The following is a 72,089-nucleotide window of genomic DNA, read 5'->3' as shown; positions in this document are numbered from 1 at the left end:
CCATCACTTATAGATTCCAATATAATTTTTCACCAGGATTTATTGAATAGAAACGGCGAGTATCTACAATATGACACATTAGTAAATAAATTTAACTTTACACCTAACAACACAGATTTTGTCCAATTCATAAAATTAATATCGAGTCTCCCAGAAGAACGGGATTCGGGTAGCGCAACAACGTCCCGATCGTATAGAACCCAAACATTAAAATTATTTATTCAGCAGTATAACTCCACCAAATCGGTTTACGAAAAAATACAAACAACAATCATCTTTCCTCCAAAAGCTCGTTTAAAATGGCACTGGACCTTAAATTGCGGCAGTGCACGTCTGCCATGGGAGAAAATTTACCGCAACCTCTACAATTCAACAATCGAAAACAAAGTAAGAAGCTTTCAGATAAAGTTTAACTTGGGCGCAATTGTTGCAAATGACTCCCTTTATTCGTTTGGTAAAACCGAATCTAACCAATGTACTTTTTGCAAAAAGGCCACGGAAACCCTGTACCACTTGTTTTATTTGTGTCCTGTTACGTGTCTATACTGGGAAAACGTGAGTGCTTGGTTAAGTACTAAACTACGAATATCGTGTGTTTTTTCCCGCGAGCAATTACTCTTTGGAGTGCACAAAAACGAACCGTGCAAAACATTTGTGAATTGTGTCCTTTTATGCGCGCGATATGTTATTTATCAATGTAAATTTGCCGACACTGTCCCGACTATGCTACGCTTGTTACTGTTGCTATCTACTGTGCGAACTTCCGAGCCATATTCGGCTTAAAAAGAGGAAGTATGACAAAACACAAAGGTAAATGGTCGTTAGCTGCTTGAGAGCTTCACTATTTTGATTTGTTTTTCTTGTTCGTTTTTTTCGCTATCTATTTTATTAATAAAAAAAAAAAAAAAAAATTGTTTTGCAGCTGAAAAAATGCGCGGCTGAAAATAAAATCGACTTGAACTTGCGCGGCTGAAAATCAACCACCAGGCTACCGAACGTTGTAAGTTGCGACATTATAATAAACTTACAGGTTTACAGCGTTCATAGAATACTTGAAGCACTGAGCAATTTTTGTTTGGTGTGCGGGCGCAGCATATTACTCGATATTCCCTAATTTGACGTCACTATGCACGCGACCGTTGTCCACTGATGCGTGACCAAAACGCAGAACTGTGCGTTTCTAGCGTTTCGCAGGGGATTCTATATGATCCATTATAATATATACGTCTTATAAACTAGCGTTAAAAAATGTTATGCAGTTTCAGTATGCGGCCCGCCAATTTTTTTGCGCTTGTTGTGGCCCTTGTACCATTTTAATTGTACAGGCCTGATTTAAAGTGACACATTTTCGGTCATACATGAGTGATGAGTAAATAAATGTGACGTCAGTTTTACAGGAGCCATACTAACGTTTCTATTATGTTAATATACTTCTCGTAAATAGTTAAGGTTGTTAAAGTCCATATTTATATTTTAGCAGTATTACTCATTTTTAGTTAATTTAGTTTCATACAGAAGTTTGCGCGGCTGAAGTTTTGCGCGTTTGCTCGATTCAGATTTGCGCGGCTGAACACATTTTCTATAAAATGCGCGGCTGTGACCGCGGCTGAAGGTGCTACTGAATTTATCCCCCGCGCAGGCCAAACTTTCCAACCTGGGTTGCGCTATCCAGGTTTCATAGAGATCAGTGAGCGCTACCCTGGTTTCATAGAAATCAGTGGTCAATACCACGTGATATAATCTCGAAACAGCCTGCTTGACGCGTTTTTTGTGATACATTTATAGTACTGCGTCGTGATTGGTTAAAATGTTTACGCCTTTGTGACTCAATTTAGCGCAACCGGAATGGAGAATGATGATGTAGTTTAATGTGGTTCTTAAGTTTTTTAAGTCGAACCAAGGTAGTCTGGTGATTTTGTCAAGGCACGGTGATGACCTCAAATGTTTTTGTTTGTTCTACAAAGCCAAAACTTGTTAATTTTAACGATTATCTCCAAAAGCGGCGTCGAAATAGCCTAAAAGCGAGAAAAAGTGGTAGTCACTGCTTGATTAGCGTGAAGCATTTAGAAAATCCGGCCATTTTCCATATGAGTTTATCTAATCAGACTATTAAATACAGCAGTAATGTACCGAGTCATAACGTGATTCCTGTACCAAAGATAAAAACTCAGACTGAGAATGGTAACTAAACTTGAGAATAGTAACTAAAGTTAAACCTGATTTTCACCACTTTAATTTAATATGATAAAGTACCATTTTTTTAAAACTAGGAATAGATGGATTTTTTATTCTGTATGGATTAATTTTTTTAAAACATGATATATATTGGTTATGGCAGGTAATTTGGCACTAGTCCAGAATCCTACCACATATATTTTAACAGGAGAGTTGTCAAAGTAGTAATTGCAAGGAAGGCATAAATAATTAAATATGTTAGAATAAATTTAATAATGTTACTTAACCCTGACAAACGCTAACTCTCACCCTAACCCAAATATTGTTAGCAATATAAACCCCCAGGCCAAAATGTTGTAAGATTTTAGAGCAGCGCTGGTAATTTAGTCCAGCAGTAAGCCTGTCAGTATTATATTGCACTTTTTTGCCAACTCTGTTCTAAAATCCTACCTCATTTATTGTAACAGTAACAAAACAAGTTGTCACAGTTAATTGCAAGAAAAGCATAAATATGTAAAAATAAATATAATAATAATACTTAACCAAAACGCTAACTGTCACCCTAACCCAAATATTGTTAGCAATATAACCCCCGGACGAAAATGAGGTAGGATTTATGACCAGCAACCTTTTTCCAAAGATCTCTGTGTGCAGTGCCAAAATTGTCCACAGTTGTACTATTAAGATTCTGTACACACTAAGGTTCCTCTCCGACAATGTTTGGACGGAAAATTCCCAGGATTTCGCACGAATTACCAATCTCGAATCCTGGGAAATTTCTTTTTTAATACCGGGTATTCGGCAACATAGCAAAACTTAAAAAAACTAAAAAAAAATTGTCGTTTTTAACTGATATAAAGAGAAAAATATTACCAACCCTGTTTAATTCGTTGCCTGAGTTGCTTTATTTGCGCTTACCAGCGGAACAACTTAATTAAATTTATTGTACCAAAAAATGTGCTTTTTTTAATTTTTTTTTCCGTTTCCCGGGAGTGAAAAAATCCGGAAAAAAGAGGAACCCTAGTACACACTAAAGGTTTAAAGTTTAGAAAGCATCAACATTTTTGTGTTAATTTATTAAATTCGGTGTGCACACAATTTTTTTTGTCACAGAATGGAGGTTGGGCCTCTAAGCTTTTTTAACCAGCATATGGTTAACATTTTAGGCATAATCAGGAAAGGTAAAATCAAATTAATTCTAAAATTTGTTAATTTTACCAGTATATTCCCCTGAATTGTTAACTCGCAAATGATTGACTTATAATTTATAATAATCGAAGATGAAAAATCCATCTATGCCTAACAGTATAGAACATTACCAAGATTTAGATTATGTCATGCTGGTCTTGTTGGTTGATTTAAAAAAAAATTGCTGTGCTTTTTTATTGTGTTTAGTATTTGTTTTTGCTAATGTACAAGCATCTGTGAACACAGTTCTAAACTTAAAAAAAATTATTATCTGGGGGAGATTTTAAATAGCTTAAAATTGTGTGACTGTAATAATGCTACTTGAAGACAGAGATTTGTTTTATATTTGTTCAGCAGCTTTGTTTGCACCTTACTGAAGTGATATTGTCTTATTGCTTTGTAGTTATTTATGTCAAAAATCTTAGGCTAGCAATATTTCCCCCCACCAAAATTAAATGGCAAGTGCTGAGTGACACCACTCATGGACTGGCAAGTGCTCAAAGAAAACAAGTGTTTTTTGTTGTTATTGTTATCAGACCTGATTTGGTTTGTCAATTTGCGACAAATATGCCATCATGCCAACAATTAATGATTGCAGAAATACAGAAGTAAACAAGCGTATTACATGTCTTAAAATGTCCTATGCATTTAATAGTCTGGTAAAAGGCGATTGTAGTTTTGTCAAGGGGAGTGCCGATTGGTAGACATTTGCTAGACTGGCAAGTCTAAAATTTAATTTAATTTTAACTCTGCATAGGTTTGATCTCAAAATTAGCAGTATTTGAACAGTTGTCCTGTGCTTTTAGAATTTTTACTGAAAAAATTAATTAATTAGGTATTGAAGGCAATATTACCTAACTAGATGTTTAGTGTGTGCAGATTAACCTATGTGTTAAAAGTGTTGTAGTAAAACAATTGTTATTGTTTTAACCATAGCATTAATATTGTTTAGTTTTTAGGATTATATAATCATAACTTCACAAAGTATTGATATAGTACTTTTTTGATTTTTTTGTTGTTAAGTTTGATTTTAGATATTTCTATAGTAAAAGCATTGGTTCAATTTTACAGCTTTAAAAACGTATAAATTTCCTTTGAAATGTCTTGAATGATTATTTATTTAACCCTATGCTAAGTTGTGTTTCTGTTTTTTTTTTTCACCATCCTTTTGTGTTATTTTTAGCTATCCAATGAACACTTTAAGCCACTAATATATATTCACTAGAAGAAATAACCCGCATTGGCTAGTTAAATAGAGTATTTTCCAGTTTAATTCTAACTGATAAAACATTTATTACACCCACAATTACGTACAAAGTTAATCTAAATTTTGTCTGGTTGAACAAAATGAAACAATCCATCATGTACATTATGTTGTAACATGTTAAACCGCGCCCGCCGCCCATGACTATGAAAGACAAATGTGGTAATCACCATTTAACCAAAAAGTGATGTTACGGATAGTGTAAGATATTTGTCAGAGGCATTGTGTGTCTGCAATCGGTTAACCTAATGCTTACCCACCAATCAGAGTAACATTTTGCAGTCTGTGTGAAAGCAGCATTACCGAAATGGCGTGTTTAATTACTTGACTTATCTGCGTGGCTCTAAAACAAATTCTTTATCTCTATAAATTCCAATTCATTTTTGCATTAGGTTAAAACAGTGTAAAAATTAAAAATTAACGTATAAAGCAGTTTGTTAGAAATCGGTCACTGAAGGTGCGAACGCTCTGTGACCATTTTATCTCAAATTCAAGTGCTACGCACATTGTATAAGCTTGCCGAAGCCACATGTTATAGAACAGGGGTGGCCAACCAATGAGATCAAGAGCCGCATTTGTTACTTGGTTAAACGCTAACAGCCACACCTTGCACACATGGATGAAATGAATTGCCAATCACTCCATTTCTTACTCACCCCACAATGCAATCGCGCGAAGCGCGAAAAATAGTGCCTTTATTGCGTTAAATAGATAAAATTTTAATTTAGGAGATGTGACGTATTGATTGAAAAAATATACATTTCTCAATATAATGTTGTATATCAATATTATTTGGGCATATTTTTTGCGTTTATCTTGTTTCAAAAGTGTTACTAAACATAAAATTGCAAAGGTCGGAGTCGAATCCCAGGGGTGAGCGTGGGGGGTGTCTAGGAGTCTTGACACCCCCTCCCCCCTTTGAAATGTCAGTAAACAATGATAGAAAAAAACTAAAACCGTGATTGCTGCGATCGGCAACATTGCACCTGGCATGGAAAACACGTCGGTGCTCATCACTAACACCGCCTAATCACAATTCGTTATCGTCGTTTCATTTAGCAATCGCTTGTCATCGACTCAAGTAGTTTTAAACAGGCCTAATGACGAAAATATTTTATTGTTGAAACCAACATTCTCAACAACATAGAAAACAGGCAATTCCATAGCGTTTCAAGCCCAATTAAAATCACTTGACAATCAGACATTTGAATAAGTCAACGAGGTGTTGCAAATTTTCTAACGTCAAATAGACGACTTAATCGCCGTTTTTAGCGTCTAGAAAACACGAAACGTAATTTTTTTCGGGCTCTGTTCTTTCTCGCTGGAGGTTGTTCGTACCATATCCCACACCCCTAGGTGATTTGGTTACTGATTGTGTGACACAATGGCGTATCCAGGGGGGCTGGGTTTTGTGACCCTACTTTTTTGTGAGTGATATTATCGTTTTTGCTTAATGCTCATTCAAAATTTCATAACTGTAACTTTCCAAAAAAGCCAACTCAAGCATGGAGCGTGGTCAAATTAGTGGGTTGGTCATAAAAATGCCTACTTTAGGACGTTTGGCTCTACAGAATCGTCTGAAGGTATCCAGTAGGGTGGTCAATTTATTTTTTTACCTTTCTGTTATTATACTTTTTCACTGGTTTGGGCTGAAAGGTTTCTCCAACACCTGTGTATATATAGGTATTATAAGCCAAGTTCTGTGCATCAAAAATCCTGCTATATCTTTGATGTTTGTATTGCAGGATTGATATAAAATTTGCATTTGCCAGTCAAATGTCTAACAATCAGCACTCGACTGGACAAACTTACGCTTGCCCAAAAATATAGGCACGTTGTCGGTGGATTTCTGTCGTAGTAATTGTTTTCGGTATTGATTAGAAATGCTTTTCTATTTTTGTGCATCCTAAATAGTTAAATTGGCTTGTCGCCCTAGATTGTTTACCGGACTGTTGAATCGGTAGGTTTTTAACCATGCATGATTCGCTTGTTAATTTGTTGTTGCAGTTGTGCAAGCATTGATTATCTTTCAAGATTTCTGCCACAATTTGTCAAATTTGGCATTTGAAAGTGAAGATTAACATATTGAATTTTGGGTTGAGCACATGCTGGTCAAGCTAGGTCTCAATTAGCACTGCCCCGAAAAATTTACTCTTGCTGACTGGCATGCGAGTGCGAAATCTAAACTCTGTATTCGAAGTAGTGTATTAAACTAATGTGTTCAATTAAACCACAATTTATATTTTTACTTCTATGGTAAAAATTTATTTTTGGTCATCTTCATAATAGCAGTGCATTTGGAAGAAAATTATATTGGATTTATAGTACATTCCATGGGATATTGCAACCATTTACCCTTAGCCAAAGTTGTACTATATTAAGGAATTTATTAAACGCTGGACATATTGTCTAATAGTTTGGGAATTTCTAATACTAGAAGTACAAAAGCCATTCAATAAAATTTGTGATGTTTTTAAGTATGCATTGTTAATTACTTGTAGAAAGAAGAAAAGCTGATTTGCTGCTTACTCCAACTCACCAAGAAATATCAACATCAAGTCATGAACATGTCACCAATAAAAGACTTAAGCCTAAAGCTAAAATTGTTTCATCGAAGAATGGCATTGACAGCAAGAAAACTAACCAACCCTGGTTAGTTCCTTTCCTAGTTAAAAAAACATTACTAGGCAAACATGATACTGACTGCGATAACTTTACGAATGTGAAGATTCAACCATCAAAAAATAAAAGAGTTCTTGTAAAACACAGGATTTCGGAGGTATGTTTTTTAATATTTTATTCAAGAAAATTTATGTCAACAACAACAACAACAAAAAAAAAGTACTTCTAATCATTTTTTGTTACACTTAGATTGAAAACCCTAAATTAGGAGAGTTTCACGAAGTTCCAAAATTGCAAGACTTGTTTGCTAAAAAACAAAACTCTACCTTTGTTAGAAGACCAAAAAGAAAATTCCGGGTTTTATCGAAAATTCAGTGCAGTTCTGATAAGACAGTAATAAGTCGTAAAAAAGATGTCAATTCAAGTCATAACAACAAACCAGCTGACAAAGATCAACAAACCAATGTTTTTGACTATGCATCATACCTCAGCAGCTGTTTACAGGCAGCATTTGACAGACAATCCAATTTAAACGTTCTTCGATCTGGCAAATCCTCATCGAAAAGAAAACAGCGAAATGAGTTTTTTGAAGATCCTGGAATTATTCCGCTTTTTTCTAAGAAACTTTTCCGTCCATGCAAAACTGGCTGTGGATTTTTGCGAGGCAATATGTCAACCAAAAGAAATACGAAAAATGAAGATATTTACAATGAACTTTTTAACATCACTCAGGAGCTAAAAGGTATAACTTCCTGTTTTGTACCACAATTTAATTGATTGCAAAATACATTTTTATAAATAGATAAGAAGGTATCTTTTTAATTAAAGTAAACAGAATTTATATGATATATATAATTGCATGATGCCTGCAGGATTACCTTTCAGATTAAAAAAAAATATAGTAACACCAAATAAACAATTAAATTTGTAAATTATAGCAAATATTTATTATATATTGTAAATCAAGAGCTCCGTTTCTTTTTGTAAGAATAATCATATGTAAATCTCATTTAAATGATTGTATGTATTACATTTTCGAATGCACAACTTCAAGCACATTTGACTCTTTTTAAGCCAATATACAACTGACCAGAAAAATGTTGTGCATGGCCATTCAACATGGCAGAATATAGTAGAACCAAACCATTCAACCCTATTGGTAGGTTTTGTTACAATCACCAAGTCAAAGTGTATTATAGTCACCTGGAGTAAAAAAAATGCTAAAGTTGGGGTAAAAAAAAATACCATCACACCTAAACAATTGTTTTTTATCAATTTGTTTTTCAGGTAAAAATTACATTCTTAGCCTAACCAATCAGCCATCATCATTTTTTTTCTTTGAGTAAAGTTAGGATGCTTTAAACAACAGTCATTAGATTCATATCTTAAAGTCCTGTAAACCAATTAGAAATATTTGTGTAATTCTTATTTCTTATCCAACCAAGTTTATGGCAATGACCTTTATTCTGTGTTTAATAATTAAATGTCAATCAAGCGTTATTGGGCCAGTGACTAACGTGTAATGCCAGGTGCGTAGTTCGCAATTTCCCTTAATGCGTTAAGTTGCAAAAGTAATATTACATTGTATAACGTGCTGGCCGTCAACAATAAGCGCTATAGGGTTACTTAAGGTCAACTTAAGGCCATAGGCAGGTCAAAATATGAAATATATAGCCCGAACATCAAAAAATTCCTACAAAAGGTTTTTCAACGGTTTTGGGTAGTATTTATGATCAACAATTTAACATATTAAAAATCTAGGACAGAGGTGGGCGAACTACGGCCCGCGACAATTTTATGTGCGTCCCACGAAAATCTGAAGCAATAATTAAAAAAAATAATAATAAATTGCCTAAATAGTTTAATTACATTTATTACAGCCCTGCCGGCTTCGCGGTCAAGTAAAACAATTTTCAATTTGTCGCCCGCAGTGTCGTAGCTGCCGTACGATACAGGCGCACCAGGCTTTAGATTGCTAAACAGCCTATTATGTCACAATGGAAATTTCTAAGTTTGGCCTGTCGCATTACAAGTGTTATCTTAGATTAACAGCTAGTGGCAGGGTTGCCAGAATGGCTTTTTTGATGCCAAATTATACAAATTTGGCTCTTTTTAAACATGGTTGGCGTCAGAAAATTCGGTTATCTTTTTGACTTTTTTCTGGCTTTTTTGCAAAAGCTTGCTAAAACTAGTCAAATGGCATAGGTCTATACGTTTTTCTTCTAAAAACATTCGTTTTAAGATCTGTATAGGCCATATCTTGCCTGATTTTTTAAATAGTAAAATCGCTTTTGTAGGTCTCCACTCCAGGCCGAAGTGTTTCTTAGTCCATGGGTCGTCACCCGTTGGATTTGGTTAGTTCGCGTTTAAATTTTTTCAGATTGGCATTGTTTCTAAACTTCTAAGCAAAATATTTTACACACTTGGAAAAATGAAAGCAATACCGTACAAATAAAATAGCTCGGCGCTGTTCTAGAATCCTACCACAGTTATTAAATCAACGCACAATATTTGGGTTAGTGTGCTGGTTAGCGTTCAGGTTTGAGTAGGTTTAGGCAATGTTTTTAAATTATTATATTTGGCCCACCCTCCCAAACACCAACCGACACCTTAACCTAAATATTGCGTGTTGCTAAATTGTTGCAACGCTGTGGTAGGATTCTAGACCAGCGCCAATAGCCCATACTTAAAATTTAAAATTTTTACGTAAAGCATTGATTGCTTAAACAGTTCAGTGAAGTGAATTAAAAAGCACCGCTTTATTACTTTTGTTAGGCATCTCAAAAAGGTTTAGAAACATGCGCTTTAGGGTGAGCTCATCAAACCAAGCATTTTTCACATGAAAGCTTGACGAAAATATTGCATTTTCAGCCAAAAGATCATAGGATAACTGAGCTTTTCAAAAGATAAAAATTTTCATTTTGGTTGGTATGTTATGAACATTTATGTTTGTCATGTTGCCATACCACACAAGTTTGAACCTTAAAGATTATTTATTTTCATACAAATCAACTTATAGTATTATTTAATAGCTTTTATGGGTTTTGAACTTATTTAATTAACGTTTGGCTTTTTCTGGCTTTTTTTCATTCACGGTTTGGCTTTTTTTCAAATTTTTTATCTGGCAACCCTGGCTAGTTGTTTAGCAAGTTGGTAATTTATGAGTGATGTTCTTAGTTTAAAACTGTTTTATGTGTGTGCTGTGTGGATTCGTTCACTATATGTGTGGTTAGGTAAAACTCACCCATAATAAGCTGCTCAAAACAAAATAAAAGCGAAAAGTTAAAGATAAATGTCGTGCATTCAACAAAGAGTGGACAGAATAGTATTTCTTTACAGATGTTGGTGGTAAAGCAATATGTTTGATTTGTCATAAAAGCTTGGCTGTATTTAAAGAGTACAATATGAAATGTTATTTTGAAACCAAGCATCCTAATTTTGTCACAATTTTTCAAATCATGAGTTGCAAAATAAAGCAAGTGAATAAAAAAATGTTTGAGACAACAGCAAATGATGTTTACCAAAAGTTCGTCTTTATAAAGGCACGTTTTTTATAAGCCAATAAAATTGCAAAACACATCAAGCTCTTTGCAGAAACGGAATTACTAAAGATTGTATGGTTAATGCTGTCAGGCTGAAGACATCTATGAATCGCTAGTAAATGGCGAGTCAGATTTTGATAGTGCTGTATCATCTGATGCTCTTGTCAGTTTTAGGGAGGCGTTGGGCAATAAGAAAACTGAGTTGCGTGGACGATCCAAGACCAGTCAACTGTGGTTGTGCTATTTATCCATGGTTCGGGTAGCGCGATCACTAATCGAAGCGGACAGGACAGGTAATTGGAAGATGCACCTTCGTGCAGTTTCTGACTGTCTACCAATGTTCGTGGCTGCAGGGCACTTCAATTACCTGAAGTCTGCTCACTATTACATCCAAGAAATGAACAAACTCCCAAACCAACACCCAGAGTTATCTTGAAGGTTTCAACAAGGGTACCATATTATTCGTCGCTAGAACCAGGTTTGGGCAGGTCTCAGCTCAGACCTAGTTATTGAACAGAGCCTGATGAGATCGCTAAAGACGTTGGGAGGTTTAACGCGTGGAACCGGCATGACAGAAGAACAACGATCCTTGTGGACAATTGCCGATCACGTCTGATTACAACTATACCATGCAGAAATTCAATACACTCTCCTACACAACAAGTGAACAACACGAGGAAGCAACGGAGGTTAGGGTTCAGAGAGACAGTTCTGATCTTGTAAAATTGAAGACATCACTGGCTGGTTATGTACCTTTTTCTCAGGATCAAACCCTGATGAGGAACATTGTGAATGGTGTTGTGGCCGAGGATGACGTTAATGTACATGAGTTTGAATCAGTCAGAAGGAGCATTATGAACAAAATGATTGGACAGTCTATTTTCTCAATATCTTTTAGGCGGAAGGATAAAGCAAAGACATTTGGAAACATCTCATCAGTAAAGGTGACAACTGAAAGAACGATTGACCCCGGTTTGCTTTTTCAATGTTTATTAGTTGTTTCACAACTAGGGGTCTTATCTCTCGTAGATATCTTAAAGTATGAACTGAGCCCGTTCCCTCCAGCACTTTTTGAAGCAAGGAAAGTACTCCGGAAGCCTGATAAGCCTCAACTTGCTAATGCTATCACAGACTATGCAATCAAGGCAGGTCGGGAAATTTGGGAATCCATAGAAGACACCCAAACAAAAACGCAACACTACATCATAGATGGAGGTTCACTACTACAGCGGCTACCATGGAAAAGGGGAGAAACCTACGGCGCCATTGCACAATCATATGCTGAATTCACGACTCGGCGTTATCAAAGGGCAACGGTTGTTTTTGACGGATACCTAGGAGGACCGACAATCAAGGACAACACACACCAAAGGCGTGAGAAGAATGTGCATGCAGTCATCAGCTTTACGAAAGAGACAATGTTTGATGGAAAGAAGGATGAGTTTCTCTCAAGGGGCATGAACAAACAGAAAATGATCGACCTGATCGGTGAAACACTTCGGGGTAAAGGCTGCGAAGTGATCAATGCCCCGGGGGATGCTGATGTTCTGATTGTGAAGGCTGCTGTTCTTAGTGCAGTGTCACACGCGACAACGTTGATTGGAGAAGACACAGATCTGTTGGTCCTTCTTCTTCATTATGCGCAACAGGCAAACAAAGATCTTTATTTCCGTTCTGACAAGGCAAATGACGAACTGAAAATGGTGTTGGGTGAAGAAATATGTTCCCAGTTACTTTTTCTACATGCCTACACTAGATGTGACACTACATCAAGGATCTTTGGTGTGGGTAAGAAATCTGTCTTTCACAAGCTGGTGAAGGGTGATGCTACTCTAAAAGATTGTGCCAATTACTTCTTTCTTCCAAAGCAGACAGCAGCCTCTATTGCAAACAAAGGTTATCAAAATCATAACAACTAACAATTACTTCTGATATTGTAACATTATACTGTTGTGGAGGCTAGGATTCACATAATTATATAGCTTGGTGTGAAGAAGCAAAAGTCAGCAAACCAACGGACACTTAGAATTTTAGATGCAGTAATGTGCAGTTTTACTACACAGCTTAAGGCCAATCTTCAGAGTTTGGCTGAAAACAAAGTTGGGAAGAAGCAGTTTGGTCAATGAATGGGTTGCCTTTTTAAATAAACATGTTTTTCATGTGTAAATAAACGTTTTTATTTTGTGTAAAAAAGCACTTTTAACAGAAGAAAGAATTAGACACAAAACTTTGGCACAGGAAAAAGTTATAAAATAAAAATTGGCATGCCAGCACGTTTGACTTGGACACCACTGATTTAGGGGGTAGGCCTCCCCTGGTTAAGAACCACTTTTTTTTCATGTATATTTTAAAGCAAACAAATTAGGAATAAAACTAATTTGGCACTTTTCTGTACATATCTCAGATAAAACTAATTTGGGCACTTATTTGTCTGTACGTAGATCGAATAAAACTAGTTTTGGCACTTTTTTGGTCGTACATATCTCCGATAAAACAAATTAGGGCACTTTTGTTTCATACGTATCTTGAATAAAACTAATTTTTTTGCTTAATGCTCAAAATTTTGCGCAAATGCGTGAAAAAAGCTAGCAGGGAACACTGGTTGTTGTGGCTTGGAAAGAGTATCTTTGGTTTTGAAATCTATTATTGGTATTTTGTGATTGTTCAAATAAATCTTAGTTGCTATCCTGAAAAATAAATAAGGCAAAACAGTATAAAAAGCACGATTGTCAGGTCATGTTTCAAATTTTTTATTAAAAGACCTTGATGCTCTCTGATTCGGTGTTACAAGGGGTCCAATTTACAGGTCTTTGGCTGGTAACACACAATAGGATCTACAAAGAAACCATATCTAAAACAGAATAATCTACATTCTACAATACCATAGGGGTATTCCATGTCAAATCATCAAGCCCTTGTAACCACCCATATCAGATTTTCATGATATTACTGTTGTGCAAAATATAGCCCCAAATTTGGTTTACCCCAAGTGACTATATATCAAGCAATGTGCATATCTTTTATATGTGCTTCATGCATCAAGGCTCTTCTGAATTTGTATTTTAAATCAGCTAGCCGCAACTTTTTTATGCTTTTTTAATGGCACACAAATCGCAAATTTTATAACAGTTTTTTGTTTTAAAGTATCACAGTATGACATATTGAGTGTATACGAGGCCCTACTTTGACCCGGCCTGGCACAACATTTTATGTTTCTTATGCAGCCCGCGGTAAAAATTAATTGCCCACCTGTGACCTATGTGATCGAAAATGTTAGAAATTAAGGTGATTGTTTTGTTTAAAAAGAATGATCATCCTTAAGTAACACTATTTTGATAGACTTTTCAAAGTGTTATAGTAGTATTTACATTAAAACATATTTCACTGAGATCCCACCATGACAAGAAATGACATGAAACACAAAACCTTTCTGGTAAAACATAGCAGTTCTGCGCTATTCCCCCCAGGTAAAGTATAGTAGCACCGCACCATAACCTCCTGGCAAAATATACAACAACCGCACACCCAGTCTATTTTTCCCTTTATTTATTTTTTATGCATGTGAAACTAATAGAAAAATGTTATATTTTAAGGAGATTTACAATCAACCAATACTAGATCAAATTGTCAAAGTGAGCATGCTGATGACTGTGACTCTGGCTACAGAAGTAAAGGTGACAGTAAAGATGAAGATGGTATCCAGCAAGCAAATCCGACAACTCCATTTGGTTGCTACTGTGTGAGATGTTCAGCAATGTACTATTCAACATGTGCTGGAGGTTACAACAATATTCACACCGTATGCCCATCAACTGAAAGCTTAGTCAATACCAACCCTGTCAGCAGCAAAATTTCCTTTTCTAATTGTTTCGATGAATTCTGGGATAAAGACAATTTGGTATCGCATCTTGACAATAATTGGCTCGATAATTTGTTGGATGATGTGAACACATCTTAAATACAGTTTGAGGATTTTATCGTTTTTTTTAATAAAATAAAATAAGGACCACAGATCCGCACTGATTTTCGTTCCTTGATGTTTAGTTAAGGTTTTAAGGATCTCTACATATTCGGTTCAATTCCGGTTCTACTTTTTTTAAACGCTCCTGGTTCGAATGAAACTAGCCCCAAACCGCTTCATAAAACTCCAGTTCGACTGCCTAAAAAAAATAAGTGCGTCGCGTTAGGTGACGGAATTCACATTTGCTAGGATTTCTTTGGTAAATATAATCTTGCATAATCAAATTTAAGCTATAAACAGGGTTTTACCATTCTAACCATTGTAAAATATACGTTTTGCTTTTTTTTTTATTGGCGATAAAGATTCACAAAGTAAGGCGAAAATACAAAAACACGTTGAACAGAATAATAAATAAAGAATGGCATCAAAAAAGTTCACGCCATTGCTTATGTGCTTATCCAAGATTTGGCTTCGTTTACATGCGACACAACTCTAAAATTTTAGTATACAATACATTATTTATAAGGTTCTTAAGGATCTGTAAAGTGTTTTGAATTTTGCACCTGTATATGTAAAAATCAGGTGTACAGCAACACAAGTGCGTATTCTGAACGCGATTCACTGACGACAAAAATAAGCTCAGTTGATGAAAACCGAACTGTCATGCGTAATCTTGCGCAATGCGACTAGGTTTCATCGTTCCAAAGCGAGTAAATATCGGACAACAATATGGACATATACTCCCATGGTCTCGGGCGACTTGTTACAAAACAACATTTACACCATTCTTCGATTTCAAGTCATAGAGTACTTGTTACAAAACAACATTTACACAATTGTTTGATTGCAAGCCGTAGAGTTATGCTAACCGTGGCAAGAAAGCTTCTGTGTTCCTCCGCAAAAAATGGATAATTTTTTTGGCCAGTATAAATACTAAAACTATTACTTACATTTACACTGATATTAACACTTACACCATAACCAAAAAGGTAAAAATGTTAACCTTCTGCCGATGCGCAGTTCAAACTCTAGCCCTACCTCCAAGTGGCGGCACCATCTCCCTTTGGGAGAATGGTTGTCAGTGGTGTGGGCTCGAACAATACTGACACTTCGGGCATTCCCGACCTACTTTTTGGTCAATGGGAAGAATGCGCCACTTACACTTTACATTTCTTTTACATTTTACTTTAATCATGTCAACCGTGTATATTTCAACATGGGAGACATGACCACCGTGCTATCTGAACTCCACTAAATCGAAACTAAAACTGTCGTAGCATTTCAAAGTGCATACTGTCAGGTCGCTTATAGATTTATTGTACATTCACATAATTCAGCATATTTCGCTTTCAATGAAATAGCTTACAGCGCAGTAAAAACACGTCTCGCAAGTAAGGCATGCATCTGTTGACTGTTTTGCAGTAGAAAGGATGCGACTAACATTGCAGTAAAAGCGAATGCGTTGAGGATTAAAACTGGCCAGTTGCAGGAAAAGGAAATATGGCAGAACGACTTTAGCAGGGTTTTAGCACACGCACAACGAACACAGTAAATAACAAATACAGACGCTGGGTCCTCTACAACCGCCATAGAATAAAATGCAGGAAATGAAGCAAACTTTGCGACCTTAGCGGCCGAATTTGTTCAAGACAGCAAGCCTTCTGATCGCCGAGTCAAGGTGACGACTCACAACTCCGTAACTTATGTTTCTGTTTCCGCTAGATGCGCATTATGTTCGGATGCTCATGACCTTAAAAATGCTCTGACTTGAAGAAAATAACCTACGTAGAGCGTCGTTGTCTTGTAAGAAACAAAGGCATGTGTTTTAGATGTCTCAAAGGTGGTCACGTGGCCAACGAGTGCAATGCTGAAGGCAGCTGTAGCGTAACGGACTGCTCAACAACACTTCACCACTCTCTTTTACACAACCTGAACTACCGTCTAAGAATTACTGCTAATTCTGATGAGAGAAAGGCGTGCGCCGAGATACATGAATATAGGGCGTAAGTGCCAAAAGTGCCTCTTATGTTCTCCTAAAAGTCGTTCCTGTTGTGCGATATTGTGACCCAGCAATCAATATCTACGCGTTTTTGGACCAATGATTCACATACGACGATTTGTGAACGTAAACTTGTGGACAAGCTTGGTGCATCCGGCGAGCCCAAACAGATCTTGCCGAATACCCTTATGACGCCACGTCAGCTAGACACAATTGCTATTTCTGTTTCGGTGGAACCTCTAAAGCAGTGTTTCTTAAACAGGTGAATGGTGAACCAAACAAAAAGGGTGAATAAGGGTGAACCTTCAGAAATGGATGATAGCTCAGCAGTAAATCGACTACTGAACTGTTGTTTTTTGGTGTTTTTTTGCCTATTGTAATAGTGAAGTTGCTTTGCACTGAGTGTAGAAGTACAAAAATTTGTTGACTGTGTTTTTTGTAGCTTTATATCTCTGGACTCGAAAAATTGTAGATTACAATGGTAAAGTTTAATTGAGTCTTAACAAAAATCTAAACAACCTAAGTCATATTGTGCTGTTATCTATAGACGAGATAGTTTTATCATATCATGAGACAAGGGTGAATGAAATCTGGATATAGATGCTAGGGGTGAACATAACTAAAAAAGTTTAAGAAGCAGTGCTCAAAGGGCGGAGAACCAATCAACTTCATGAGGTCGTCGTTGTTGATAAGATCCCGGTAACGCCGAACGCGGTTCCTACAGTACTTCGCAGACGTTAAAGGCATACTGTTCACTACGACATTTAAAACCCAGCATTCCCGGAGGAACGAACCTCCACCCTTCTAGTAGGAGCTAATGTTTCAGTAGCTCACAGAGTTCAGTCCATTCGTCCTGCCCGGATGCCGTGAAGACAACGCTCGGCTGGTCGTTATTCGGTAGCAACTTCCAGTCCACAGATTATTATAACTGCACCAACTATATTTCTGCTGTTGAAACCGCGAACGCTATGTTTCTAAGTGACGAGAGTTATCTGCTACCTACAGTGTTGTAATGACATAAGTCAATGATTTGACTTAAGTGCACTTAAGTCACTGTTTTCAAATGACTTGACTTGACTTAAGTCTTTTGGGCAAAAAAACTTGACTTGACTTAAGTCTTTTGGGCAAATGACTTGACTTGACTTAAGTCATTTGGACAAATCACTTGGGTTAAAATAAATTGTTTTAATTAAGCAATTAATTATAAAATTGCGTTATTTAGCCCAATCTTTGCACATAAAAGAATTTGCTTGTTACATTCTCCTTTTATGTTATTTGTGACTTGAGTTGCTCATAATAATCGGAGGAGTTTGCCGGTTTTCATAATTTAAAGTTTTATTTTTTTGACAAGCGCTGGACTTGAAGTTGACTTGCTCTAATTATGACTTGACTGGGACTTGACTTGGGCAACCGATGACTTGGACTGGGACTTGACTTGTTATTTATTGAAAAATACTTGACTTGTACTTAAGTTATTTTACGAATTACTTGACTGGGACTCAAGTCATTTCAAAATGACTTGTTTACAACACTGGCTACCTATACTGATGTGATTGTTGTGAATTCGAACTAACTGCAGGCTAGTTGTTTTTCTAGCCTGCCTTGCTTGCATCATAGATCGACAGATTCGGCGAGTCTGCGATGGCTTTTCTGTGTATTACTGATGCGGAGGTTGATAATCCTGGAACAGCAGACTGTAAAGACAGAAGAACGCATTGTTTTATGAACGATTCTGTGAAATTTGTCGACGGGCACTATCAGTTGCCACTACCCTGGCGGTATGATCACCAAATTATACCCGACAATCTGAAAATGGCGAATAAGCGACTGGCTGCCTCGAACGCGGTCTGACCAGAGATAAAGCAATGAGATCAAAATATGCTGAGTAGATGCAGGCTGCCATCGACAAGGGTTATGCTGAAGAGGTGCCAGAAGAAGAAGCGCCTGCAAAGGGTCGCGTTTGGTACATTCTTCTCCATGGCGTTCTGAATCTTAACAAGCCAGGAAAATTACGTGTCGTTTATGATTGCGCCGATCTAGTGTATAGCCAAGTCAGCGTGTTGCCCCGCTTTCGTAAGGAACCAAATGCCCTAGTGGCTTAATTATGTTGAAGTGATGTTTTACCAAGTTGGCGTTGCTTCGCCCGATCGCAACTGTTTACGTTTTTTATGGTGGCCCAAAGGGGATTTGTATCTTGGCTAACTCCCCACAGAAAGAAGGTACACCTCTTTGATGCAACTTATTCTCCCAGTTGTGCTGCGTTTTGTTTAAGGCAAGTTGCTAGTGACTTTGGTGGCGCTCAAACTGTAAAAATAAATTTCACGTGGATGATTGCTTTCCACCCGTTTTCTAAAGCCGGAATGTCTCTTGTGGCAAGATTGCAGTCCTTGCTAGCTAAATCCGGATTTTGTTTAACTAAACTCGATGGTTATCTACTAATAACAAGGGAATATTGGTCAGTATGGCAGAAGATTAACTGTATAAGCCTCTAAGACAGGGGTGGGCAATTATTTTTAGCCGCAGGCCGCATGAGAAATCTAAAATATTGTGGCGGACCTGGTCAAATATAGGATCTACAATACATACAATATGACATCATACTCTGACGGTGTAAAATACATAAGGAACCAATTTGTTATTACGTTTAGAGTTATGCGAAAATGTGCAATTTAAGTCGGATTTAAAGAACGAAACGTCTGCGTGAAGCGCGAAAAATTTGCGACTATGTTTGTTTGAAAATGCAAACTTTATAAATTTAGATGGTACGTGAAGCATTGAGCACCGACTAAAAAGGTATATTGCTTGATATATTAACGTTCATTAAGTTTAAGCAAAACTTAAGATTAAAATACGAAAAAAAAACTTAAGATTAAAATACGTAAAATTTCGTACGAAAAACTTACCTATATGTTTTTTCTTCTTTTTTAAAACTTTAAGTTACCGATGTGTTACAAAGTTTAACAAACTTAGCCTAATATTTATATATATTTCAAATATTAGGCTAAGTTTGTTAAACTTTCGTTGGAGAGAGTGCCACTGAGCAGAGGACGCTGTTTGTTTGTAAAGAGGCAAAAAAAAATCACGTGAAACATACGAGAAAGACATAAGAGATAGAATTTCCGTTTTGGCATTTAAAACTGCCTAAAAATCGAATTTGGCGGGGTCTTGACAAGATCTGTCAACTTTCCCTGGTTTTCGCTTAGCCTATGTATTTTATTGAAAATAAGCCGCGGGCCGGATTAAACTGCTTGGCGGGCCGGAGGCCGTATGTTGCCCAGGTCTGCTCTAAGAAGACACACACTTGGTGGAATTCAAGAGCGGATTCTTGTAGTAGGCTACATTGGAACGTACACACTGACTAGTTTAAGTTTACGGTCTCTCCACCGATGAAACCACGCACCCGCCGCGGAATTCTCTCGACGATGAACTCACTGTTTGACTAACTCGGATTTGTTAGTCCAGTTGTGTTGGAGGTACGCTTGATTTACAGAAATCTGTCTGTGTGCGCAATAAATCGAATGGGACGAGGAGATGCCCCCTAAGGATCTACGAAAATGGGGAAAGTGCTTAGTTGGTCTGATAAACTTACATGACGTTTCCATTCCTCGTTCTTTACACTTGTATACTTACGACAACATACAGAGGAGCCAGCTTCACGTGTTCGCCGGCACATCAAATAAAACATACGATGCTGTGTGTTACTTGCGTTCGGTCAGTGAGGATAACCAAGTAACGTGTAGCCTGGTGATGAGCAAGTCGAGATTGGTCCCGCAGGAAGAGATTTCTATACCCAGATTGGAATGACTACCGTAGCTGCGGTAAAAATGGAGCAGACTGTTAGAATCGAACTTGCCCTATATCTGCGCCCATAAATACTTGGACCGATTCATCTGTAATATTACAAAGTGTACAAAACGACAAGTGCCGATTTCCACTATTCATGTCGCGCCGCCTCGCCTTCATCGAAAAATGCTCGAGGACACGCAATTGGAAACATGTACCAACAAAACTAAATCCCGCTGACTTGGCATCGCGAGGCGCAACGCCGACGTACTCGCTCATTCTGTTTATGGTTTTCTGCACCAGCATTTCTAAGGGCCCGATAAATCGCCAAAATTGTTTGAGACCATGCAATTGTCGACGAACAAACAAACCTTACAAATCTGCTGTTGAAAAGATTTCCGTTGCTGTATAAGTTAAAGTGTGAAGTGTCGTGGATGCTACGATATAAGTCGTATCATTTGCAAGGGTCTGGAAAATGGCTTACAACGCGCCGTGTTCCTCATTGACGGTCAATGAGTTAACAAATGCGGAAATTAAGTTGGTTAAGTATGAGCAACGGAGTCATTTCGCCCAATGGATGATTGGAATTTCCGGACAAGTTAAACTCACAAGGATACCAAGGTCGTCACCAAACTGGATCCAATTGTGGCGAATGTGGATAGGCCTAACACGCTCAACTTGCTAAATCAGCGTTTTTGGATTGTGAAGGGCACTGTCGCGATTCGTCGCGTCCCAACTAAATGTTTGAAGTGTCGGCGCCGTCATGCAAAGCTTGCAGTGCAAATGATGTCCGAATTTCCTCCTGCTCATCTACAGATAAATTCACACCCTTACAGTGGAGGGACCGCTGCTTGTCAAAAGAGGACGCAGTAAAGTAAAAGGGTACGTATCCAAAAGAGGACGAAGCTAACAAAAGGTACGTTTAAATGCCTAAACACACACGCAGTTTATCTCGAGGTTGCATTTGATTTGAGTACTATAACGCCTTTATAAATGCGTTTTGTTGCTCGGTAATGTGCTGTCTCGCACATATAGACCTACTCGGACAACGGGATCAACTTGGTGGGAGCTGAACGAGAACTCCGACAAGGCATTCGCGAGTGGAATCAAAAGCATATCGAACAATTCCTGAAACAGAAGGAAATTCAATGGACATTTAATCCTCCTTGCGCCAGCCACATGGGGGAGTATGGGAAAGAAATATTCGTTCTGTCGGGTGCATTCTCTCCTCCCTGACTAACGAACGGATCCTGACTGATGATCAACTTCATACGTTGTTTTTGGAGGTGGATTTTGAATTTTCGTCCATTTACGCCACTCACGCTGGATGGCAGCATGTGACGCAGCTAGGAAACTAGCCACTTCCATAACAGGCCGCGTTACACATAATAGCTTGGCTACCAGAAAGACTCCCAAGTTATTTTGCTGATCCCAATTTGACCCCATATAAATCAGAAGAATTTGTTTTTTAATTTATTCAAAAAATGTAGGGTAGTTCAATTGGAATAACGCTTTTTTGTATTTTAATATCGGTAGGCTATTACTAAACTTTTAAAAATAGTTATTTCTCTTAGGAGTTTTCGGCCTCTGCATCGCCAGATATTTAGTATTGATTTTTGATATCGTATTGGGAAAGGCTACAGCGTTGTAGACTACGGGTTGAATTTTTCTCATTTTGTTGCTTTGCGAGATTAAAGAAATACTTGGTAGTCTTTTCCGCCGCTTCTGTCCAGCAGGCTCGACTGCGTACGTCATTGCCCCCTTGGTACGGCGCTCAACGAGTGGATTTAATTGTTATTTTAGTGTGGGTAGATTAGATGATGCAACGTATTGTTTCGGTGCTGTTTGATTTATCGTATGTAGTTTGTGCGCAGGTTATCAGTTTATCTAAGTTATAGTCACGTGTAATCAACGAGGAAAAAATCTATTCTTGTAGACGGTTTTGGTTTATTTTGTCACCTTGGAATTTTTTTAAGAGTTTGGATTAATTTCACCAAAAGCGTCGTACAACGCTATTTCATCCGCTTGGTTGATGATCCAATACCTACACTTTTGTTGTTGTGCGATGGGCCACCACCTAGTTTATCTAGTTTGTTTTCCATGAATGTTTTAAAATCTTCGCCCATGACAATGTTTTGAGAAGCCAAGCCGCATATTTAGGCGAATAGATTAGTGTAAAATTCACAATCGTCAGCGTTTGGACCATACATATTAGGGCCAGTTTTAGCCTAAATTTTTAGCGCTTTTTGCACTGTCTTCTGCGATGTTTCTTTTAATCCAAAGGTGGCCAACACGTCGATCGCGATCAACCGGTCGATGGACACGTCCCAGCTGGTTGATCATGTGTCGGATTTCTCAAAAGATCTTTCTTTAAGCAATGTTAGTATAAATTAAATAGAACAAAAATCAGCCCATAAACCTTGATAAACTTAGCAGTACAAGTAATGTATTTACTTTTTTTATCATATCTGTATGCATAACAGTAACAGCAGTTTGCCGTTTGACGAAATAATAAGTAAATGAAGAAACATTCTCTTCGCGTTTTTCTGTTATAAAGTGCAAATAAATAAACTCTACTTGAAATTACTGCTCTCTAGTTGATACGGAAATATAAATTTATATTTAAATACGAGTTACAATTTAATACATATTCATTTATTGACACACATTTTAGGACCTTTATGTGAAACGCACCTAATATTGTATCAGAACCGGAACTTTTAAATTGCTCGAAACCGAAACCGGAACTTAACCGGATTGCGAAGAAATACTTAAACTAAGTGTTCCCTCTAAGGCAGTTGGTTCTTGACCTTTTTCATATCGTTACCCCCGAGAAGAAAATGACAGAATTCAATTCGATTACCCCTTTTCAAAAAATAACAAATTGCAGCTTACACTCAATTAATTGTAAAACAACACAAAGATGACGTCATAATTTACACTCAAATGCTTGTTGAACAACTAAACAAGTCAATGTGAAGGCTGATACTGTTTTCGTACTATCAAGTGATCAAATCGAGGCAAAGTGGAGGATACAGAGCATCTCATGTCATTGTCAATCGCAGGCTTGTTTCGATATTTCGTTTTGATAGACACCATTGCAGAAAATCCTACTTCACTGCAATAAGTTGAAGGAAATTGAATTAGAAAGTTTAATGCCTTCCTGGAAAGGATTGGAATTGGATATTCATTGTGAAGGCCAACCCAAAGGTTTCCAATATCTTCCCTTGCAAAGTTGATTTTAAGATTTGAATCTTCACGCAGTCCAAGAAACTCTATTTTAGCTGCCATGTCGTCATCACTAATCCACAAGTTCTTATGTCTCCCTTCCATTCCAGGAAGGTACTTTTCGAAAGCGGTAACAATTGCATTCAAATGGCAAGCAATAGCCTGTGTAAAGTTGCATTTCATATTTGGATCAGACTGCAAAAGCATTGTCAAATTTAAAAACTTGCTCGTGTCGCCTTTTTGTATCATTCTTTCATACAATTGCATCTTGCTTTGGAAATTAAGCAACTACCTTCTTGAGTTGTGTGCAACCACAGGCAACCTCCTTGTAGTGTAAAATTAGGTAATTTATTTCCGAAAAAAATTACCTAAGTAAGCCACCTTTAGCAAGAAATTATTGTTTTTCATTTGGTTATGCAAATCTTTCTCCTTTTGTACTTTGTTCCTGTTTTAACGCAGTCACTTCTTCTCGTAGCTGGAGCAAACGATTCAAGACTTTTCCACGCGACAACCACCTTACCTCAGTGTGTAACAAGGTAACAACAGAACTTTATTATAATCAGCTCTCAGCTCCAAGTTCTTCGCAAAGAGCAGCAAATATTCTTGATCTTGTTGCATTTGCACAAATATGATTTGTAATTTTTACCACATCTTGCAACACTTCTCGAAGCCCTTTGAGTTAGAGTTTTCATAGCTAAAGCAAAGCGACGAATCAAACAATGAGTGAATGATACATGAGGGGCAATATTGTTCATAATTAATCCTTTGAAACCAGATTTTTAACCAATCATAGATGGAGCACCATCTGTACAGATGCCAACAAGGCGTTTCCAATCAAGTTTGTGTTTTTCAAAAAACACTTTTAAAGTTTTGAAGATATCTTCTCCCTTGCAAGTGGTTTGAAGGGGTTCCGAAAATAAATATTGCTCCTTTATGCTGTTTCCAGAGATATAGCGAGCGCAAACAAGTAACTGGGCACAGCAAGAAACATCGGTGCATTCATTCAACTGTAAGAAAAAAATAGCGGGATGGATCCTAAATCTTCCACTACTTGCAGTAAAGTATCTTCACTCATTTTAAAAATACTTTTTTCGTTTTGTTCAAAAATGTCATGAGTGTTATGTTAAGAAGATATCAAACTAACGCAAAAAGAGAAAAAAATTCCAAGAAAAAAATTGTCAAGAAAAATTTACAAAAAAAGAAAAAAAATTAAGAAAATTTGCTACGAAAAGAGAAATTTAATGTACCAGCATGACCATTTATTGCATTGTTTATTTATTTATGGAAAAACATAGGCTTGTTAGAGTTTGTAGTAGATTTGGCTTTTTTGAGTCATTTTGGCTTTTTTTATTTTTTCTATCTGGCAACCCTGGTGTGAGGTTTCTTTGATTGAGCAATGCGGAAGGCAATGCGATACGACGCTCCTCATGCTGCATTGTTTTGCTGTGCCCATATTCAACCGGAATCAAGGCGAACATTTTTAAATGCTCTGATTTTCGCCTTAAAAGTCAACTGGTTTTCCTGCTAATCGCCATGACAAGATTCAAGGTGCTGCTTGAATTTGTTCGGTTTCATACTTTCCTGAGACAGCACTTTGAAACAAATCACGCATTGTGGTTTTTCAAAGGGACCTTCACTACAGCTTGCAATACTAACGACTATATTTCTACGACTATGTTGCTACGTTATAGGCGTAAAGCTAAACTTAGACGACCCTTGTCGTCTTTCAATTTGCCAGCATGCGCACCAATATATGATGTGCATTATTGCGAAATAAATTGGACTTAACTTGCACTGTACGTGACTACATAATCACTAATGTTTACTATGATGTCACAGAAGGCATGGTGTGTTAAGTGAAACGAAAAATATACTGGCTCACAAAACTTGTTAGCCTACATTCATATTTACGTTTGAAAATATTTCAGTGCAACGTACCAAGTATATAAAACACGTCAATCTGAATTACCCCCCAAAAATTGTTAAATTGCCCCCAGGTTAACAGCCACTGCTATAAGTTGCAACACCACACAAAGTGTGCAGTAAAATATGCTATTTGCGCACTTGCATCATTCTCAAATTAAAAGTAAAATATCTTCACTTTTTTGCCACAACAGTTTAACCATTTAGCATTAGCCATTTTTCGTTGATGTTCGCAGCTAAAAGCAAGTAAACAAATCAAATCCGCAATGACAATTGTAATAAATTACTTTGTCTAATCAGTTTTCATCATCCATTCTGCCTGTGTAAGTTGTTTTTGAGTAAAAATGAGTTTAAGGAGTGCTGAACAGTGGCGTATCCAGCCGAAATTTTTTTGGGGGGGCCAAAAAGTTGGAATTTTAGCTTTTATCATTGTATTAACTGCTGTAACGAACACAAAAACAATGCTAGCAAACCGTTTCGAGCAGCAACTGACTAAGTGTTAACGCAATACTCAAAAAAACAGTCAAAAAGCAAAAACTGTCTAAAAGTAGTACACTACATTATTGTATAGCAAACGTTATATAACTACATCGTTTGTGACGTAATAATGCATGATAATTGAAGGTCTGGCATGCCTGTGATCGACTGTTGTGGTACTTCTCATAAATTATAAAAAAAAAAGATTAAGAGTCAGTGGCGTAGCCAGCCGAAAATTTTGGGGAGGGGCAAAAGTTTGAACTTGAACTAGTAAGAGTATTTGTTTGTGACACCGCCTATAGATGCAGAAAAAGACAAGACACACTCAATAGGCAAACTATAGTTTATTAACTTGAAGCTGTTACCTCACAAAGATAAATAAGTATTTACAATTAACAAATTAGCAATGACACTACGATTAAAAGTCCATTCGTCGCTTTCCGCCAGCAAGGCTCGTTACAACTTGATCGATCCTTTCATTGATCCTTTCACGGTGACAATGAAGCACACATAAATCTGAGAGCCGATCGGAAGTCATCGCTGAACGTAAGCCATGTTTTAACGCGTTTCATACACGAAAAACACCGCTCAGCCTCAACGGTTGTTGCAGGTAATGCCATGATAATTTGAATTGCGGCGGTAACGCTTGGGTAATCTTGAGCGCTCAAATAAAGCTCCTTTAAGCATTCTTCGTTGACTTTAGGGCCCAAAGAAGATCTCCACAGGCTTACTTCGCTATCAAGGTTATCCAAAGAGTACAAGCGCTCAATCTCATCTATTTTTATTGGTTTATTAGGAGGGAGGATTGATAGCAAAGCGAAAAACTGTGGGTTTTCATTGAATCGTTCCCTGAGAGAGCAGATCAGACCATCGATGTATGGGAGATATACTGAACGATGAAAATACTGTAAAGCCGCACAGACGTTATTACGATAAACCTGTACCTCGACTACTCTGGGCATTGTCAGCTCTTTTATACCAGCTATTTCACAAGCTTCACTATAAATGTTCGGCGAAATGTTAAAGTCCATGCGTTATTCTTCGAGAACGCTCTGAAGGGAAGAAATAAGGCTCTTTACAGATGGAACACTGACTCCTACAGTCTGAAGCTTACGCGCTAATGGTTCTATGAGTGCCGAAAATCGACCAATCAAACACACGGCGTAAGTAACACTGGACTTCTCTAAAGCAGATTTTAAAGAAAACGCCTTTGCCCTTGTTTCACTGCTTGCCTCTCTCATCAAAAAAACAAGTGCATCAAGTATACGCCATGAAGTTACATTTAAAGATTCGGATGCTCTTGTACTTCTCGGACCATCTGGTTGGGGAGAACAGAGGAATGTTAATTCCCAAACTTGTGCGCCTTTTAGGGCTCTCTCTGAAGAAACGAATAGTCTCCTTGATAATATCACAGGTGCTTCTAATGATTTGAACTTTACTTTGGTCATTGATGACCACATTTAAACAATGAGAAGCACAGTGCACAAATATTGCGCGGGGGTACTTATTGTGAATACGTTTTTGTACACCACTCACGTGACCTGCCATTGTTGATGCGCCGTCATAGCCTTGTCCAACAAGTTTTTGGACATCCACTCCTATCCTAGAGAGATGGTCTAACATACTTAACGAAATTGATTCTGCAGAAACAGATTTCATTTCAACAAAACCGGTGAAGCACTCGAACACCTTAAAACCTTTGATGTATCTTAAAACAATGCTCAGTTGTTCTTTACCAGAAATATTGCACGACTCGTCAGCTATTACAGACAGAAACGAATTGTTCGCCTCGGTGACTATTTCTTACACTATCAAATTGCTGGCTACACTGATAATTTCATTTTGGATCATTGGGCTGGTATACTTGGCATTTACTGCCATCCCAGCAAAACGCTTTTTTAAATTTTTATCCCCGGCGTCGATCCGAAATTGAAGAAGATTCCCGAAATTTCCTTTATCCTGGGAATGTCCGCGCAAAGCTATGTTACTTGAGGCACAGAATCTCATAGTCTTAACAATTGAAGTCATTGTATTTCTATTTTCTCTCATTTTTACAGCATATTTTGTCTCCAAGCTCGCACACACATTTTGGCCAGTTTCCATACTTACGACAAAAGTTTTAGCAGCAGAAGTGGCTTCTTTGTGGTAAACGGTATCCCGGTGGTAGGCAGCCTTCTCAATGAATTTTTTGAAGTCAATGCATGGTTTTTGTACAAAAGCAGCGTTTATAAGATGTCCATGCTTTAGACGTGCTTGCATCACAATGCATATCTTGCACAAACCGCCTCCACCAGATAGTTTAGTGTACACTAACCAAGACGAAAACCTGTCATCCTCCAGCCATACTTTTAGAAATTTGCGACTTTGTCTAACAGTACCAAGAAGTGCTACGTTTTTCGGACCATTGGTAGTTAGAAATCTGTATCTCTCTGCATCGGTAAGTTGTGAATGGTGTTCGATCACAAACCCAACATCGTTTGTTTTCCCAATTTCATAGGTTTGTTGATCCTCAGGAATAGAATTACTCACACAAGGTGATGTAATAAGTGTTTCCACACTTGGCGTAGTAGTCTCAATTACTGCTTCTGACGACTGCTTTTTTTGGCAGGACTTAAAAAATAAGTCTAATCTTGCTTGTTTAACTTTCGGCATTGTATATTCTGACGTATAGAACACTAATAAATATGATAGCAAACCGTTTCGAGCGGCAACTGACTAAGTTTTAACGCAACTCTCAAACCATTCAAAGAGTAAAGACAGAATAACTGTTGTGGCACTGCTCATAAATGCTACAAAACAAATTATTAAGAGTAAAAAATTTATAAATTTTTTGGGGGGCCATGGCCCCTGTGGCCCCCCTCTGGCTACGCCTATGGTGCTGAACACAGCAGTGGAGTGTTTGACAATATTTGGGGATCACGAAACAGAAATGCATTTTTTTGGAAGTATATTTTTAACACAACCGCAATTTTTACGTGATTTTTGTGCAGACACAGCTGGGGAGTTTTCTTTTAAATAACAAATGTTTTATGTTTTTTTTTTATTACTTGCGCTATTAGAAACTATTAGAAACGTTTTTATTACTTGCGCTATTAGAAAGATTAATTACTGAACTTAGGCAAAAATTGGCACGTCGGCCTGTTTGAGTTGGACACCCGTGATGTAGACCATGCTTCATTGAAAGTAATAGTGAAAGCACTTGGGCTTTGCGGTTACGAAACATAATATTTGGAAATGAGGTGCTAGTTGTGTCATAAATTGTGTCCAGGGCGCGACCCCAAAAGTATAGGAACCCCTGTGTTAGATAAAAACAATTTAAGAAGGGTATCTTTTCGCCGTCTGTGCACTGTTTTTAATAATAGTTTAAAAAGCCTAGCTGTAGAATGAAGAATAATACAACCAAGGCCATGATCACTGTAACTATAAAACAAGTCGAATTAAAAAACATGATCTAAATACCAACAGAAAAGAAAAAAATATTCACCTGTCATTTAAATTGTAATTTACGTTAGTATAACGTGAATGCAAAAATAAGCGAGTGGTTCACATTACAGTATAACTTAAATCTGCACAAATCAGTAAAAGCAAGTATGTACACAAACACGGTACGCAGCGACTATTTACAGAATACTACGATTACAAACTTAAGTACGATTTTTATGTCACTTTAAACAGTGGTTCTTAACTGTGTGTAACAAACTTCTGGCATTTTTTTACCTTCATTTTTTTTTCAAAAAAAGGCAGTATCAGTTTGTTCCGGTATTTTATGTTGTTATGTTCTACTTTGGCGTAAGAACACCTATGTTTAAGAACCACTGACCCAAACTATCGGTTTGTTGTTGCGAGTCATCAAACTTTCGAAAACGTGTAGCTAAAATTTCGATATAAGCTTATAGGCCAGTGGTTCTCAAACTTTTTCACCTTCCGGACCCCCCAAATACTGTACACTAATTACTCTTAACATCACGTTCGGTTCGGTACTCTTACGAACTATATTTAGTGTAAAATTACGAACTTTAAAATTCATTAAGTAAAATGTTCTTCCGACTAATATAATTTATTAGCCTATTAAAAATTGATGTTATACGTCGCCTTAACTGCCTTACAGACCCCAGTTTGAGAACCACTGATATAGACATGGATGAACCTACAATTTTACATGTAGAGATTTTAATAAAATACAATTAATTTGACACCTATCTTAGTAGAGTTTCCACAGAAAAGGGACACGATTTTAAACAGATGGTCTTATAGAAAATGCCCAAGTGCTTCATTATATCAATATTAATAAGTATCTGTACAAAACCAATTACGTATTGGACTTAAAAAAAAGAATAATTTATTGTACATTTTAATGGTGAAAAGCATTTTTCTAATACAACAACAAACCGATGGTCGTAGGGTAGCAACACGGCTAGGGATGTCCGATAATATCAGATGGGAGAAGGTACTTGATGCCGAGTGGTGTAGTATCGGTATTTGTCCGAAAATAGGGTGGTATTTTCGCCGATCCGATAGAAAATTAATCGTAGAGATTCTGCCTAGTTATCGTATGATCGTAGAGATTCTGCTTAGTAAAATATAATAATAGGTTAACAACATAATGTAACTAAACTTCCTAAGGCAAAGGTCAATTTCGGCCAGATAACCTGAAAAAAAAAGACATGTGAACGTCTATATATTTTGCTTGTGTAATAATAAAGACGCAATCTGCTATCGGATCGCGATTGATTTTGACCAAAATATCGGGTTGATGTATCGAGATAAAATGTCAAGTATCGGACATCCCTATAAATGCTTATATTTAACTTAAATTAGTTCTGCTGTGGATTTCTGGTTGAGAAGGGTTAATGTGTAGCTAACTTCTTCCAGAAGTCAAGCCTTTGCAATTACAACAAAAAATGTTCGTTTTGATTAATATCTAGTACATTTCATTTCACAAAAGAATTTTTTATCCAAAACAACAAAAACTGTGCAATTAACTCAACAAGTTTCGGCTGTTGATTTTAAGTAGCAAAGAGTAAATATGTAGCATTTTTTCAAGGAAACATATAGGAATTTTCACTATGTTTTACAACACAATCATAAGTACAATTTCTGTATCCACGTCCTATTTAGAGTAAAAATATTTTTAACTAACAATTAATTATTATTAATATACCAATAAGATCAGTGTTTCTCAACCTTTTTTGCGGCGACCTAAATATTAATCGTTAAGTATAACAGCAAATCATTGGCGATTTTTTGGCGATCTTTCTTTACTGAACGTTTTGTAAGCGAACATACCAAAGACATTAATAAGTTCGATTTTATTTATATTAGTCATGTTTTCGTATTGCTTACGCTATGTTTTAAATTACAGATAAATCTTGTAAAGAACGTATCGCAACAAATCTAACCATAAAAACTACTGCAGTCGGCGAACCAACGAAAACATACGGCGAGCTATGGGCTGAGAAACACTGATTTAGAGGACAAGTCCGTTTACATCAAAATGTTTTACGGTAGAAACAGTAAAACGGACATAAAAAAGTAGCATTAACAAAAATATAAAAACTTTTTAAACATTGCGAAATTGCAAAGCAACAATTTTTTACGATTTCAGTCAATTAGATTAAAACTAGTTCAATAAAAAGTGGTAAACCAAACGATTTTTAATCTCTTAACGCACACGTTTTTTTCAGCTGAGAAATATTGTTGAATTAAAAAAAAAAAAAAAATTAATGACATGTTTTAAATACCTTTAATAATGACAGCAGTAAAATACAATAGAAATGATAATGCTGTGTATAAAATAGATTCTAAGAAACTATAGCATATTGACACTGCAAGTCAGTATCTCGTAATTTTGATTGCTTGTGCTTTTTGTTACGAGAAAATGTATCCATTTAGTGTGTTGTCACATTTTTATATATAAAACCTTTTTTTTCAATGTAAGCAGTAATCGTATGTGGACATTATAAAACATAATTCATGAAAGAATTAAGTTAATTAATAGAAATAACGAAATTTAATTTAATATTCTAGCCCCATTTTTTGAGCAATGTTTGGTGGAACGTGCACGTGGTTTGAAGGAAAGATACCAGATCTTCCGTTAATGGTTCCCCGCCACCAGTTTTTGTCCATCCATTCGGTCACTGTGAGGATGTCGCCCTGGTGAAACTCGAGTTCTCCTGGTTCTTGGCGGTGAAAGTCATATGCAGCTTGTACCTTGAAGCACTATGGAATATGTTTTTTGTTAAACACCGTAAGAGTAACGCAAATAGTTAATATAGAATTAACCAATTTGACCAATTTATTGTTTTATGGGATTTTTCTGGCTTTCCTATATTGTTTTTTCCAAATATTTCTTGAATAGCCGGAATATGGTCCATTTTTCTGTCGTGGGGTATACTGGAGTTAATTCTACATTTTGTGCATGGTAACCTGGAGCAGCACACAATGTCAGCAAAACATTATAACATCTTTTTTTTATCGTGGATGATACAACATGATTAGTAATTTTGTATTTTTTTAGAACAGGGGTCCCTAAACAACAACCCAGGCAGATAATAAATATGCAGTCGAAATGTTGTTGGAAGCAGGTAAAAAATTGTACAACAGTTAAATAGGTATTTGGTTGTTAATTAGTAAAGATTTACCCGATCTTTAATCCTAAGTTTCTGCTGCAAACACAATCAGAAAAAAATAACTCAGTTTAGATTGTAAAAAAATTGTAAAATATTTCTGTTGTCCATCATTTTGCTAAGCTGATGTTCAATAAAGTTGCATACCATTGAGGTCACACAACTGCAGATGAATTGCCTAATTAGGATCTTAGAGTCAGTGTTACAATTTTTTATTTCGTTTAAAAAAAAAAAAAGATTGCAATTTTTCCAATCAAGGTGTCCGTTAGCTTTTAGTCAACAACAAAGGTGTGTATATTATAGTATACAAATTATCTATTTTGAACTATAACGTTTGACCATCTTAAAATCGTGATAGTATTGTAGCAAGTTTCAAAACACAGGAAAGGGATAGATTAAACTGTTAGGTATAAAAGGAAAGAATCAGGTAAGAAGATAAAAAGCTTCAAAATCATGGCGATAAATATGCATCTAAAATATTATGAAATTGTTATTTGTAAAACTGCACTTTTATTTCTATCTGCGGTTTCACAAAAAGAGCTTACCTAAGCTTACTTTGGCATAAAGCTGGGAGATCAAGATAAATTCTGAGTTTCTCATAAACTGTAAATGCTGGACTGAAACCCTTTGTTTTCTGGACTCAAGGTAAATTGAAGTGTCCATGGTCTAAGAGAGAGCCCCAGGATCACTACATAAATTACTATTTCTGCATAGTGATCATTTTAGGAAGGAATTTATTGATACAAGAAAAGTATGTGGATTGTTCTGACTCGGAGTCTGTCAGTCGTCCAGTGGCAATTTCATAAAAACAATAGATAAAACAGACATGCCAGAAAGTCTCCTCAGTAATTACAGTAGTAAAGATGATATGAATGTTGCCAACGTAACTTTTAAGGTGCTAAAAAAGATATGCTGCATAACGGCGATTATTTGAAGTATCCATGTTTCTTTGCCTGTGAGCTAGTCAAGGTAATAAAGAGTACTAATAACAAAAAGAATGATCTTTTGTAAAAAGCTTGCCGAAAACATGATAAACAAGTCTATGGCACATTAAAATGAAAATTGGTGATGCAATTTGTATAGTCACTAGATTTTTTTGTGCATTCCGAACAAAATTCCTGGTTTGAGTGAAGAAAAAGAGTAGGAATTTTCGATAGGCCACACATTGTTCAATTGAAATATCCACTTTTGGCTTTTTTTATATGAATTGACGGCTAGATGTTGATTTGTTACGGTTGTTTAAAGGATTTTCGGGGATCACAAAGGCATTTTTCAACTACAAAGACCTTGGAAAACAAATACCGACCAACTTCCAAGCTTTTTGGCCTGGATGCCTGAATATGGTGATTATTTTTTGACCTAAAAATGTGAAATTTTGACCTTAAAATATATTATTCTGACGAAATCTTTACCGATTAGAAATACATTTATTTAAACAAGATCTAGTTGTTTGAAGTACTGCATTAGCGTCTTGGCAACGACAACCACACAGTTTTGATGTTTTACTGACTTCGGGATGAAAATAAATTTCATTAGTAATCAAGTCAGTAGGGATACATTTTGAAGTATGAACTTTGGTATGGGGAATAGAGAATGTATTTTATGTTGACTATAAAAAACAAAAACAAAAAAGGTTTAAAAAGATGCAGTAAAAAACAACAAAAAATAAAAACCAAAAAATAAAAAAAATTCCAATTTGTTATTATCTTTTTGTAGTTAATTTTATTGAACAATACACCCTCAAAACTATTTTGCCATCCAACCCAAATACAAAATTTAATGACTAACTTTTTCAGCCACATAGCCATTACATGGCTATAGAAATCATTTTAAGATTTTGATCCTTAAAAACAAGTAAGACAAGGTTAAATAATCATCAACCAACACTACAATACTTACTTCTTCGGGAATATCAGAAAGCAAGATGGTTTGAGTTCTTGATATTGATTGTTCACGGTGGTAGGTGATAAGTTGATTAAGTGAATTGAATTTGACAACCCAAAGAAAATATTTTCCAGCTCCATCCCTTAGCACTTTAAAATGTTGAACGCCAGAACCATATCTAAAAGAAGTATCACCACATTATATGTAGTTTGAATTCAATATTTTTCTAAATACATTTTTAAATGGTCATTTGAGTCAGTTAAAGCCTGCTAAACATGATCTTTAATATTTTTTTTGTTCACAATTTTATGGAACTTAAAATACTATTCTTAAAGTTAAATGATGTGTTTGCCTAAGGAATGTATCAACTTTGCCATGTTTAGGTGATAAAATAGGGAGATGCTAAAGTACAAACTGGGGCCTGGGGGTGCACATGTCTGCTTTTTTACTCTAACACTGATACATAGAAAAAATGTAAAACTGTTTTTGGACGAACTCGTGTGCAAACATGGAGCGCAAAATCAGATTGATTCCGACTTTAAATTTTTTCGCAAAAAAAGGCACAAACACAACCAAAGGGTTGCGCAAATAAAATGTCTTTAACGTAACACTGCTGTAGGATGTATTATGATTAATGTCCCACCCCCAAAATAGGACTTATGCCTTATAAACATAAAAAATTCTTAGGGTGCCAAAATTAAAACAAACAATGGAGGTACGAATTTTTAAAAAATTAGTAAAAGACGGTTTGCTACAGGTAATAGGTGGTTGCAGGGATTATGTGTGATTTTTATTTCGGGGGATAACAATAAAAAAAATATTATTTTGGGTAGTATTTATTTAGCAATTATAGTATTTTTTCTTTTAGTTAGAGGGGTTTGTGCCTTCCATTAATTAAACCACCAATCATTTACAAGTAGTTGTTGTACTTGACAAAACTGGCATCTTCTCTTGGTTGGCTTAGCCGCTGACAAAACCAAAACATACTGCAAATTTTTCCACCGCAAAAGCAACATCCAAAATCGTAATAGTTGTTGAGTTCTTGTTCATTATGGAAATGCTGTGTTTTTCACCATATTTTGACCTTTATGGTCGTTTTCGTTTGGTCATACGCATATTAAGGTTAGTAAATAGGCGCAAAAAGAGTTTCCTGTTATTTTTTTTGTGTTATTCTATTAATAAATCAAGAAGCTGGCTCAACTCACGATTTGTGCATTTTTTTATGACTGCTAATATTAATCGTGTTAATAGGTTTGTGTGTTTATTGTGTAGACAGATGTGAGTAATGTTTTCTGGCGCTGGTCTAGAATCCTACCACAGTATTGAAATCACCGCAAGAAATTAAACTAATCCTTTTAAGGGTAAAATGAATTAAACATTAAAATAAATGAACAAATATTTTAATGGTAAAACTAAATACCATAATTTAAAGCTTTACCAAAAGACCATCATTGAAATGTATTCAAAAGTAAACTACTTTCTTGGGATTCTAAATTCATAGCTGAAGGCCAAATTTTCAGTCTATTTATATTTGTTGTTGATTAAAGTCGAAGGAAAGTAGTACATGCAAAATGCAGCCTAAACTAGTGTTCCGCTAAGTACAGACACGCCGTTTGTGAATTTCCGTCATATGTAATTGTTTTTCAATAACTTTACCTGTCTTAAGACTTCAGTGTGATACACAGTTGTTAGACAACAAATCAGCCGGTTTATTTACAAGCATGGATAAACAAAATGAGTTATGAGCTCATAACTAATTAACATTTTTAACTGAAATCTGTAAGCCAGTTAAATAAATAAATGATAGTCTAAACCAGTGGCTCGTAACCTTTTTGTTATTGAAACCCCCTTTTCAGTTACGCGACCCACCAATTTTGGCATCAAATTTCTTTTTCAGATTTTAGCAAACATTAAAATCAAATTCACAAACAAAGCAAAAAGTATAAGGTACATTACTTGACCGATAAAGAGAAATCTCCAGGCGAACTTTCACTCTCCCTGATTAAAAACGTCCCATCTGGATAGTTGGCTTTGTTTAGGGTTTGTTCCGCTTTGATTCGAGATATTTTACCAAAGTACCAACTGTCAAATAAAACAAAGTATTTAAACATATTATAATGATTGTATCAGTAACATTAAAATTAGTTAGTTTGTATAAAATGTTTCTAAACAAAGCTGTAACTGCCGTAATTAGCTTCTCAGCAGTGACATTGAGGGTGACAGTATTTGACCATCTTTGCGGCGAAAACTAGTCAATTGCTATATAAGTATCGACAACAACATGTATGCTTCATCAAGGTGATATATTGAAATCAGCACTCGGAGTCACAGGTACAAAAGATACATTCGACGTTCATACATGAGACCATACATGCGTTTTCTAAAAGAAAATAGAAACGGTTATAGAAATAATAACACTGGCGGTAAACAACAAGAGAAAACACTCACCGAATACTTGTGGCTTTAGTGAAACTTCACCGCGTATTAACAATTTAGTTACTTAATATTCATTTTAATTTCTAGGTAAAACATAAAGAATTACGGTTAACTTAACGTCATTAACAGTTATAACTGAGCTATGTGCAGTAAAACGAATTATTTGATTGTAAAGCACATGTTATTCAAAAGGCACAAACGAGTAAGATTTCTATTAATACAATTTTTTAAACAACATGGGGATGCGGCATTTCGCCGTAACATACCGGCCCCTTTAAGCATTGGTCGCTTGAAATGCTTAATAGAACATACTTAAAAGAATAGCATGCAACGAAGAGCGATAATGAACGAATATGATCAAGATTCAACCAAAAGGCACAACTTAGTAATTGGTCTTACAAGTACAGAATTTTGGGTTTGAATTTTAACACTTCGAACAATATTATTTTTATCAGGATACAATTCAATTATGCGTCCCATTTGCCAAACATTACAAGGCATATTATCAACAAGTAGCACGATATCATTCACATTAAGATTACAACATTTTTCAGTCCATTTTTGCCTCTGCTGGAGCAAAGGCAGGTACTCCTTTAACCACCTGGCCCAAAAGACATCTGCCAGGTATTGAACTTGCTTCTATCGTCTTCTGGAGTAGACATCCTTCTTGTCGAATAGACCGGGAGGCAATGGCACTTCCTTCAGGAGCAGGAGGTGATTGGGTGTCAGCACCTTCATATCCTTTGGATCATCGGAGACGGTGGTGAGAGGCCGACTGTTAATAATGCATTCAACCTCACACATGAGAGTAGGCAAACTTTTAACGGTTAAAGTTTGCTCTTTACAAATCCCACCAAGTATTTTTCTAACAGAGCGGATCTGCCGCTCCCACACACCACCATGATGTGATGCACTTGGGGTATTGAAGATCCAGTCAATCTTCTGTTGAAGTAGAAATCGGAGATCTGGGTGTTATTCCAGTTATTGATTGATTCACTGATACCCTCTCACCACCAACGAAATTGGAGCCATTGTCGGAACGAATTTGTTTAACTTGACCTCTGCGAGCAATAAATCTCCGCAGAGCATTAATAAAAGATGGAGTATCTAAGCTGAAAGCCAGCTCGATACGAATAGCTCTTATTGTAAGACATGTGAAAAGAACACCATACCTCTTGAGGTCGCTTCTTCCTCTGCGTACCATAAACGGCCCAAAACAGTCAACTCGAAGGGGGGTTACTCGAAGGGAGGTTAGAAGGGGGGTTAATTTGCAATAAGCCTTTCCTCGGGTATATCTGCCATCTTTTGGATGCTAGCTTTACTGTGTCTTTTGCGACAGTCCACACAGTCAGAAAGCACCTTTCGAACAACAGAGTTGGCTTTGGGAATCCACAGTCTTTCACGAATAAGTGAAAGAACATGTTGTCGACCAGCATGACCTGCGTCTTTATGTAGTTGTTTTACAATTAAATTCGTTACCGAGCAACTTGGGAGGATAATTTGGTGTTTAGCATCATATGGAATTACTGCAGATTGGAGCCGACCACCGACTCGCAGTAGACCATCTTGCAGGAAAGGGTCAAGCTTGACTAGATGACTTGATTTTTTAATTGATTTAAAACTAGATAAAAGTAGCATTTCATCTGAAAAGTGTTTTCTTTGTAAATGGAGAAAAATCAGCTTTTCGGCGTTACAGACTTCCTTAACAGACAGGCATTGTTAACAGCAGTTGCGGCTTTCTTTAGAATAGCATTTTTTAATCTTATAATCCATGAAAGTACTCTTTTCAATTTATTCCAGTTAGAAAAGCACTCACACAAATCATCCAAAAAGTGATTTCTGTTCTTTTTTATTTCAAAACAGAAGAGGATAGTTCGCTTGATTTCTGGGTTGTCATCAAACAGATCATGAACAAAATCTGGGGAAACTGGCCATTCAGATTCTGATTTCCATAAAAAACTAGGGCCATCCTTCCATCGGTTGCATTTTAAAAATCCATCGATAGACAGTCCTCTTGACGCATCATCGGCTGGGTTGAGATCGATAGGTACATACCTCCATTTCCATTGACACACTTCAGAGCAGTTTCTAATTTGTTGAACTCTGTTTGCAACAAAAGTGTGAAACGATTTGTCTTCATTCAGAATATAGCGCAGTACAGTTGTAATGTCGGTCCAGAACACAGATCTTGAATTGAGATCAGGAATTTGTAATTCCTTTTGCAGCACGTTATCAGATTTGACAGAGACTGTAGCAGTGCAAAGCTCTAAACGGGGAATAGTAATTGATTTCAGTGGGACAAGTCTTGTTTTGCCAAATACCATAGAGCAATGAATGTGGCCATAAACATCCACTATCCTTAAATACGAAACAGAACAATATGCTTCCACAGAAGCATCTGAAAAATGATGCAATTGAGCTTTGACCATCTTATTAAAGTCAGGTGGTTTGTAGCATCTTGGAATGCTAAACTTTTTCAGCAAGGGAATCTGTTGTAACCATTTAAGCAACTTCTTCTTTATCCAATCAGGAACTGGATCGTCCCAACCTAATTTCAGTTTGCACAAATTTTGAAGTAGCACTTTAACAGGTTGTACAACAGCAGCACCGAAACCTAAAGGGTCATATATTGAATTTGCAATGGAGAGAATCCCTCGGCGAGTGACAGGTTTCTCTTTAACTTTAACTCTAAAGCACAGTGTGTCTTCTTCTACATTCCAGAAAAGACCTTAAGCTCTTTCTGTTGGCAGGTTGTCGCTCGATAGGTCCAAATTTGTTGCCTCTTTAGACCACTCTTCTTTGGGAATTGATTGAAGGACTTTCCTGTTGTTACTTATCCATTTGGTCAATATGAAACCATCTCTAGCAAGTAGCACTCGGAGCTCTTTGACAAGCTGCATTGCACTTTTCACAGTTGGTGTTGAGGTAAGACAGTCGTCTACATAGAAACAGTTTTGTACAGTATCCACAGTGACAGCATCAAAATCTAATTTGTTATCTTCTGCAGTACGTTTTAAAGCAAAATATGCACAGCTTGGAGAACAAACCGTACCAAATAAGTACACAGCCATTCTGTATTCTTGGAGTTCATTTTCAAGGTTACCATCCTGCCACCACAGGAATCTGAACATATCACGGTCAGCGGCTGGAACCTTGACTTGATGGAACATAGCTTGGATGTCTCCTTGAACTGCAATTAAATCACGACGGAAGCGAAACAGGACACCTATTAATTTTTTTGTGATGTCCGGCCCCTGTAGGAGATTGTCATTTAAACTAATTCCTTTAAATTTAGCAGAGCAATCAAAAACGACTCTTATTTTTATCAAAAACGACTCTTATTTTTCCAGGTTTTTCAGGATGGTACACACCATGATGAGGAATATACCACGTTCTACCTGGCGGTCCATCTGTATTCAAAACACTTTCCGCATACCCTTTGTTTATCATGTCATCCATGAAGGCCTTATAATCTTTAAATAAATTATCATTTTTTTAAAACGATGCTTAAGTATGCAGCTCTTTGTTTTGCTTGAACTTTGTTATGCGGCAAATGCAAATTTACATTTCGCACAGGTAATCCAATTTCATAATGTTGGTCATCTAGATGTCGGATTGAACTGTTGACCGATTTCATAAAACGGACTTGATCCACAGACAATTCATCCTTTGAATTGGTTATAGAATCAACAACATCAGCACACATCCTGCACATTAGGTGTACGGCTGTTTTGACAAAGAAGTTCTTGGTTTCGCTTCGTAAACTTGCTTTGCTTGGGCAGTTGACAATCCAGCCTACTACTGTTTTGATAGCATAGTAGCCAGAGGGCCCTTTTAGGATTTTTTGTGGCTGTAAAACTTTTACATTATCATTCCCAATTAGCAAACCTACTTCCACATTTGTTTTTGGTATACATACATCCTTGAATTCTGGAAACTGATCCACATCTTCTTGACTTGGCACATTGGCAGGGGAAACAGGCAACTGACTGTTTGAATACAGAGGATTTAGCTTTATACAATTTGATTCTGCAAAATCTAGCAATTCTAAATTTTTTACAACTTTTGTCCTTCTATTTTCACGATTTTGATTAATGGTGACCATACAAATGTTAGTCTCTGGGCACTTGGGTATTTGTAACTTCTTAATTAAACTCTCAGTCACAAAGGAATTTGTGCTTCCTGTATCCAAGAAGGCATTAGTTACTAAAGTACGGTTACTTCCCTTTAGGCGAATTTTGACAGGAACAATTGGTAGCAAACCTCCCTTTTCCTTTTCCAGATTTACCATACCATTATGAATTTCCACTGGTCTTTCTTTACTATCTTGTTGCACATTTTCAACTGGATGTAGCAAAGTTGTATGGCGTTTCCTGACTTCTTGCATGGTTCTTTTCTCTTACATTGTTGAGCCCAATGTCCTTTTTCTAGACAGGCAAGGCACAGCTGGTTTTTGTCAACAAATTCTCTTCGCTTCTGGTAAGTTAGTTCCCTAAATAGTTTACACTGATTCAGGTAATGATTTTCTTTACAAATTAGACAAACAGGCTTATGTGTTACAGGGGATTGCGTTGGAACTTGTGTTGCAAAAGTAACACTTTTTGGCTTGGTTTGCTTCACTGCACTTTGGTCGTGCCTTGATTGCTTAGTTGCACTTTGGAAGTGCCTTTGCCTTGAAGTGTCACAGAAAATGTTGGTGCATTCCCTTGTTTTCATATTAACAAAATCTGACAGGTCTTGAATTGTGACATCTCTGCCTTCTTTTGTTATTATAACATCTACTCTATGATACCAACCTTGAAGCCAAGGCTATGGGAGACGTTTCATTATTTGTTCAATTATACACATATTGTTCATTTGACTAAGACAGTTTATTCCTTCCAATGTACAAATGCAAGAGGTTAGTTTGGCATCAAATTTCATGAGAGAATCGTGGTAGTTTTGGTTAAGTGTATGTCCATCAGTAACTTCTGCAAGACAGGCTGTGGCAATTTTATATTTGTGGCCAAACCTATCTTTTAACAACTGTCTTGCCTTTTTATAGCCAGTTTCAGGTGACTGGTGTTGGCGGCAGCCTTTCAAAAGGTCTCTTGGAATGCCTTTTACATGTTCTAACAAAAAGTAGAGCTTCATCTTTGGGTCAGGTACATTGCTATCAATTAGAGTATCAAATGCATCCATAAATTGGCAGAATTTCACAGGATTTCCATCAAAGATGGGACATTCTTTAGTATAATCAATTGGCGGTTTGATAATTATAGGTGGTAAGGTATTATTAGAAAATGATGGGTTCGGGGGTTGTATTGGTTGAGGTGCAGATTGCATTGGGAAAGTGGGTAAACAATTAGAATTTGACAGGTTTTGAGTTAAATTAATTGGGTTAGTTATGGTTGATGAAGAGGGCATGGTTTTAGGGTTACAGGTAACATTGGTATTAATAACATTGGTATTAAATTCAGATTTCAACTTTTCTTGTTCAAGACGCCTCTGGTTTGAATTTGAGTCTGGTTTGAATTTGTTGTTGTTTAAGCTCAGCCATTTTTTTTTGTGATGCTAAGCAAGACAGCAAAATGACTCTTCTCTCACTTGGGTTCATTTGAGAGGAACTATAACTTTCATGACTTGTATGAGAAGAGCGAGATTTGGAATGGCTTGTTTTAGAGGATCTTGAGCGAGTTTTATGACTTCTTTTAGTGTTGCAACTGGAAACATTGTCTATTGCCCTAGATGTTTGAGGTTGCATTCTACCCTCATGCATGAGCTTAGACATTGAACGAGTGACTATTACTTGTGTTAATGCTGGTGCCTTAGATTTAGATGAGGTTAAGGGTCCCACTTGGGTTTCTGAAAACTGTTCTTCTTGAACTTGTGTGTTATCAGAATTGGTTTGTGGAACTGTATTAGTTACATCTATAGTGGCTTGTTTAGCAGTTGGTTGTAATAAATCACTTTCAATACCAGGCTTGTTTTGGCAGAAAAACTCATTTCTCCATCCGATGCCATCTTGTTAATTGATAAATTAATTACTTGACTATGCTTCTTAATGAAGTATTCAAAAACCGAAATTTGTAACTGCCGTAATTAGCTTCTCAGCAGTTACATTGAGGGTGACAGTATTTGACCATCTTTGCGGCGAAAACTAGTCAATTGCTATATAAGTATCGACAACAACATGTATGCTTCATCAAGGTGATATATTGAAATCAGCACTCGGAGTCACAGATACAAAAGATACATTCAACGTTCATACATGAGACCATACATGCGTTTTCTAAAAGAAAATAGAAACGGTTATAGAAATAATAACACTGGCGGTAAACAACAAGAGAAAACACTCACCGAATACTTGTGGCTTTAGTGAAACTTCACCGCGTATTAACAATTTAGTTACTTAATATTCATTTTAATTTCTAGGTAAAACATAAAGAATTACGGTTAACTTAGTTTACACCAGAAGAGCGATTTATATTTATTGATATGTTGCCTGGTGGAGAGCTCAAAAATAACACAGGTTTGGTAATTCAACGGGCGGACAAAGGTAATGTTACAGTTGTTATGGATAAATCTGAGTACGATAATAAACTTCACAATATGTTGGCAGACAGGGACACTTACTGTCCTGTTACGGTTAATCCCACTAAAGGTATAGAAAAACAACTTAACAGGTACATGCAACGGCTGAAGAAAGAAGAGAAGGTGAACTAACTATGAATGGAACCTTCTCAAAAGTTCTGATGCTACATCACCATTACTCTATGGGTTACCCAAAATACACAAACCGGAAATCCCGCTTAGGCCTATTGTTTCATTCATTGGGTCCCCCACGTATAACTTAGCTAAACGTATTTCTTTAATTTTATCCCCTCTTTTAGGTCAAACAGAATATCATGTTAAAAACTCGATTGGTTTCGTTGAAGAAATTACAAATTTTCAAATAAAAGAAGATGAAAGCATGGTCTCGTTCGACGTTACCTCCCTGTTCACCAATGTCCCCGCTAACCTGGCTATACAAGTAGCTAAAGAACGTCTTAACCAAGACAACACACTGGAAAACAGGACTAAGTTTAATATTAATGACATACTTAAAGGGTTAACTATATGCCTAGAATCTACATACCTTAAATTAAAAGGAAAACATTACAAACAGATATTTGGAACAGCTATGGGATCACCGGTTTCAGTAACTGTGGCAAACTTGGTTATGGAGGACATCGAACAACGGGCCATGAATTCATTCCATACCCCCCCGCGAATGTGGCGAAGATACGTAGATGATACGTTTGTCATAATAAAAACAAACTTGATACAGCAGTTCCTGGACCACTTGAACAGCTTGGAACTTACCATTAAATTCACTATGGAAACAGAGAACAAATGCTCAATTTCATTCTTGGATTCATTAATCACTCGTAACCGGTCAGGAAAATTATCTTCCAAGGTATTTAGAAAATTAACACATTCAGATCGCTACTTGAATTTCAGATCAGACCACCCTTTACAACACAAACGCTCGGTTGTGAGTTCCTTGCTACACCGAGCTTCAAAACTTTGCAGTAACTATCAGGACAAGGCAACGAAATTAAACATGTTAAGGCCATGCGATTAAACGGATACCCCGACTGGTCGTTCAAACCTCGTAACAAAACCAACCATTTAACATCTAAACCAGAATCTAAAGGTCTGGCCATTTTCCCTACATTCCAGGTCTGGGAGAAAAATTAAAACGCATTTTGAAGGGCCACCACATCTCTACAGCTTTTAAACCAGCCAGAAAAATTGGAAATATTTTACCTTCAACTAAAGATCCAGTCAAACCAGAAAAACGTCAAGGGGCAGTTTATGAGATTCCCTGTGGAGGTTGTTCAGCAACATACATAGGGGAAACTAAACGTTCCTTTCATACCAGGAAACTCGAACACATGCATGATGTCCGCCACGAAAAGGCATCCCGGTCAGCTCTGGCAGAGCATGCGGTTGAACTCCGACACGGAATTGATTGGGATAACTGTAAAATTCTAGACTGGGAACCGCACTATTACAAAAGACGGTTCATTGAATCATTCCGGATTGACAAATCTAACACCAGGAATAAAAAGGATTCATGATATCCGGCAATCTACTCGCCGTTGTAGCTATACGCAATAGCTGATAAACGCCCGTTGTCCGACGGCGCAGTTCTGCACCGGATGACTCCGGCGCGTCACAGCTTATCGCATACTTCAGCGACGTCTAGAATTATTAATTTTAATCTACGTTTTTACAATTTTTTACTTCTCAGTATATAATATGGCTAACGCACTCTCGTTTTAATTATTAACCCTGATGAGGTCAGCTGGTATCTGCTGCCGAAACGTCGGTTTATACTTCGTTTACACCAGAAGAGCGATTTATATTTATTAAAACTTCTATGTTTAAGAACAAAATTTAAGTAGAGTTTTTGGTAGTGCGATTTTATGGTACTGGGATTACGTATTTGCTTTAAGGTTTTCTGTTTGTAAGTGGTTCCAAAATTGCATTTTGGTTATATAGTTGTTACATTGTATAAAAAACTGTAAAAATAGTAATTTAATCCCATAAGACAAAGAATTGAATTTGTTTTTTAAAAAATGCTTTTTGGTTACATACTTTGTTGCATTGTATAAAAAACTTTAAGCGCAGTTACCTGCGTTGAAATAAAATTTAAATTAGGTATAGTGCCTTAATTAAAATATTTTTTTACTCAAGTTGGACACAGTTTGTTACCGGGATTACATATTTGCTTTTTTACATATGTGAGTGGTTCCCTATTGATATATGTCATGGTTTTTCGTTATGTAAAAGATGTTTGACAGATTTAGATGTTGGGTATTTAGTCGTTCTATTTCAAATAAGCACACAATATTTCAATTTGGCTACATATTACTGTTTTAACTAAATGTCAAACAATTAAAAGTTTCACGAAGTCATGCAGATGAATGCAATCATTTATAACACAGCGTCCGATTAAATCCGCTTTCACACAGGCTAAAGGGTGTGACTCCATTTGTGGAGAAGCATTTATTCAACAAATTTCAGGCACAATCAGTGAAAAATAGTCAAGGGACGATCAACACATATGCTGCATAACAATTAACGATTAGCGAAATTAAAATGTTTATTTAGGGAAAATTAAAATGTTTACCACTTTTCACACTATTTAAGCACTCAAGCCAGGATACGCTATCCGCAACATTACTTTTTAGTAACGTGGTAAATAAGCTTTAAAAATCATCAGCAAAACACGCTGCTCAAGCAAATGAATACAACATAATATGAGATAATTATTAAGAGACCAGCTTGATGGAATCTTACATTTTGTTTAACCTATACCTAAAAAATGATTTGATCCTTGAAATACGAGTTTTTTATGGACAAAGCGCGCCTTTGCCAACATGTAGGGCCTAATATTGTTTCTTCTTTCAAGAGAGCCACATCCAACTTCAATTGTGAAAAGTATTTACCCGACCCTTTTTACATACAATACGGAACATTACTTTCGGTTACATGTTAAATTACACATTTATTTACACTTACAAGGAAATGGTACACCATTACGGTGGTGATCAACAATCAACAGTTTGATGGCTTCATACAGTTTTAACCACGCAAAATCGGGGCATTGCACCAATGCACATAATATATCGAGCTTAGAGCAAAAAGCTGCATATTATTGTTACAAGTAAATACCCTATTTAAACTCCCGGGGCAAGGCCAGGTATTCCGTCTAGTTTCAAAATATATTGTTTGAGATTTATTTAATTCGACAAATGTATTGTACAAACAAACGAGTAGAGCCTCAATCCATTGTGTCTAGTTAATTTAATTAGGTTGTCATATACTGACATCATGTAACATAAAATTTCATATACTGTTACTTCACTTACTCATGTGGTTTAAACTCAATATAGTTCTTCGGAATAAGACCATATTGCGCTGCTAATTCTGCTCGGCACCAGTTGCGATCATCATCAAAGTTTAACACCTATGTGCAAGCAAAAAAATAGTTTGTATTAAAATGAATTCACAATGTGCAATATTGCATCCTGGCCGAAAATTTATGAAATCAATAAATTTATAAAATATTTTTACTGCAAAACGATTTTAAAATTATTTTGCATAGTCTTAACAAAGCCAGTGTATAAGAAAATGAAACCTTGGCAACTACCCCTTTCGCATATAGTATGCAATTTTCACTTTTAAACAAGTTTTGTTTTCCTATCTTGATAACTTTAAATAAAATGAGATTGCGCCCTCGCGTCTTTCCTGCTCATAATGACATAAATTATTTCAGCGCAATGAGCATTATATGAAAAACAAAACATCGTAATTGCCTGGAAGTAAAGCATGACATGCGGTTATGCTTATGTAAAGCGGGCCGCGTTTGCAAACTAGTGAGAAGTACTGTGCAGGCGCAACCATCGCACTAAATGGAATTTACTGTTGAAACAAATCTAAATTTTTGTAATCGTTTGTTTAGGTAAAATTAAGGGCAATCATTTTGGTGTACATGTGTAGCCACAGTTCTCTGGAATTGTGTATAATTTCCGCATATTCGCTTGTGCTACTTTGTTCCAGCATTAACTGAAATACTTTTATTCGTATCTGACACAAAATTGGGTTGTCATATAAATTCTGATTTCATTTTATTCAAATTGGGGTCGCTTATTAAAACGGTTGAAGACCACTGATTTAGACAATCCATGTAGGACACAACACACAACATTGCTTTTTTACGTAACCCAGACAAAATTTTTTGGGACATCTTTCATCTTTTGGAATAAAATCAATTTGGCTTCCTTTTTGTCTGTACATAGCTTGGATAAAACTAATTTAGGCACTTTTTTGAAACTTTTGTGAAGTGAAACTGGGGTATTTAAGGTATTATATTTAATACTCCTTGCAAAATAATAACCATGTGGGCTCCAGAAGAAGACCCATATCTGTTTTTGTGCTTGCAGAAACAAGTTAAGGAAAACATATTGAATGAACATGCTACGTATAAAGTATATACTAAACCACATAACCAAAGTGAAATTAATATCATTAAAAACTAACCCTGGTAAATAATGCAGGGTTGGCCTTAAGCACTCGCCTGCTCGCCAATGCGAGTGCAAATCGCTCCTGGCGAGTGGCTTCGGTGAGAAATTTATTTAGATGGTGTAGGACAACTTGTGTTAAGCACCACTACTAAGCAAAATATTACTCAGCACCAGTTATTTTCCTAAAAACTAAGACGCAAATACATTCAACACTAGACAAATAATAAGGTTAATCGAAGTCACGCAAGGATTTTTAGAAAAATGGAAAACAGGCAGGCCGTGGCTACTAAATTGTCAGTGTTATTTTTTTCACTAAAGATTGTTAAAGATATTTCGCAAAAAACACTGTTTAAGCGAAAACTGCTTTTTGGGTCATTAATTTGTTCATCCGTGCTTGGAAATAAACAACCAGACTTTTATAAAAACTACTGTTTACGTATAAAAACTTCAAAGCAGAATAACGATAACCCAAGAAATGACCGCGCTAGGACGAAAATTTGCAAACGGCATGCCAACAAATTTGGCGAGTGCCGATAGATTGCCGCTCGCCCAGCTGGCAAGTGTAAATTTTTGCTTAGGAACAACCCTGTAATGCTAAGGGCCCTCTTATATAAAATAAATAAAATAAAATAAACACTAAGCAAAAAAAAATACAACAACCACACTCCATCGAGTTATATATCTTGATAGAACAACTGCACCCCCGTCTAGTTCTTTTTTGGCTTCTCTTCTCAAAAAAAAACTTATTGCTCTTACAACACAACATATTTTACGGCCGCAAATTTAAATGTGAAATATAGAGGCAGTGTACACCTCCTCTCTGTTAGCACCTGTTGTGACCAGGCCTAAAGGGTAGCAGCAAGCAAAATGCTAAAGTTGAATGCATTTTTAGCGACAACAATATAAAGCTATGTCATAACATAGAGTCATGCAAAAATAAATCTGAGAACACTGCGTTCATTTAATTTAAATTGGCAATTTTTATTTATTTAAAAGGTGGCGTATTAGGCACATAAAAGAGTTGTGCCTATTGCTACAAAACAACAGATTTAAAGTCTGTTTTAGCAGTAATTGCTCAGACCAAGTGATGGTCTAATTTGCCGAGAAAAATTGGCAAAAGTATAGCAAATCATAGGCGTTATACCCATGGGCATAGCGTGGGGGGTGTGTAGGAGTCCTGACACTCCCCAAAATCTCAGTATATAATGATCAAAAAACTAAAACCATGATTGCTGCGACGTTACATCAGAAAAATTGCACCTGGCATGGTAAACACACCGGTGCTCATCGCCACCACCGACTAATCACCGCTCGTTATTGTTGTTTCATTTAGCAGTTCGCCTGTCACCGACTCAAGTAATCTCAAGCAGGCCTGATAACGTTAAGAATTTTACTGGTGAAACGAACAGACTTCTCAACTACGAAAAAAAAACAGGCAAGTAAGCTACAGCAATGTGAATTGTAAACAAAATAAATTTATTCTTTCAATTTCTTTTATATGAACACCTGTAAAATATCATCAACAGAGTAGTTAAGTTGTTTTTTTTACTTAAGTTCGACCTCCAGTCGTCTCCTGAAGCCCTCATTATCACTATTTTGCAAAGATTATTACATATAATACCTTATGTACCCTATTTTTGCTTCACGAAAGTTTCGAAAAAGTACCCAAATGAGTTTTATTCGAGCTACGTACGGAACAAAAAGTGCCCAAATTAGTTTTATTTAAGCTACGTACAAACAGAAAAGTGCCCAAATTAGTTTTATCCGAGCTACGCACGGACAAAAAGTGCCCAAATTAGTTTTATTCGAGCTACGTACAGACAGAACAGCGCCCAAATCAGTTTTATCCGAGCTACGTACGGACACAAAAGTGCCTAAATCAGTTTTGTTTGAGCTATGTATGACCAAAAAAGTGCCTAAATTAGTTTTGTTTTAGATGCGTACAACCAAAAAAGTGCCCAAATTAGTTTTATCCGAGCTACGAACGAACAACAACAAAGTGCCCAAATCAGTTTTATTTAGGCTACGTTTGGACAAAAAAGTGCCCAAATTTGTTTTATTTGAGCTACGTACGACCGAAAAAGTGTCCTAATTAGTTTGCTTTGAGATACTCGTGCGAAAAAAGTGGTTCTTAACTACGGAAGGCGCTCACACACAAATAGAGCGCCGGCAAATTCTCAGGGCATCGCAAGTTCTGCTATAAATATTTTATAATTTGTGCAGTAATTTTTTATGGTTACATTTTACGCCTGGTGTGATTTCTGCCTACATTCGGAGTCTTATGCTTTACTTTAAAATTACTCGCATGCATAGTTTCAGCCGATCTGTCAGAAATTAGTGCAGTTTTATGCAAAAAGGTCTACGACAATTAGGGCATCCAGGAGAGTCTGACTTTTAGACCTTAAGGTAGTGGCAATTTGCACTAATTGGATCTTTAGGTAAACTTCAGGCAGATATAAATAAAAAATAATGGCTGAAAACTCACAAAAAAACTATGAGATAGATTTAATAATACTTGACCCACCCGAACCCAAACGATAACCAGTTACCGAACTCAAATGATGTGCATTAATTTAATAATTATTTAAACGCTGGGAAATAGCCCAAACTCGGGTGGGCATAAGACAATTTCTAGTCCAGGTTATATAGGATTGTTACATCATGCATTGATGTATTCGGACCGAAAGTGTTTATGTTATTACTAAATCAATATGCACATTATCTGGGTTAGGGTGCTCGTTAGCGTTTGGGCTGGGCTGGCAGGTATTATTAAATTTAATCTTCTTAAGCAGATTTGTTAAGTCAAATTAGTACTGTCCCAAGACTTCAAAGTCTAAAAGTCAGACTTTTCCATCCTTTGGATGCCCTAATTGCCGTATACCAGGGGTGTTCAAATGATTTCAGCCATGTTCCACCACAGTCAAACCTGACAACATGATGATCCACTAAATACGAATAGTAAACATATTGGACACGCTTTAATTTTGATATTGCTTTATTTATGTAAACGCGATAACTTTAACAGTTAATCTTGTTTAGTGTTTGTTAACCTTTGTAAGTCAGGGCACACGTGGCGATCAAAGCGAGCGCGATTTTTTTAGGTATACCGACATTTCTTTTAAATTTCGTGCAAGTTTTTATTACATTACCGAAAATATAAAATGTTAAAAAATATATGTCCAGTATTTTTCAATGCGTTTTCCATTAACGTTAACGAAGCGCTGATCTAGTTCAAAAGACCGCATCAAAACGTAAACAAGCCGGACGTAAAAAGACGATTCGCGCGAGCGGGAAATTTTTTCGCACTTATGTAGTTAAAATAGTCACAAAGTATTTGAAATGGACTCGTATCTAGTTTGTCAAAGAGGCGGCGGGTCGAATGAATTACATTGGCCGGGCGCATCCGGCCCGCGGGCCGTAGGTGGCCGACCCCTGTTTTAGACTAGGTCGTACAATAGCATCGAATTGGGACTTTCTGTCGCTTACTGATATCCTCAAACGCTTACAAAGATTAGCATTTGGGAGCCTCGTTCTATGCTTGATTTTTTTACAAAATTCATTAACACTGACAATCGGTATTCACATGAAAACACTGTAGAAAGTTTATTTTTTTTAAAACTACATTAGAAGATCCGCACAAAACGCTGAAAAGATCCGGATCCGGATCGCGATCCGCCATTTGAACATGACCGCCGTATACCTTTGCTTAGAACTGTAAAATTTGGTTCGTGGTTTTGTTAAGTTTTTGAACTACTAATTTTGATTAGTTCTCGGCTAATAGGCTCACTTAACTCATATTTAAATCGTTTACGACGGATATTTGTCTAAACAAGGTAGTGCAGTTGACTGGAATCAAAGTTTTGCATAGAGGTTAGACACCTGGCCATGGTCCTCAGTACCTGGAATTTTTTTGCAATACAAGCGAATCTTTTGTTTAACAACTTCATTTTATTCCTAATTTGGAGATATTTTTAGCTCAAGGTGTCTGTGTTTTGCACTGTATGTTTTGTGTTATAGCAAAGTACTTGCTTTATATAAAAAACCTCGCGTCGTAATAGCTTTAAACTTTTTTAAACAAAATTATTACAATTACCTGCGATATGCTTTTAGGAGTAGGTTAAATTTATGTCAATATGAACAGGAAAGTCGTAAAGGCTAAATTTGTTTCTAATTAAAGTTATCACTTTTAAAAAATGCCTAACCCGTTTAAAAGTTAAAAATGATTTCTGCTAAAACAGCTGCACTACGCGCGATAATTACCTTGACCACAAGGCGGTTACACAGCGCTACGCTTGACTAAGTCCGCCACACAAACTACCAAGCGAAATAGCGTCTCAAGCGAGCGCAGTTCTCCAAATAAAGATACTCATTTTTATGTCTGGGAGAAATAATTAAGATTATATTTAAGAACGAACTATTTATTATATTATTAAGGACTTACAAGTTCGGTAAATTGGCAATATTAACAGACTGAAAATAGTGAAGACCAAAATAAAAAAGGTCTCCCGCGTAATCAATTTGCACCCGATCCGTTAGAAATCAGTGCATTTCTAAGCAACAAGGTCTACAACAATCAGGGCATCCAATGGCAGAAAAGTCTAGACTTTTAGACCTTGAGGTCCTGGCAATGCACTGATTTGGACCTTTAGGTAAACTCCCGGCGTAGATAAATTAAAAATATTCATTAAAAGTTCAGAAAAGATAACAAAAAGTATGAGATAGGATTAATAACACTTGACCCACCTAAACCCTAAGGCTAACCCGAATCCTAACCCAAATAATGTGCGTTATTTTAATAATTCTTTAAATGCCGGGGAAAAAAGCCCAAACTCGGATGGGCATAAGATGGTTTCTTGTCCATTGTATTTAAGATTATTACGTCACAAATTGAGGTATTGGGGCCTGAAGCGTTATAATTATAAAATTATCGCACATTATTTGGGTTAGGGCGCTGGTTAGCGTTTGGGTTTGGTTGGGTCAAGTATTGTTAAACCTAATCTTCTTATGCACATTTGTTAATGCAAATTAGTGCATTGTCCAAGACCTCAAAGTCGAAAAGTCGGACTTTTTGATCCTTTGAATGCACTGATTGTCGTAGACCTTTTTGCTTAGAACTGCACTGATTTCTGACGGATGGGGTGCAATTTGGGCACTTTTTTGTTGAAAAGTTTTGGGCACTTTGCACACTTATTTTTCGGCTTGTGCACCAAATTTTGGGCACCTGCGCACATGGTAAAAAATTAGCGGGAACACTGTCCTTGTGTACATTCTTTAGCATTAAAGTCGGTCAAGCTTCTTCATCGCAGTTTTTATTAGGCTCTATCCAAAAACATTAAAAAAAAATAAGTAGCACTCGGCCTTCCTCGGATTTGAATCCAAATGGGATTTGTATCCAATTCTGCCATTTATTTCGGGTAATTGGAACAGACATAACAGGGTTGGGATTAAGCACTCGCCCGCTCGCCAATGCGAATGCAAATCGCTCTGGGCGAGTGCTGATTGACACCCAATCGCCCGACTGGTGACTGGATTCGGCAAAAAATTTAATTAGTTGGTGTAGGACAACTTATGTTAAGCACAGTGTTCCCTCCAATTTTTTGCCATGTGCGCAGGTGCCCAAAAAATTGCGCACAAGCCGAAAATAAGTGCGCAAAGTGACCAAAATTTCCAACCAAAAAAGTGCTCAAATTGGATACGCTGAAGACCTTTTTTAGTCTCGCTTCTAACTTGCAAGTCCGGAGAGACGAGGCGCCGCAATAATCTTAAATAATTTCTCCCAGACATAAAAATAAGTCTCTTTATTAGCCGGATTGCGCTCCCTTAAGACGCAATTTTGCTTGGTAGATTGTGTCGCGGACTTCATATAGTGTAACCGCTCATGGTCAAAGCAAATATTGCGCGTCGTACTGCAGCAGTTGTAAGCATTGTTACTTTTAAACTGGTTATGCATTTTTCTTAAGTTATTAAATTTAATTAAAATATGATTTTGCCCTCGCGTTTTTCCAGTTTATATTGAAATAAATTCAAGCAACTTCTTTTGTTGATACAACACGCAACATTGCTTTCATTGGTATATTATAATTTTGCATTGTACACTGTTTTACAAAAACACTAAGCCTAAAAGTTTTATCTTCGAAAAGTCCCAACCTTTTAACCATTAAAAACAGCATGAAAAGTTATTTTTTGCAAATAAAAGCATATCGCAGATTATTGCAATAATTTTGTTTGAACAAGTTTAAAGCTATTACGATGCAAGGTTTTTCATATAAAGCATGTACTTTCCTATAACACAAAAAATACAGTGCTAAACACAGACAAGTTGAGCTAAAATTAATTTCCAAACTACGACAAACTTAAGTGGTAAAACGAAAGATTTGCGCGTAACGCAAAAAAATCCAGTTACTGAGAACCATGGCTTAGTGTCTAACCTCTATGCACAACTTAGATCCCTGTCAACTGTACTACCTTGTTCAGATAAACCAAGCCAAAATCCGTCGTGAAAGATGCAAATATGAGTTAAATGAGCCTATAGACAACGTGAACTACTCAAAATTAGTAGCTCAAAAACTTGCCAATCACAAAATCATGAACCAAATTTCGCAGTTACTAAACTACCTCCCGATCCGTCAGAAATTAGTGCAGTTTGAAGCAAAAAGGTCTATGACAATTAGGGCATCCAAAGTCTGACTTTTAGACTTTGAAGTCTTGCACTAATTTGCACTAAAGTAATAATGCACTAATTTGACTTAACAAATATGCTTAAGATATTTAATAATACTTGCTCACCCGAACCCAAACGCTAAAAATGTGCGTTGATTTAAAAATAATATAAACACTTTCGGCCCTAATACATTGATGTGTGATGTAACAATCCTATATAACCTGGACAAGAAATTATCTTATACCCACCCGAGTTTGGACTTTTTCCCAGCGTTCAAATAATTAAATCAATGCACGTTATTTGAGTTAGGGTGCTGGTTAGTGTTTGGGTTCGGGTGTGTCAAGTATTATTAATTTTATCTCATAGCTTTTTTGTGAGTTTTCAGCACTTTTTTGTCCGTACTTAGCTTGGATAAAACTAATTTGGACACCTTTTTGCTGGTAACATATTACATAGCCCAGCTAAAACTAATTTGGGCACTTTTTTTGTCAGACGTATTTGGATAAAACTATTTTGGACACCTTTTTGGTCTGTACCTATAGCTAAATTAAACTAATCACTCTTTTGGTATACGTAGCTCAAATCAAAGAAATTTCGTCAGAATTAATTGTACTTAAAGCTAATGCGTGCTTTGTCCTGTATTAAAATGAGCTTTGTCCTGTATTGAAATGATGAAGGACGAAGGTTAGTGCCAATCTACTTTGAGCAGTGTTCGTAACTTATTATCAGCCATAGCATACGCGCAGGTGCTAGCGAAGCGAGGGCAAATTTTGGGCTATACCAATATTAAAAGTTGAAGAGACTTGTGCGAGAGGAATCGGCGTTATTGAACGAGGATTTTTATAGTTGTTTGGTGTCTAAAAGCTTTTGTTCGGAATATTACGCTTATTTATCGATTTGAGTGACCAAACGTCTCAGCATATTAAACATTTAGGAATTGTGACGCTAGACGAGGCACTGTGTTATACGGCGTTGAAAAGTTAGGAAATAGGTTAACACTTGTCTATTTTAGCCTCGGTAATTGGCTTGACGCATCTTTATGACAGAAAATTAAATATGTTCAAGCATATGGCAACAAATCTGTTAAACTTATAAAAATGTCTAATTTTTAATGCGGATTTTGATTTGTGATTTGTGTTTGGGAACATTTTACTGCGCCAAGCCAACAAAATGATGTCACATTTTTTTTAATTATGTCACAAATTGTAATGTTCAGCTTGTCTATTGCAATAGCACTGGCAGTTTATTAAAGCACAAAAAAAAAACATCAACTGTTAATTTTGTTAATGTGTAAGACAATCATTGTTCTAACTTCACAGGTCAGAAGAATCGAATTCAAACAACAAGCAGACAAACCTGATTGGCCCCATATGTTCGCCCCAAAGTCACCCCCAACCAAAGTAATAAAACTACCAAACTAGTAACAAATGTGATTGTTGGAGATTTACGACCTATAAACCTTGTAGTGGGGCAACATTTTAAAATTTTGATAAAAGAGATGGCTCCTTGTTTTGAGTTGCCCAGTAAAGCCACTTTTAGCAGAAGAATAACTGTTATACGTCTTACTACAACCTCCAACCATTTGCTCCAAAGATAACTGTTATGTTTTCGTTTTTTTTTTCTTTCTTTTTCTTTTTCCATAATATTTAATTACTTCAAATTAAATGTTTTTCTTTAAATTGTTGTGTTGTAATACGGATGCCAAATATTCATAAATAGTAAAAATTCCACAACATATTACATAAGGATTCAATATTCTGGATTCGTTATTCTAGATTCGAAACGTACTTTTCTAGAATACCTTGGGATTCTACTTACATCCCTCAAGTGCGCAAAAGCAAATTTTACTGCGCAATTTGTCTGGTGTGGCTGCGCAATTGCGCAGTTGCGCACCTTAGAGGGAACACTGGTGGTATGCATTGACGATTTATAGAAAAAATCAAGTTTAATAATATTTAAAATTATTGAAACTGATGAAACAGCAAGTCTATTTTTATGCCAGAATAACAAGGAGTAAATATAATATCTAAGTATTTGTGACTGTCATCTTCGAGTAATATTGAACCTTTGAAAGTGAGTGCAGGATGACCGGGTCGATTTTTAGATATGGTATTGTGAGCATAGATGCTGTAATGAAAAAAAAATATAGCCAAGACGGATGCCCATTTTTTGCGAACTTTTAGAGGATTGGTTAAAGTTTTGTGAAGCACAAACAGACATTTAGAAGAATAGTATAAAGCCGTGTCATCTGCAAAAATGTGATACATTGGAAGTTAGATTAGCCTTAATATCATTTACATAAACTAGAAATAACAAAGGGCCTAAAATGAAACCCTGAGGCACTCCAGCAATAGTTGATCATGTATTAAGTCGATTTGTAAGGTAAGATGCCTTGACATCCAAAAATGACCCGTTAACGTCTAGCTGTTGTAATTTAAATAATAATCTGCGATGTGAAACACAATAAAATGATTTTGAAATATCAAGAAATATTATTTATCATGTGAGGAGTTTATATATGAACAGTTTATATATGTGAGGAGTATATTTCTTGTGTAATATGCAATAGATTAGTAACAGTGTTTTTTTCTCCAAAATCCTGAATTATTAGAATTGAGAAGGGTATTTGATTGTAAGAAAGTGGTTAAGTGCTTGTAAATCAGCTTTTTAAATATCTTAGAAAGGGAAGGTAGGAAGCAGTATGGCAGAATGCTGGCAACTATGTCGTCCTAAGAATCATCCAGAAAAACTAAAAAATTATTTAAAAAAAATATCAAAAAAATATTATTATTTATTTTTGTAAGATCTATTTCACAAAACTTGTGGTTGTTTTTACACATATTCTGATTACGTAGTAGAGTTTTCATGACAACAGATGCTTTGTTTTAAAGATAGTATGCTAAATAAGCAAAATCTCTTTTCTATAAAGTATTACACTATATTGGTGATCAATAAATAAGATTTATAAAAATTCTGACCTGGAACTTAAACCTCATTTATAAAAACAAAACTGCCTGTGACAGTCTTTATTCTTTTAATATCTGTTTTGTAATAACATAGCATTGCAGTTGTAATATCGATTGATTATTGTTTTCTTGTAATCCGGATACTCCCCCAAGACAACAAGTTTACAATAAATATTTAGTGGTCCAGATTAGGGATGCTCAAAGTAGAATATCGAATCCAATTCTGCCGTTTATTTCGGGTAATTGGAACCGATATAATTTAATGTTTTACCGTCGATTGTCGCGCCTAATTGTACAAACGTGTGTGGTAAGTTGGCCTGTCGCCGCGGCGACCAATTTATAGTGCTTGCTTTAAATGTAACCTCGTAGTACAGTGTCAGCGTTTTTTCGGGCGACCAATTGCCGCGTCTCGCGATAACGTTCGTCTAATAATTAAGTGTCAATCAAGCGTTATTGGGCGAGAGGCTAACATGTAATGTCTGGTGTGGAGTTCGCAAATTCCCTAAATGCGTTAAATTGCAAAAGTAACATAGCGTTGCAAAATGTGCTGGCCATCCACAAAATGCGCTATGGGGTTACTTAAGGTCAACGTTAGGCCAATATTCAGCGAAGTTATGCAGTTATGCACAACGTAATTGTCAAGAATTTGTTATGTCAATAATAAATTTGTATTCTTTGCAGAACATCATTTGACTGCATAACAGATCATGTTAGTCAAAAGAAGCACTAAGACTCAACAATGCTTTAAAAAACAGGACCGAATTACTTAAGACTTCTGTGTGCAGTGTTGCATTTTCTCACTATTGGCAAAAATATAAGTTTTGGACACAACCTGGACAGTTGACATATTACAGTTTACAGAACGGCTTCAGATGACAGTTGTTAAGAATGCTAAACATATGAGAGATTTTTTTTATAATGTACATGTGTTAGCAAATTGTTTGGGCGATTTATTGCTGTGATTGTGGGCCCTGTAGGGTAGATTAAGATTAATCCCTTCTCCAAACAAAATCGAGGATAAATAATTTAATAAAAATATAATAGGATTCGCTATTCTGGATTCGTTATTCTAGATTCGAAACCTATTATTCTAGAATACCTTGGGATTCTACTTTGAACATCCCTAGTCCAGATAATTAGGTCTGACTGTATATACTTTACAATTATACATAGATAGATTTACCTTTATAACGTCTCCTTTTCGAAAACTTAATTCATCAGCAGCAGTTGCATTGAAGTCATATTTTGCAGTACATTCCATTGTTTTTCACAAGTAAAAACTCACAGAAAAAATGTTTTGTCTATGCTTGCTATGAAATTACAAAACTTTTTAATTACAAAAAAAAAACAAGTTTTTTAAACCAATAACTTAGCTGAAACTGTAATTTATGTAGAAACAGTACAACTTTAACAATGTATTATACATATAAATAAAATAGATTAAATGTCTGGTATTTGCCAGGTTAAATAGTTTTTTTTTTAAATATATATAATTTTCCATGAAACAGTCAAACATAGACTTTGTTGCGAAGTGCTATTTGCAAAGCATGTGAACTTGAGGGAATTCCCCTGTTCCTAAACCTTTTTTAGCTTGTGGCACAGTAGCAAAATAAAAACAAATTGAGGCACACTTGGGAGGGGGGGGGTCTTGACGTTTAAAGGTGGGATTCTGGTACTCTTGTGAGAAATCATAAGTATATGAACTGTTTAACATCGGTTTTCGTATTGATGGTGCAAACACAGTTTTATTTTCTGGAAAATATTTTATTAGGACCAGCGCTCCTTTCCTCTTTTTAGCATGTGCGGTTTCGCTTTGCCAATATCTGATAGAGGACTGCATGCAAAGCAGGGTAGAATCAATGATAAACTTTTTAACAATTTAAAACAAATCACCTCACATTTTTAGTAAACAAATCACCTCACATTTTTTAGGCATGATTTTTAGGACCATAGAAATGCATATTATTTAATATGGTTGAGAACCACCGCTATGGATGTTCAAAGAAAAATCTCAGGGGATTCTAGAACTTAAGGTTTCCAATCTAGAATAACAAATCCAGAATATCAAATCCTAGTATAATTTAATTAAATTATTTGACCTGAAATTTGTTTGGGGGAAGGATTAATGTAAATATACCCTACAGCAGTGGTCTCCAACCTGTGGATCGTGACCCCGAGGGGTCACCATAACTCACCATATTTCTGCTGTTTAAGTACAGTTTATCACACTAAAAACGTAAGACGTCACACTAAAAACGTAAGTGCGTAGGTGAGACAAGCTTTTGTTTCTTCTAAATAAAATCGCTGTTTTTAGCTCATAAGAGCTGCCAAATCAATGTCATGCAATCAATATACCTAACACTGTCTAGTTATGTTATTAAAATACTTATTCCGTGAACTAGTGGATACTGCGCAGGTGAACCATCGCACTGAATGCAATTTACTGGTGAAACAAATTGAAATTTTTGTGATCGTTCGTTTGTCACATTCAAATTTATATGTTAATTGAAACTTCCCAATCATTTTGATGCACATATGTAGCCACAGTTCTCTGAAATTGTGTATAATTTACACATATTAGCTTGTGTTGCTTTGTTCCAGCAATAATTGAATTATTTTTATTCGTATCTGGCCCTATATGGGGTCGCAATGTAAATTCGGATTTCATTTTATTCAAATTGGGGTCGCCTGTTAAAAAGGTTGAAGACCACTGCCCTACAACAGGAATGGCGAACCACTGATCCGCCCGACCCACCACAGATTTTTAATAACCCACTTGTCTCCCTAGAATGCAAAAAACAATTCTTCTTTAGATAGTGCTATACTGTTTAAATCAAGACTGTCCAATCTGTGGGTGGTGCAAGCAAGTGTTTAAGGGGTGACGAGTAGGCATAAATCAACTGCACTTTAACAAAAGTGCACAGAAAAGCAGACAACAAAAAGTATTGTGTTTATCGTTGTAAAACGCGAAGGGTGGCGAAAGGGAGGAAAACTAAGAGCTCGTAGACTAAAATTCTGAAAACCCTGGTTAAACCAGACTGGAAAGCTTTTTGCTGAACTTCTGTAATCCAATAAAAAGCTGCAGCATTTTTGTTAACTTATTGGATTCTGAATATTCATGGAAATCCGAATTTGAAAATTGTTCCAAAACCTTGAATTACTAACCCAGACAACAACACAAAACAACGCAGCAGCAAAGTTTCGAATAAAGTTAGCGTGTAATTAAATATATGACCCACTTGTGCATTTTGTAAGGAGGAAGGTCATGTTTGTGACCTGCGCGATGAAAAGGTTAGCCATCCCTGCCCTACAGGGCCCAGAGTCACAGCAATAAATCGCAAAACAATTTCCTAATATTTGTATATTGTACTAAAACAATAATCTTCCGAATGCTTAACATTCTTAACAACTGTGATTTAAAGCAGTTGTGTTAACTGTAATACATGTCCAGGTTGTTGTTAAAACTTAATATTTTGCCAATATAGTGAGTACAATTCAACACTACACAACAAACTTTTCTGCAATTCCATTCTGTTTTTTTAAAACATTGTTGTGTGTGCCAGTTCTACTTTTTTATCTAACATGATCTGTTATGCAGTCAAATAATGTACTGCAAAGAATGCAACGTTACTACCCAGAGGTGGGCAAACTACGGCCAACAACAATTTTTTTGTGCGGCCTGTGGAAGCCTGAAGCAATAATATATAAAAAAAAATAAATAAAATTGCCTTAAATAGTTTAATTACATTTATTGCGACTCTGTCGGGTTTTCACGGTCAAGTAAAACAATTTTCAATTTTTCGCCTGCAGTGTTGTAGATGCCGTATGATACACAAGGCTTTAGGTTGCTAAGCAGCCTATTACGGCACAATGGAAAGTTCTGAGTTCAGCCTGTCGCATCACAAGTGTTGTTTGTCACATAGACTTGATTGCAGTAAATGTTCAAGAACAGCTATCAATGGCAAGTACTGATTTTCAGTGTTTTTCTATTGCATTGGATGAAAGTACTGATCATCAGGATACTGCTCAGTTACTCATTTATATCAGAGAAATTGACGAAAACTTTCACATTACCGAAGAATTGTTATAAATGGAGTCCCTCGAAGACACTATTACTGGAAAATATTTGAACCATAGTGTCTTAGGCTGTCTAAGCAGGTCAGAATTAAGCTTGGATAAATTAGCAAGTATATATTACAACAAATGGCGCCCCTGCTCTCACAGGTAAGCATTCTGGTCTTGTGAGACTTGTGACAAACAAAATTAGAGAAGATTTTCCATTGCATAATGTGTTACACAAAGAGAGCCTCTGTAAATCATCACTGCAAATCATGTTATGGATCCTGTGAAACATGCAGTGAATTCAATAAGAGCACACCGACTAAAACATTGGAAATTCCAGAGTTTTTGGATTTTACAAAAGTGCTTTACCACACAAGTGTGCGCTGGTTAAGCATGGGAAGAGTACCAAAAAGAATATGGTGGATCAATACAGAGATTGTCATGTTTTTCAAAGTGAAAAATATTTCTTGGAGCGTAAGGAATGGGTACCTGATTTTGCATTTTCTGTTGACATAATGCAAAGGATAAACGAACTGAACACAAAACTTAAAAGTAAATGTGTATTTGCTCATGAAATGTAACGGGAAGTAAAATCATTTTAAACGAACCTTAAACTTTTTGCTAAGCAGTTAAAAGAGCAAAACTTGTTCATTTCAGAGCTAAACAATTCAGCTGCACAACTACGAAATATATGACAATCAACAATACACAAAAAAAACTTGGCTTCCCAGTGAAAAAGTAGCTATCTATGATTAAACGCGATGAAGGCGCCGGAAATTTGACGTTTACCATTGTTTTATATTCTGACTTTTTTTCTTTTTTTCATTTTACATCATTCTGATTGTGCAGTTTTTCTTAAAATATCTTAAGACGACTAAAGGGACTTCAGCCATAAAATCAAAATAGAAAAATTACGGTTGGAAATAGAAATAATACCAAAATTTGGCTATACTACTAATAGTCATAATAACGTTTAAATCGGCATAAGTCCTAAAACCTCAATAAAACCCAGAGCCTATACAATCTTTAGGTATAAGCTCAAACCCCACCCCTAAATTTAACACTAACTCCCATAATATTCCAATCCTAACTTACTTTCTAACCCCACACATTACCCAACAGGGGCAAACAACCCAATGCCAAAACAGCGGCGTCCCAACAATGTCTACATTAAAGCTCCGAAACGTTGACACCAAAACATGCGATGCTAGACCGATGAACATGCCATCTCCCTACCGTATCTGGTATTATTTTGCCTATTTAAAAGGTATTCCGATGAAGTTAACACTTAATCCGGTTTATGTCTTTTTAAGACGATTTTAGATCTTATTCTGTCTCTGATATTAAGCTTACAGCGGAGTTTGCTTTTGTTGTTGGATTTGATAATATGGCACTGAAGATTATTCTGCTTTAGATATTGTTTCATTATAGGTTCTATTGTCTGTTACCGGCCAAAGTCCTCTAAATTGAAACCAAAATATTAATATTCAATGATTTTTTTAAATTATAGCGAATATTAATATTGGATATTGATATTTTTTTTTATTTCGTAAATATAGACCATTCTTATCGTTGTGGTTGAAAAAAATTTTCTAAAAAAATTGGGATAAATATGTTTAATCTATCGTTCAATTTGTGTGCTGGATAGCTTTTGGTATGCAATCCCAGACAGATAACATTAAGGGCTTTTACTAGCATATTTTGAAAAATGACCTGGCAATTGTGCGTGTCCTTTTTTGAATTTTTTCAGCCACCAAGATTGATTTCATAAAAATCAAAATGCCAATAATTTATACAATCTCTCTTTCCCCTTAAATGTACAGTTTTATAAAAAGAAATTGCCAGGCTGGTCTAGAATCCTACCACAATTCTAAAATCAACGCACAATTTTTGGTTAGGGTGCGAGTTAGCGTTTGGGTGTGGGTGGGTCAAGTGTTATTATAGTCATTTTATTAATAATACTTGACTCACCTTAACCCAAACGCTAACCTGCACCCTAAACCCAAATTATGTGCGTTATGATAGGATTATAGACCAGCGCTAGAATTGCTGTAAATTTATACTTCTGACAAGCCCGCATTACACCTGCCATGGTCTCGCGGCACCAGATTGGAAACTTTGGATTTTGCGCGGGAGAGACGATTTTGCAGCTTGAAATTGCGCGGCTGTAATAACGTTATTTGTAAAATTTGCACGGCTAAAAATGGAGTACTATACTAAAAACCTTTACCTCGATGGCTATGACCGCGGCTGAGCGGGAAGGCCTTACTTTCCAACCTGCTCACGGAGCACTGGTCTAGAACTAGGGATGTTCAAAGTAGAATCCCAAGGTATTCTAGAATAATAGGTTTTGAATCTAGAATAACGAATCCAGAATAGCAAATCCTAGTATATTTTTATTAAATTATCTAACCTTGGTTTTGTTTGGGAAAGGAATTAATCTTAATCTACCCCACAGGGCCTATAATCACAGCAATAAATCGACCAAACAATTTGCTAACATGTGTACATTATAATAAAAAAATCTCCCATATGTTTAACATTCTTAACAAAGTGTCAGTTGAAGCAGTTCTGTAAACTGCATTATGTCAACTGTCCAGGTTGTTGCCAAAACTTATATTTTTGCCAATAGTGAGTACAATGAAACACTGCACAGTCTGCACACAGAAGTCTTAAGCGATTCGGTCCTGTTTTTTAAAGCATTGTTGGGTTTTAGTGCTTCTTTTTTGACTAACATGATCTTTTATGCAGTCAAATAATGTACTGCAAAGAATACAAATTTACTATTGACATAACGAATTCTTGACAATTACGCTGTGCCCAGATTGGAAACTTTGGATATTGCGCGGGGGAGATGTTTTGCAGCTGAAAAAATGTGCAGCTGAAAATAAAATTTTGACTTGAACTTGAGCGGCTGAAAATAAACCATCAGGCTACCAAAAGTTGTAAATTGCGAAATTATATTAAACTTACAGCGTTCATAGAATACTTTTGCGCAATTTTTGTTTGGTGTGCGGGCGCAGCTAAATATTTAAAACGTTTGATAGTGTAGCATTCAATATACAATATTACTCGATATGGGTGGTACTAAATACCGAATGGTACCGAATGGTACCGAATGGTACCGAATGGTACCGAATGGTACCGAATGGTACCGAATGATACCGAATGGTACCGAATGGTACCGAATGGTACCGAATGGTACCGAATGGTACCGAATGGCACCGAATGGAACAACATGGGATCGAATGCCAACCAAACTAAACGTCTGTTTTACTCCTAAATCTGATTTAATTTTACACTGAAGCATATCTTGTCGCATGAGAGTATTTTAAAACGTATGAGGCCTAAGAAGGGTTGCAATGAACATGGTACCGAATGAAACCGAGTGGCACCGTATTGAACCCAATAAAACCCATTGTAACTCGTAATAGAAACACTAAATATCGAATGGCCCGAATGGCACCGAACGGAACCCAATAGAACCGAACGGAACCCAATAGAACCCATTGTAACTGGTAATAGAAACACTAAATACCGAATGGTACCGAATGGCACCGAATGGCACCGAACGGAACCCAATAGAACCCAATAGAACCCATTGTAACTCGTAATAGAAACACTAAATACCGAATGGTACCGAATGGCACCGAAGGAACCCAATAGAACCCAATAGAACCCATTGTAACTCGTAATAGAAACACTAAATACCGAATGGTACCGAATGGCACCGAAGGAACCCAATAGAACCGAACGGAACCCAATAGAACCCATTGTAACTCGTAATAGAAACACTAAATACCGAATGGTACCGAATGGTACCGAATGGTACCGAATGGTATCGAATGGCACCGAACGGAACCCAATAGAACCCATTGTAACTCGTAATAGAAACACTAAATACCGAATGGTACCGAATGTATTGAACCGAATGGCACCGAACGGAACCCAATAGAACCGAACGGAACCCAATAGAACCCATTGTAACTCGTAATAGAAACACTAAATACCGAATGGTACCGAATGGTACCGAATGGTACCGAATGGTACCGAATGGTACCGAATGGTACCGTATGGTACCCAATAGAACCCATTGTACGCTTAGTTTGGTTGGCATTCGTTAGCATTCGATCCCATGTGGTTCCATTCGGTGCCATTCGGTTCCATTCGGTACCATTCGGTGCCATTCGGTGCCATTCGGTACCATTCGGTGCCATTCGGTGCCATTCGGTGCCATTCGGTACCATTCGGTGCCATTCGGTGCCATTCGGTACCATTCGGTATTTAGTGTTTCTATTACGAGTTACAATGGGTTCTATTGGGTTCCGTTCGGTTCTATTGGGTTCTGTTCGGTGCCATTCGGTACCATTCGGTATTTAGTGTTTCTATTACGAGTTACAATGGGTTATATTGGGTTCCGTTCGGTTCTATTGGGTTCCGTTCGGTGCCATTCGGTACCATTCGGTACCATTCGGTACCATTCGGTACCATTCGGTATTTAGTGTTTCTATTACGAGTTACAATGGGTTCGATTGGGTTCCGTTCGGTTCTATTGGGTTCCGTTCGGTGCCATTCGGTACCATTCGGTACCATTCGGTACCATTCGGTACCATTCGGTATTTAGTGTTTCTATTACGAGTTACAATGGGTTCTATTGGGTTCCGTTCGGTTCTATTGGGTTCTATTGGGTTCCGTTCGGTGCCATTCGGTGCCATTCAGTACCATTCGGTATTTAGTGTTTTTATTACGAGTTACAATGGGTTCTATTGGATTCAATACGGTACGATTCGGTTCCATTCGGTACCATTCGGTACCATTCGTTGCCATTCGGTACCATTCGGTATTTAGTGTTTCTATTACGAGTTACAATGGGTTCTATTGGGTTCAATACGGTACCATTGGGTTCCATTCGGTACCATTCGGTATTGAGTGATTCTCCTATGAGTTGTATTGGGTTCCATTGGATTCCATTGGGTTCCACTCGTTACCATTCGATACCATTCGGTACCATTCGGTATTTAGTACGGTAATTCTCCTACGAGTTTCATTTGCTCGAACGAGCTACATTAGGTCCTATTGGAATGTTTTGGGCTCCATTGGAGTCCATTCGGTATTTCGTGTTACAATGGGTTCCATTGGGTTTCATTCGGTACCATGTTCATTGCAACCCTCCTTAGGTCTCATACGTTTCAAAATACTCTCATGCGACAAGATATGCTTCAGTGTAAAATTAAATCAGATTTAGGAGTAAAACAGACGTTTAGTTTGGTTGGCATTCGTTAGCATTCGATCCCATGTGGTACCATTCGGTACCATTCGGTACCATTCGGTACCATTCGGTACCATTCGGTACCATTCGGTACCATTCGGTACCATTCGGTACCATTCGGTATTTAGTACCACCCCTCGATATTGCCTGATTTGACGTCACTAAATACGTGACTGTTGTCCACTGATGCAAACTGTGCGTTTTTAGCGTTTTGCAAGGGATTCTATATGATGCATTATATTATATACGTCTTATAGACTAACAAAAAATGTTATGCAACTTCAGTATGCGGCCCGCCAATTTTTTTTGTGCTTGTTAAGTTTCATACAGGAATTTGCACGGCTGAAGTTTTGCGCGTTTGCTCAAGTCAGATTTGCGCGGCTGAACACATTTTCTATAAAATGCGCGGCTGTGGCCGCGGCTGAAAGTGCTACAGGCCAAACTTTCCAACCTGGCGCTGTGCATAACTGCATAACCTCGCTGAATATTGGCCTAAAGTTGACCTTAAGTAACCCTATAGCGCATTTTATAGACGGCCAGCACGTTTTACAACGTAATATTCTTTTTGCAACATAACGCATTTAGGGCCATAGTTGCCATTCTAGATTATTTTAATCTAGATTTAGATGTTTTGATTTGATTCTAGACGTAGGATTATACAATCTAGATGTTAGATGTTTTTTTAGATTATTGTAAAAAACTATTATATAATCTAATTTAGTACCAGATTCGCTATCCAGGTTAAATATTTCACTAATTTAAAAAGTTTAAAATTTTTGCGAATTGAAAAATAAATAATGAGGTATGAAACCAAAATTTCAGTAACTGGTCATGTTTAGTAAAATTTTTTTTAAAACAGAAAATCTTAGATCTAAAGCTTCTAGCAAGACTCATTATGCAATTTTATACAGCATTAAGCTTTAAATGTTGATTTTTTTGTCAAAATGTATTGAATATTTTCAAAAATGCTTTTTAGATTATTTTTTAGATTTCTTTATAAAAAATCAAGATGTTTCTAGATTAAATTTATTGTAATTCTAGATGTTTATCGTAAGCAAAAAATGGCAACTATGTTTAAGGCAATTGCGAACTCCACACCAGAGGGTAATATTAATTTACGGAATGATGAATGGTCGGAACGCTCACTAATTTACGGAATGGTCGGAATGGAATGAATAGGGCCGAAACCGACCATTCATCATTCCGTAAATTAGTGTTACCCCACACCAGACATTACACGTTAGTCGCTCGCCCAATAACGCTTGATTGACGCTTAATTATTAGACGAAAGTTATCGCGAGTGCGGTAATTGGTCGCCCGAAAAAAACGCTGACACTGCATTACCAGGCTACACTTAAAGCAAGCCCTGTAAATTGGTCGCCGAAGCGACAGGCCAACTTACCACACGCGTTTGTACAATTAGGCGCAACAATCCGCGGTAAAACATTAAATTATATCGGTTCCAATTACCCGAAATAAACGGCAGAATTGGATTCGAATCCAAGGATTCGATATTCTACTTTGAACATCCCTATCTAGAACCCTACCACACAACTAATTTTTCAATGCATATTGCTTGTGTCGGTTGGTCAAGTATCTTTATTATATTTATTCTCCCATATTAAATTCTTCCTTGCAATTTTAATTTTTAACAACAACTCGTTTCGTTACTGTAAAACAAATATGGTAGCATTCTGGTCTGGCATCGCTAGCGCTAACTGTTAAACTGGTCAATCAGGAAAAGACGTCACTGTAGGAACAATTGCTTTGATTTTCACAACGGTCGGTGCTATATTGTTTTTTTCCCTGGAATGGGATGGTATTCCAATCGCTATTCAAATACTGAGTTATATGGGCTGAAAATTTATTTCGGGACATATCATGTTTTTGCCGTTATTCCTTTTTGATTTGTTATGATGTTCTATGGTTTGCTTTGGTAGGTACCTATGTTTTAGACAGATTTTTTGCTTACGGAAAAAGTATAACTTGTATTTTTACACTGATGGTGGCATGAGGTATTGTCGCAACGTTGGTAACAGCAAAATGTCGATTTCATCGAATATAATGGCTTTAATATTTTTATTGAAACTACTAGAAAAAGTATACATTACAGAATTTTCAATTTTCCATACGTATAAGTGGTAGCCTATATGGGTGCATATAATAGGTTTAGGAGTCTGCACCCCTAGGGGCCTTTGATTTGGGGACAAAAAACTAAAATAATGTGACGTCATCGTTAAAGCTCTCGATATCTATCGACTGCTATCTAGCGGTGGGAACACTTCAAAGAAAAAATTCGTCCATATACGCTTGTTTTGTTTAATTCGCGAAGCGACTTGCCCCATGCTGCGCATTTTATGGTCACTGGGGAAATAGGCCGTAAAATGAACCCCGTGGCAACTATCCCTTTACATCCAAACCATAAGTTAAGGCGGGTAATTTTCGGCCTTAAGTTATGTTTTTCTATTTTTCAAAGTTAGTAGGCTAAGAATATGGTGCAAACACATAAGAAAATCAATGCTAGGACTGTAGCCTTATCAAGCCTTACCAAACTGCGTTGGCCCGTATAACGCCATGATGCACGTGACCGGTGTGCACTGACGCAGCAGGGGTTGTGATTTTTTATTGATACCCTGACAGTGTCACCGAATCACTGACACCTGTCAGCCAATTGTGACACCCTGTCATCGATTCGTTGACATCTTATCACCAATTTGCTGACACCCTGTCACCAACGTTAACAAAATCTGTAACAAATGTCTAAAAGCACAACTTTAAATGGGTGGATGGTGTTGTTGTGGGGTAAAATAAGTATTTTTGTCTGCTATTTTTAAAACCCTACCATAAGTCGTATTTACCAAATCTGTTCTGCACTGTTTGGATGTTAACATTCTGCAGCCGCGGGGTGCCTTGCCTGTAGTATTTTATAATGTGCCGATTACCATTTCGTGTCGTTTGTTACATGAACTGTTGTGTGCATTAGTATTCTACCGAGCATCAGCGTGTGCGGTTTGCTGTCTGCTGTGTAATGGACAGCAACAATAATAAATCAGATTAAATCCTGAAAAGCGTGAGTGAGACGCTAGATTTAGCGACGAGGATCTGTTTTACTTTCATTTCATCAACATTTGGATTAATTTTGGAACTTCCTGAATAGGCTTGTAAAGGGGTGGAAAGTTTCCGGGAATTTTAGAAACTTTCCGGGAATTTTGAAGGACCCGGGAATAATGGGAATTTTTAAATTTGGCATTTATTATGTTTAAAAGATTTGTTAAATATTTTATTAACCAGAAAAAAATATTAGAAACCTATCTTGAGCATTTGTAGACGAGCAGGAGGAGATGCTAACCGGCAGCAACTAGTACAGGGGTCGGCAACCTTTTTGTGGTCGCGGGCCAAAACCAAACTAGACAGGTCTATGCGGGCCGCACAATAAGTTAACTAAGAGTTCTGCTATTAAAATGTTATAACAACTGTATATCAGGCGGGTATGGTTTGTATGCACTTAAAGATGTGTTTAATTACATTTAAGGAGGCAGTAAAGTGTTCGCGCAAAGCGCTAAAAAAGCGTTTGGCTAAAAAAAGCGTTTGTTTGGTTAAAATTCGAGTCCACACGTCGTCATCCATACTATTAATGAAAAGTGTAATGAAACTACTTTGAGGAAACGCGATAACTTTATTGGTTAGTCTAATTCAATATTTGCTATGTTTTTAAAAGTCTGGGCCTGGCGAGCCAGTGAGCACGGTTTATGTCGTATACCGATATTTCTTTTAAATTTCTTTCCAGTTTTTATAACAGTGCCAAAAATAATAAAATGTTTAAAAAAAGACAAAAAAAATTAAATACGTTTTCCGTTTGTCCGTGACGTACTTGTCAGCTTTCCACGCCGCAACGGTAAAGAAGCACTAATCTTTTGAAAAGACATTACAAAACGTAAACCAACCAGATGTTTGAAGATCATTCGCGCTTAGCGGGAAAATTTTTCGAACTTACGTAGTTAAAATAGTCAAAAAGTATGTGAAATGGACTCGTGTCTATTTTGTCAAATAGGGGGCGGGCCGGGTGAATTACTTTGACGGGCCGTAGGTTGCCGACCCCTGAACTAGTAGCCTACAACGACTTTGTAACCCACAAAACAACAAATGTTAAAGATTTAGCTACCGTATAAGCTGGGGATATTTTGGCCCAGACCGGTCAGTATTGTTTTCACAGTATAAGGCCATTATTTCCTGTTTCAATATCAAACTAAGATTGTTTTAAAAGTTTCCGAAAATTTCCCAAAATTCCCAAAATTTCCATGGAAAGTTTCCGCTCTGAAAATTCCCGGGAATTTTGCAACCCTATTCCTGAATGCAATAGAAGGAAATCCTGACCTCGTGGAAATGTCAAACAGTGATGTTGGTGCACTGAAACCGTTCGATGTTCAAGACGGTGCACATGGTTTACCTCAACGTTGGAAACGAGCTGTCAATCTATTCTTGGTTGTAAATGGAATCACGAGTAGCGTTCAGAAAAGAGGAACTGTTGCTACATACTGCAGGTATGAATGTGCAGGAAATTTACTATACACTATAGTACAGGGTTTCCCAAACTTTTTGGGACCACGGACCACTATTTGTAAATCTGTTTTTTCGCGGACCGCAATACAAAGCAATAATAAATAAAATAAAATTTTTTTTATATGGCCGCACAAAATGTTAATTAAGAATCATGTTATAAAAATGTTAAAACAACTGTAATCAGGCGGGCTTCGGATATGTTTTTGCAGTTAAAAACGTGTTTAGTTACATTTAAGGAGGCAGTAAAGTGTTGGCGCAAAGCGCGAAATAAAGCGTTTGTTGGTTTAAAATTCTAGTCCACGCGTGATGTATAAAGATAGTTAATGAAAAGCGCGAAAATATCTCGCACTTACATAGTTAAAAAATAGTGTATAAGAAACGGAAAAGTATAAGAAACGGACTAGTG

General features: G+C 36.7%; 2 protein-coding genes and 2 pseudogenes across 2 annotated transcripts; 2 read left to right on the top strand and 2 right to left on the bottom strand.

Moving 5' to 3' along the window:
- Positions 1-1,846: 1,846 nt before the first annotated feature.
- Positions 1,847-14,815, top strand: LOC146164290 (uncharacterized). Its single transcript, XM_083381993.1, has 4 exons — positions 1,847-2,181; positions 7,129-7,406; positions 7,499-7,991; positions 14,385-14,815. The coding sequence occupies exons 1-4, from the start codon at positions 1,932-1,934 to the stop codon at positions 14,747-14,749; spliced, it is 1,386 nt and encodes a 461-aa protein (XP_083238119.1). The 5' UTR covers positions 1,847-1,931; the 3' UTR covers positions 14,750-14,815.
- Positions 14,816-30,478: 15,663 nt separating this feature from the next.
- Positions 30,479-59,115, bottom strand: LOC146164288 (growth factor receptor-bound protein 2-like). The gene is made up of 5 exons (XM_083382670.1): positions 58,976-59,115; positions 47,011-47,108; positions 36,629-36,754; positions 34,688-34,850; positions 30,479-32,381 (listed from the first exon to the last, which is right to left on the bottom strand). Exons 1-5 carry the CDS (start codon positions 59,051-59,053, stop codon positions 32,178-32,180), a joined length of 669 nt encoding a protein of 222 aa, XP_083238796.1. The 5' UTR covers positions 59,054-59,115; the 3' UTR covers positions 30,479-32,177.
- On the bottom strand, positions 38,353-46,995 carry LOC146164289 (uncharacterized; annotated as a pseudogene).
- Positions 59,116-71,506: 12,391 nt separating the features above from the next.
- Positions 71,507-72,089, top strand: part of LOC146164287 (uncharacterized) — a 1,672-nt pseudogene continuing 1,089 nt past the window's right edge.

Source organism: Ascidiella aspersa, chromosome 2, assembly GCF_963924565.1.
Source record: "Ascidiella aspersa chromosome 2, kaAscAspe10.2, whole genome shotgun sequence".
NCBI classification, from domain to species: domain Eukaryota; kingdom Metazoa; phylum Chordata; class Ascidiacea; order Phlebobranchia; family Ascidiidae; genus Ascidiella; species Ascidiella aspersa.
Note: the sequence above shows the minus strand (reverse complement) of the source record. Positions and strands in the feature narration are given on the sequence as shown.

Coding starts and splice junctions, on each gene's coding strand:
- LOC146164290 (XM_083381993.1), top strand. CDS start 1,932: ATGACCTCAAATGTTTTTGTTTGTTCTACAAAGCCAAAACTTGTTAAT. Junction 2,182..7,128: donor AAAAACTCAGACTGAGAATG/GTAACTAAACTT, acceptor AATTACTTGTAG/AAAGAAGAAAAGCTGATTTG. Junction 7,992..14,384: donor CATCACTCAGGAGCTAAAAG/GTATAACTTCCT, acceptor TTATATTTTAAG/GAGATTTACAATCAACCAAT.
- LOC146164288 (XM_083382670.1), bottom strand. CDS start 59,053: ATGGAATGTACTGCAAAATATGACTTCAATGCAACTGCTGCTGATGAA. Junction 36,755..47,010: donor ATTGAGTTTAAACCACATGA/GTAAGTGAAGTA, acceptor TTTATTTGACAG/TTGGTACTTTGGTAAAATAT. Junction 32,382..34,687: donor TTTCTGATATTCCCGAAGAA/GTAAGTATTGTA, acceptor CATATTCCATAG/TGCTTCAAGGTACAAGCTGC.